The sequence below is a fragment of the Lolium rigidum genome, chromosome 3 (genome assembly GCF_022539505.1).
Source record: "Lolium rigidum isolate FL_2022 chromosome 3, APGP_CSIRO_Lrig_0.1, whole genome shotgun sequence".
NCBI classification, from domain to species: domain Eukaryota; kingdom Viridiplantae; phylum Streptophyta; class Magnoliopsida; order Poales; family Poaceae; genus Lolium; species Lolium rigidum.
In genome coordinates, this window is record NC_061510.1 from 82,258,531 (window position 1) to 82,325,164 (window position 66,634).

At 44.3% G+C, this 66,634-nt stretch overlaps 3 protein-coding genes across 3 annotated transcripts; 2 read left to right on the forward strand and 1 right to left on the reverse strand.

The window, feature by feature from the left end:
• Positions 1-26,498: 26,498 nt before the first annotated feature.
• Positions 26,499-27,197, forward strand: LOC124700152 (transcription factor MYB77-like). The gene has a single exon (XM_047232321.1). The coding sequence runs from the start codon at positions 26,499-26,501 to the stop codon at positions 27,195-27,197; it is 699 nt and encodes a 232-aa protein (XP_047088277.1).
• A 13,295-nt stretch (positions 27,198-40,492) lies between these two features.
• Positions 40,493-41,095, forward strand: LOC124701547 (transcription factor MYB77-like). The gene has a single exon (XM_047233628.1). The coding sequence runs from the start codon at positions 40,493-40,495 to the stop codon at positions 41,093-41,095; it is 603 nt and encodes a 200-aa protein (XP_047089584.1).
• Positions 41,096-44,580: 3,485 nt separating this feature from the next.
• On the reverse strand, positions 44,581-45,428 carry LOC124701867 (ribulose bisphosphate carboxylase small subunit, chloroplastic 1-like). The gene is made up of 2 exons (XM_047233963.1): positions 45,239-45,428; positions 44,581-45,111 (listed from the first exon to the last, which is right to left on the reverse strand). Exons 1-2 carry the CDS (start codon positions 45,380-45,382, stop codon positions 44,731-44,733), a joined length of 525 nt encoding a protein of 174 aa, XP_047089919.1. The 5' UTR covers positions 45,383-45,428; the 3' UTR covers positions 44,581-44,730.
• Positions 45,429-66,634: the final 21,206 nt, after the last annotated feature.

Here is a 66,634-nt window from a genome sequence, read left to right on the forward strand (position 1 = left end):
TTTTATTTCGCATTGCCTGTTTTGTTATGTTTGATGGATTTCTTTGTTCCATTAACTTTCAGTAGCTTTGTGCAATGTCCAGAAGTGTTAATAATGATTATGTCACCTCTGAATATGTGAATTTTTGATTATGTACTAACCCTCTAATGAGTTTGTTTTGAGTTTGGTGTGGAGGAAGTTTTCAAGGGTCAAAAGAGGAGGATGATACAATATGATCAAGAAGAGTGAAAAGTCTAAGCTTGGGGATGCCCCCGTGGTTCATCCCTGCATATTTTAAGAAGACTCAAGCATCTAAGCTCGGGGATGCCCAAGGCATCCCTTCTACATCGACAACTTATCAGGTCACCTCTAGTGAAACTATATTTTTATTCCGTCACATCTTATGTGCTTTACTTGGAGCATCTGTTTGTTTTTGTTTTTGTTTTTGTTTGAATAAAATCAGATCCTAGCATTCTTTGTTTGGGAGAGAGACACGCTCCGCTGTTTCGTATGAACACATATGTTCTTAGCTTTATCCTTAATGTTCATGGCGAAGGTTGAAACTGCTTCGTTCATTGTTATATGGTTGGAAACAGAAAATGCTGCATGTGGTAATTGGTATAATGTCTTGAATAATTTGATACTTGGCAATTGTTGTGCTCATATAGATCATGTTTAAGCTCTTGCATCATGTACTTTGCACCTATTAATGAAGAACTACATAGAGCTTGTTAAAATTTGGTTTGCATGATTAGTTTCTCTAGAGTCTAGATATTTTCTGGTTAAGGTGTTTGAACAACAAGGAGATGATGTAAAGTCTTATAATACTTAAAATATGTAAATATGTGAGCTTTGCTGCACCGTTTTATACTTGAGTTTGCTTCAAACAACCTTGCTAGCCGAGCCTTGTATTGAGAGGAATTCTTCTCGTGCATCCAAATCCTTGAGCCAAAAACTATGCCATTTGTGTCCACCATACCTACCTACTACATGGTATTTCTCTGCCATTCCGAAGTACATTACTTGAGTGCTACCTTTAAAATTCTATTCTTTTTCCTTGCAATATATAGCTCATGGGAAAAATAGCCTTAAAAACTATTGTGGTGAAGAATATGTACTTATGTATCTTATTTCTTAATAAGTTGCTTGTTGAGCGGTAACCATGTTTCTGGGGACGCCATCAACTTTTACACCTTTGTTGAATATCATGTGAGTTTCTATGCATGTTCGTCTTGTCTGAAGTAAGGGCGATTTTCATGATCAAACGGTTTGAGTATGCATATTGTTAGAGAAGAACATTGGGCCGCTAACTAAAGCCATGATCCATGGTGGAAGTTTCAGTTTGGACAATTAATCCTCAATCTCTTATGAGAATATTATCTCGTTGTTGAATGCTTATGCATTAAAGAGGAGTCCATTATCTGTTGTCTATGTTGTCCCGGTATGGATGTCTAAGTTGAGAATAATCAAAAGCGAGAAATCCAATGCGAGCTTTCTCCTTAGACCTTTGTACAGGCGGCATAGAGGTACCCCTTTGTGACATATGCTATGCAATGATAATCCATGTTAATCCAAGCTAATTAGGACAAGGTGCGAGCACTATTGGCAATCTATGCATGAGGCTTGCAACTTATAGGATATCTTATACATAACACATATGATTTATTACTACCGTTGACAAAATTGTTTCTATGTTTTCAAAATGAAAAGCTCTAGCACAAAAATAGTAATCCATGCTTCCCTCTGCGAAGGGCCAATCATCTACTTTATTGTTGAGTCAGTTTACCTACTTCTTTCTATCTTAGAAGCAAACACTTGTATCAACTGCGTTCATTGATTCTTACATGTTTACCTATTGCACTTGTTATATTACTTTGTGTTGAAAATTATCCATGAGATATATATATGTTGAAGTTGAAAGCAACCGCTGAAACTTATATCTTCCTTTGTGTTGTTTCAAAGCTTTCTACTAAGAATTTATTGCTTATGAGTAACTCTTATGCAAGTCTTATTGATGCTTGTCTTGAAAGTACTATTCATGAAAAGTCTTTGCTATATGATTCATTTGTTTACTCATTATCTTCACCATTGCTTCGAATCGCTGCATTCATCTCATATGCTTTACAATAGTATTGATCAAGATTATGATAGCATGTCACTTCATAAATTATCCTTGTTATCGTTTACCTACTCGAGGGCGAGTAGGAACTAAGCTTGGGGATGCTTGATACGTCTCAAACGTATCTATAATTTCTTATGTTACATGCTACTTTTATGATGATACTCACATGTTTTATACACATTATATGTCATATTTATGCATTTTCCGGCAATAACCTATTGACGAGATGTCGAAGAGCCAGTTGTTGTTTTCTGCTGTTTTTGGTTTCAGAAATCCTACAAAGGAAATATTCTCGGAATTGGACGAAATCAACGCCCAAGGTCTTATTTTTCCACGAAGCTTCCAGAAGACCGAAAGGATTACGAAGTGGGGCGACGAGGCGCCGCCACGCCAGGGCCGCGCGGCCAAGGGTGGGGCCGCGCCACCCTGTTGTGTGGGGCCCTCGTGTCGCCCCTAAACCTACCCTTCCGCCTACTTAAAGCCTTCGTCGCGAAATCCCAGTACCGAGAGCCACGATACGGAAAACCTTCCACAGACGCCGCCGCCAATCCCATCTCGGGGGATTCAGGAGATCGCCTCCCGCACCCTGCCGGAGAGGGGAATCATCTCCCGGAGGGCTCTTCATCGCCATGATCGCCTCCGGATCGATGTGTGAGTAGTTCACCCCTGGACTATGGGTCCATAGCACTAGCTAGATGGTTGTCTTCTCCTCATTGTGCTATCATGTTAGATCTTGTGAGCTGCCTATCATGATCAAGATCATCTATTTGTAATGCTACATGTTGTGTTTGTTGGGATCCGATGAATATTGAATACTATGTCAAGTTGATTATCAATCTATCATATATGTTGTTTATGTTCTTGCATGCTCTCCATTGCTAGTAGAGGCTCGGCCAAGTTGATACTTGTAACTCCAAGAGGGAGTATTTATGCTCGATAGTGGGTTCATGCCTCCATTGAATCCGGGACGAGTGACGGAAAGTTCTAAGGTTGTGGATGTGCTTTTGCCACTAGGGATAAAACATCAATGCTTTGTCTAAGGATATTTGTGTTGATTACATTACGCACCATACTTAATGCAATTGTCCGTTGTTTGCAACTTAATACCGGAAGGGGTTCGGATGATAACCTCGAAGGTGGACTTTTTAGGCATAGATGCATGCTGGATAGCGGTCTATGTACTTTGCCGTAATACCCTGATTAAATCTCATAGTACTCATCATGATATATGTATGTGCATTGTTATGCCTTCTTTATTTGTCAATTGCCCAACTGTAATTTGCTCACCCAACATGCTATTTATCTTATGGGAGAGACACCACTAGTGAATTGTGGACCCCGGTCCATTCTTTACATCCGAAATACAATCTATCGCAATTGTTCTTTACCGTTGTTCGCAAACAAACATCATCTTCCACACTATATATCTAATCCTTTGTTTACAGACAAGCCGGTGAGATTGACAACCTCACTCGTTACGTTGGGGCAAAGTACTTTGATTGTGTTGTGCGGGTTCCACGTTGGCGCCGGAATCCTGGTGTTGCGCCGCACTACACTCCGCCACCAACAACCTTCACGTGTTCCTTGACTCCTACTGGTTCGATAACCTTAGTTTCTTACTGAGGGAAAACTTGCTGCTGTGCGCATCACACCTTCCTCTTGGGGTTCCCAACGGACGTGTGTCTTACACGCCATCAGGTATCAAGAAACGTCTGCTAGCACCGTTGGAAAAAGCTCGGCATACTTGGCCAGAGGAGTTTCCTAGTGTGCTGTGGAGTATTTGAACAACACCAAATACAGCGACGCAGGAAACTCCGTTTTTCCTGGTCCATGGAGATGAAGCAGTACTACCGATAGAAATAGAGCATGGTTCTCCGAGAATAACGGAATATGACGAAGAGGCATCAAGGAAAGCATTGGAGGATGATGTCGATGCACTTGTTGAGGCTCGAGACGAAGTGTTATCACGGGTTGCAAAGTACCAGCAAGATCTGAAAAACTACCACAGTCGACGATTGAGGCCAAGATCCTTTCAGATAGGGGACTTAGTTCTTCGGCTCAGACAAAAAAGCCATGAAAAACTCGAGCCGCCGTGGCTTGGTCCTTACATCGTCACAGAAGTAATCGAAGGAGGAGCATACAGAATCAAGGACAAGAAGACAGGAGTTGCCGAGCCAAATCCTTGGAACGTGGCGCAACTCAGGCGTTTTTACGCCTAGATTCGAAATATAGCCTTCCTTGAAAAAATACAATGTACTGAAACGCCCGCGAGTTTTCAGACGCACTCTTTTCCTTTTTTAGGGCACCGAGTGGGGCTGGAAAAGGTTTTTAATGAGGCGGACTCGCGGTGTTGCAATATAATAAAGATAGTGGAAATATACATCTTTTTCTTTGAAAGGCTCGGGGGCTTACGCCTAGAAGTTAGAATATATATATACATTGCCGATGAATACAACTTGCAAAAAATATTTCTCCTTGGTGCAAAGAACCTCGCAAAATAAAATGAAGATACAAAATAGTGGTCAACAAAAAAAAGGCTCGGGGGCTAATACCCGCAAATATAGTATGCTCAATATAATTTATTTTTCCTTGGTTCAACCTCGCATACACAATAGAGAAAATCGCCACAGAAACACTCGGGGGCTTGACGGGAAAAAATAAGAAAACTTTATCCAGTGGCTTTACAATACAGATTATGAAGCAACTACTGAGAAAAATTGACAAGATAAAGGAAAAACTCTCAATTGCTGCCTAGTATGTCATCTACGGTTATTCGCTCATTATTCGCAGCACGAGTACTATGTTCAGCATAGCTACCATTCACGAAGAACTCAGCGTCCATCCAAAGCAGTTCATCCATCATGTCTTCCGCTACAGGGGTCACAACATCATCGATTTTGTCAATATTCCTCTTTCTCTTCGCCATCTTGGCCAGGCACTTGGCAACAATTTGACTCATGTTCAACTTCGGATAGCAGATTTGTATCATAATCATAGCAAATCTCGCGCCGGCAGACAATTGGGCCCGTACAAATCCATGGATTCGAGGTGCATCCCGAAATTTATCCATCAGAGCAGGAAGGGTTTCTGGTATCTTGTTGCGCGGGAACATGGTGCTGTAAACTAAGGACAATGCCCTTGTGCAGAAGTCGAGAAAATCACGGACCTGACTCGCGCGATCTTGAAATCTGACGATTTGGCGAGTACGTTCCGGCGTAACCCAAAAATTAGAACCATGCTCCGATGCAAGTCTGAGAAGCACATTGGATCGAGTTTCGACACGTTGATCCTCAGCAGCAGTATCCAAGAAAGAACCTGTTTCAGCGGAAGCATCAGCAAGGAATAAAAAGATAGTAAGAACACCATAAAATATGACCAAGAAGTGTACCCGTCATATCTAAGCTGGAATCATTCATCAGTTCAAGCATATAATTTTCTCGAGAAGTAGCTTCAGCAGCCTCAGCAACCGTAGTTTCCTTCAATGCTATGGCTTCTCGAGCTTGTTGAACAACAAGTTTTTCTTTATCCAAGGATGTTCGAGATTGTTCCATCATTACGAGAGCTTGTTTTTTCATCGACTGCAATTGTTGACGGAGCTCGTCCAAGTCTTCATTTGGTGCAACATTCGAAGAACCTCCAATACACTCGAGAGCAGAAGACCTTTTCGAGCACGATGTAGCAGGCAAAGCAGTCGAAGAATGACGCTCAACGGTATAGTTGTCGAAAATCAACTGAAGAGAAATTTTTCGATATCAATAATTCGGAAACATAGCTTTTCATTAATAAGGGCAGGTATTTACATTGCTATTACAAAGGAAGAGTTCCTAGCGAACTAATGGGGTAGTTGTCGCCAAAGCTACTATGGCGACAACATCAAAAGAGAAAAAACAAAAGAGAAGGCAAGGTGGTCTACTTGACCTCCGGCTTCGATGAACTAGGAGCAGGAGTTGGCTTGCATCCGAGGTAGGAGAGGATTTTCTTTGAATTTGGCTTGGCAGCCTTAATCAACGACTGCCACCTCTTCGTTTCCATCTCCTTCGTGTCGCCAACTCTCGCCCAGTCGACATCTTGTTGGCTCTCAGCAACCAAGGAGATAGTGCCCTCAACACCAACCTTCAAACCTTCTTGGCAAAGTTTGAGCACAAGATTTTCTTGAGAGTTGAAGCACTTGGCGAGAGCAAGAAAGTTGCGGGTTCTTCCTTCTTCGTGAAGAAGTAGGGAAAAAACCGCGACAGACCTGTCCTGGCTTCGGCAAGGCCTTCGCGTGCCTAATCTCCATGGATCTCAAGGATGGAAAGCGCGTCGAGAAGGCGATCACCTTCAGGATTTTCCAGATCATAATCTTGCTGCGTTTTCCCTAAACGAGTAGAAAGAAGCTTGTCAAGAAAGAGCGAGTAAGGACATATATGAGGACCCAAAGAAATAGCAAGGATCTGAGTACTTACTAACAAAACGTCGACTCTGCGACTCCAAGCGAGTAAGGATTTCTTTGTCACGAGCAGACTGTTGAGCAATGTTGTCGCTCAAAGAAGTCTCCGCATCATGAAGTTTTTTACGAAGATCTTCGACAGCAGCGGCGTATGCTTCAGCTTTCTTGTGAGCTTTTTTGCTTTGCTTTAACTTGATAGCAAGAGCGTCAGCGCGTTTATTAGCTTCCGCGAGAGTCTCTGGCAAAATAAACGACAGTAAAATGTCATGACAAAACAATGAAAGAGTATTCAGCAGAAGAGGCAAGGAAAAATAGTACCTTCAAGTTTGGTGGCATAATCATGGTACCTGATAAATTGGGTACCGAGGCGGACAAATTCTTTCATAGAAGGCTGAGGAGAAGATCACAGAAAAAAGCAATCAATATAGGAAGCGAAAGCTCGATATTACCAAGCAAAAAACCAGAGGGGAGTCCAAAGCACTGAAATGTTCGGAGTATAAAAAAAAGAGAGAAGAAGAGATAACTTACATCATCCATTAAAGAAGTCGCGGAACTACCAGTTAGCACGGTAGGCTCCTTGGCCGCCTCGACCCTCCCTCTTTGGTGAAGGGGCACGGGGGGCTTGCAACTGGAGTTGGATGCTCGATGTTTTGCTGAGGAGGCGAGGTTTCATCCCCATCAGGCTGAGCTTCAGAAACAACTAAAGTGCGCAACGTACTTGTTCGAGCAGTCGCGTCAATAGGTGGAATTTCATCCTCGTCACCACTACAATAAAAAGGCGACAATATAAGAAACAACATAGACAAAATATCGGGAGCAAACAACAAAAAGCAACAAGAACTTACGAGCTGACAAGAGCATCTTCGTAAGGATTAAAAGTTGTCCTTGCAGCATCAGGAACAACTTCGTCCCTTTTTCGCTTATTCTTTGGAGAAGCAGCTGAGGGAGGAGAGTGTGCCGATGCAGTAGCCTCGGATTCAACTTCTTTTTCAGAGGATGCCGTGGATTTTCTAGAACCCGCGACTTCACTCTCAGGGCGAGAAGTTCCCTGGTTGTCGTCGGTGACAACAGCCCGTTCTTCGACTTCTCCACCTTCGGGAATGGGAGGAAGGGGTGACGCAGTCTTGTGGTTCTGGACAAGATAGAAAAAGTATCGACATGAATTTGTATCAATAACAGCAATTGAAGAAATAGCAGTATAAAAAGAGAAAAGAAGTGAATGAACAAGCAGACGACAAAAATATTACCTGCGGGAGCGCGTTGGTGGCGCTATATGGTGTCACTCGGCAAGATGACGGGACGGTGTCTTTCTTGCTAAGCGACGAGATTTTCCGGACAAGTTTTTCCAAGTCCTTGACTGGTAAATCTATCGACAGGCGATCCACATCTTTGTTGCCAGCATACATCCAAACGGGGTTTTTGCGAGCTTGCAAAGGCTGCACCCTAATCCTAAGGAAATATGTCGTGATTTGGACACCCGACAATTCTTATCCACGGGTATTTTGGAGCTCGTGGATGCGTGTCATCAGCGCCTCTGTCGCCGTTTTTTCTTCGTCGCTAGCCTCTGCATCCCAGGACCGGCGGCGACAGATTTTCTCGTTGCCATCAAAAGGGGGAATGTTGTGTTCCGCTGAGTCGAGGCTTTCCTCGTGGACATACAACCATTTTTTGCGCCACCCTTGAACTGAGTCAGGGAATTTGACGTCAAAATATTCGACATCAGGGCGAACGCAGATAACAACGCCGCCTATGTTATAGGCAACATTGGCAGAGCCATTACGGCGAAGGAGGAAAATGTGTTTCCATAAGGCCCAGTTAGGATGGACCCCAAGGAAAGATTCACAAAGGGTGATAAAGATCGAGATGTGGAGCATGGAGTTGGGAGTAAGATGGTGAAGTTGCAATCCGTAGACAAAAAGCAACCCACGCAGAAAATCGTGAATGGGAGAAGAAAGGCCGCGGATGAGGTGGTCAACAAAACTGACCCGATACTCGATTGGAGGGGATGGATAGCTCTCCTCGCTGGGGAAGCGCAGCGACTCTTTCTTCTTGCTGATCCCAAGTTTCTTCAGCAAGTTGATATCTTGGGCAGAGATTTTGGATCTCTCCCACTCAGTGTTCCCCAGATCTTCTGCCGCCATCTTCGAGTCAGGGGGTGATGTGCCTCGTGAGTCGTGCGCGCGGTGGCATCAACAGCGGCGTGAGCGCAAAGTGTGAGTGTGGCTGAGCTCAAAAAGTATTGGGCGCAATGGGGGATTTTTGCAGAGGAGAGCAGAGGTGCGGCGCAAGCGAAAAGGCGACTAGAGGAAGAAGATGACCTTAAATAGAGACTCGGTGAATTGACACACCGTTGGATGGGAAAATTGTGAGTTGGATGTCGTACACGTGGATAAGGGGTAAAAGCGTATTGTCACTGCGAAGGAAAGGAACAAGCGCTACAGTACGTGCGCCAGGAAAAGTGGAGACGTGTGTCCCCCACTTGCACGATGTGTCAACTTGATAAGGATTTTGGACCCGCAAGGCAGAGAGAGAGCAGTACTCGTGTCTTCCCGATACAGTGATCGTGGCTATCGTCAGTGATGATGTCACCTTGCCAAAAGAAAAATTTCGTCTATAAAGGTTAATGAAATTGGTGGCAGACAAAGACTATGGATTATTTCGGGAAGCCTTTGATCAAATACAAGTTTTTGCTCAAATGCTCGGGGGCTACTTTGGAAAAAAGAAAAATTCGAGTATGACAAAATAGAAATGGCGAGAGCCTATGACCAAATACAAGCATTTGTTCATAGCCTCGGGGGCTACTCCCATTGGGAGCGCTGGTCGCGCACCCGATAGATATGAAAAGTTCGAGAAAGAATGACAATATAGCGGCATAAGGCGTTAAAGTGTTGAGCCTACAACCAAGCCCTAGTCCTTGGCTGTAGCCTCGGGGGCTACTCCCATCGGGAACGCTGTTTGCGTGCCCGATGAAATTATAAAAAAAATAATAAAAGAAGAAGAAGAAGTGATTATATTTCGATTTATACAAATAACTCTACATATACTCCCATCGGGAAGGCAAAATAAGGCATCCGTTGACTCAATAAAATGTGCTATTCCAACAGCCGAAAAAGCACTCGACAATATATTCTTAGAGCGCCAAAGTCGCGAATAATCTCGGATGCCGCAAAACTTTGCGAAGGTAAGACCCTAGATCCGTTCTGAGCGGCGTTGCACCGTCTTTGACGGCGGTTTGCTACTTTTTTCCGTATCAACAGATACGAAGAAAAATCCTAACGGACGCGTTAGGTACCTGATAAAATATGACTGGGACTCGACATAATGGTAAGACCTTAAGTGGCACCTGTCGAAGTTAACACCAGTATCCCGAGATCATGTCCAGGGACGTGATTTTGAAGTAGGTTTTTGCGGATTGCCACTAGAGCAGTTAACTAGTACCTGATCCGTCAGATGAACTAGCCCCAACTACCATTATCACTGTACAATATATAATTCCGTGTCTAAAGATATGCAACAAAATAAACAAAGTTATTGGATGATTGTAAAGTTGGAGATTTTCCCTGATTCTTCGATTCAAGCAAAATATCGGGGGCTACTGACATAGGCATCCCCAATGGGCCTGCCGAAGATGGAACCCGGGGTTTGCTCAAGGCCCACGACTCGATGAATATGGAGATTCGGAAGCCCAAGTTAGTACTAAGGAAAGCTAGAGTTGTATTAGGAAATATAGACTTGTAATTTTACGGGACGGGTTAGAAACCCTCCCGGACTCTGTAACTTGTGTATTACGAATCCCTCGACTCCGCCTCCTATATAAGGGGGAGTCGAGGGACAAAGAGAGGATCGATTCATTGTTCACGCAACCCTAGTTTTCATAAACGTCGAGTACTTTTTGGCTGAAACCTTCAAGATCTACTTGCCCTCTACTTCCGACTAAAACCCTAGTCTACAACCTGTAGGCATTGATAAGTTAATCCCTTGTCAATAGGAGATCTGATTCATCCTCTCTCTTTCTTCTGCCGTAGTCGGACCTTGAGTCTTACTCAAGACCTTACCTGGCAACATCGATAAGAATCCTTTCTTACTTTCATCCATTCTAAACTTCTTTAGAATCTTGTCCAAGTATGTACTTTGTGAAAGCCCTATTAGGCGTCTTGATCTATCTCTATAAATCTTGATGCCTAAAATGTATGCTGCTTCACCAAGGTCCTTCATTGAAAAACATTTATTCAAATAACCTTTTACACTGCTTAATAGTTCTATATCATTCCCAATCAATAATATGTCATCTACATATAATATCGGGAATGCTACGTAGCTCCCACTCACTTTCTTGTAAATACAGGCCTCTCCATGACACTGTATAAACCCGAAGTCTTTGATCACCTTATCAAAACGTCGGTTCCAACTCCTGGATGCTTGCTTCAGCCCATAAATGGAATGCTGAAGTTTGCATACCCTTGTCAGCATTTTTAGGATTGACAAAACCTTTGGGTTGTACCATATACAACTCTTCCTCTATGTCACCATTAAGGAACGCCGTTTTGACATCCATCTGCCAAATCTCATAATCGAAAAATGCAGCTATTGCTAACAAAATCCTCACATACTTTAGCTTCGCTACAGGTGAGAAAGTCTCATCGTATTCAACACCTTGAATTTGTCATAAACCCTTTGCGACAAGTCGAGCTTTATAGACAGTAACATTACCATCAGCATCTGTTTTTCTCTTGAAGATCCATTTATTCTCGACAGCCTTTCGGCTATCAGGTAAGTCTACCAAAGTCCACACTTTGTTATCATACATGGATCCCATTTCGGATTTCATGGCTTCTTGCCATTTGTTGGAATCTGGGCTCATCATCGCTTCTTCATACGTCGCAGGGTCCTCATCATTGTTGTCCACAATCATGACATTTAGACAAAGATCATACCAATCAGGAGTGGTATGCTCCCTTGTCGATCTGCGAGGTTCAGTAGCTACCTCGCTCGAAGTTTCATGATCATTATTATTAGCTTCCTCTGTTACCGGTGCGGGCGGCACAGGAACTTCTTCCGGTACTGTGCTACTATGATCAACGAGAGAAGGTTCAGTAACCTCGTCGAGTTCTACTTTTCTTCCAGTCACTTCTTTAGTGAGAAACTCTTTCTCCAGAAAGGTTCCGTTCTTAGCAACAAAGATTTTGCCTTCGGATCTGTGATAGAAAGTATACCCAAAAGTTTCCTTAGGGTATCCTATGAAGACGCATTTCTCCGCTTTGGGTTCTAGCTTGTCCGGTTGTAACTTTTTTACATAGGCTTCGCAACCCCAAACTTTAAGGAATGACAACTTAGGTTTCTTATTAAACCATAATTCATACGGTGTCGTTGCAACGGATTTAGATGGTGCCCTATTTAAAATGAATGCAGCTGTCTCTAATGCATAACCCCAAAACGATAACGGCAAATCAGTAAGAGACATCATAGAAAGAACCATATCTAAGAGAGTTGGATTACGATGTTCGGACACACCATTGCGTTGTCATGTTCCCGGCGGTGTCAACTGTGAAAGTATTCTGCATTTCTTTAAATGCATGCCAAACTCATAACTCAGATATTCGCCTCCGCGATCAGAACGCAGAAACTTGATCTTCTTGTTACGTTGATTTTCTACTTCACTTTGGAATTCCTTAAACTTCGGAAAGTTTCGGATTTATGTTTCATGAAATAGATATACCCATATCTACTCGGATCATCCGTGAAGGTTAGAACATAACGATAACCACCGCGCGAGGCTACACGCATTGGTCCGCACACATCGGTATGTATGATTTCCAATAAGTCTGTAGCTCGCTCCATAATACCAGAGAATGGAGTCTTAGTCATTTTCCCATTAGACATGCTTCGCATCTATCAAGTGACTCAAAGTCAAGTGACCCAAGTAGTCCATTGGAATGGAGTTTCTTCATGCGTTTCACTCCAATATGACCAAGACGACAGTGCCACATATAAGTAGAATTATCATTCAGTTTAATTCGCTTAGCATCAATGTTATGAACATGTGTATCACTACTATTGAGACTTAATAGAAATAAACCATTCTTCTCAGGTGCATGACCATAAAAGATATTATTCATAAAAATAGAACAACCATTATTCTCATACTTGAATGAATAACCGTCATGCATTAAACAAGATCCAGATATAATGTTCATGCTCAACGCAGACACTAAATAACAATTATTGAGGTTTAAAACTAATCCTGAAGGTAGATGTAGAGGGAGCGTGCCGATAGCGATCACATCGACCTTGGATCCATTTCCAACGCGCATCGTCACTTCGTCCCTCGCAAGGCTTCGTTTATTCCGTAGTTCCTGTTTCGAGTTACAAATGTGAGCAACCGAACCAGTATCAAATACCCAGGCACTAGTACGAGAACCAAGTAAGATAGACATCTATAACATGTATATCAGATATACCTTTCTTCTTCTTGACAAGGCCGCTCTTCAGATCAGCCAAGTACTTGGGGCAATTACGCTTCCAGTGCCCCTTCCCATTGCAGTAGTAGCACCCAGTATCAGGTTTTGGGCCACCCTTAGGCTTCTCCGGACGAGGCGCGGCAACTTTCTTGCCGCCCTTCTTGACGTTGCCCTTCTTAGGTTTGCCTTTTTTCTTGAAACTGGTGGTCTTGTTGACCATCAACAGTTGGTGCTCTTTCTGTATCTCAATCTCAGCAGATTTTAGCATGGAGAAGAGTTCAGGTAACTCCTTGTTCATGTTCTGCATGTTGTAGTTCATCACGAAGTTCTTGTAACTTGGTGGCGATGATTGGAGAACACGATGAATACCCGACTGGTTAGGGATGATTATCCCCAAGTCACGGAGCTTCTTCGCGTGTCCGGACATAGCGAACACGTGCTCACTAACGGAGCTGCCCTCTTCCATCATACAGCCAAAGAACTGTTTCGAGGCCTCATAGCTCTCCACAGCCGCATGAGTTTCAAAGATAACTTTGTGCTCATTGATCATATCACAGGGGTCATGGTGCTCAAAACGCTTTTGGAGCTCTTCCTCTAGGCTGCACAGAATGGCACACTGAACTTGAGAGTAGCGAGTCACCCGAGTCTCGTAAACATTTTTCTCATCGTCGGATACTTCAGGGGGTGGTGGGGGACCTAGCGGTGCATCAAGAACATATTGCAGATTTCCGCCATTGAGGAAGATCCTCACAAGACGGAACCAGTCGGTGAAGTTGCTACCATTGCTTTTAAGCTTTTCTTTCTCTAGGAACTCGGTTAAAATTGATTGATGGGGACGCCATGATCTACAACATATATTTGCAATAGTTTAGACTAAGTTTATGACAAATTGAGTTCAAATTTTAATTCAACAAAATTAAAAACTAGGTGAACTCCCACTCAAAACAATATCCCTCGCATTGTCTTAGTGATCACACGAACCAAATCCACCACACCAAGTCCGATCATCACGAGACAAGATGTAACTTCAATGGCGAACACTCAAAGTGTTCATCATATGAATCATATGATTCATACTCTACCTTTCGGTATCCCGTGTTCCGAGACCATGTATGTACATGCTAGGCTCGTCAAGGCCACCTTAGTATCCGCGTGTGCAAATCTAGCTTGCACCCGTTGTATGCACATGTAGAATCTATCACACCCGATCATCACGTGATGCTTCGAAACGACAAGTCTTAGCAACGGTTCTACTAAGGATGAACACTTTATTATCTTGATATTTAGTGAGAGGGATCATCTTATAATGCTACCGTCGCGATATAAGCAAAATAAGATGCATAAAAGGATTAACACCACATGCAATTCATATGTGATATGATATGGCCCTTTGTCTTTGCGCCTTTGATCTTCATCTCCAAAGCACGAACATGATCTCTATCATCTACGGGCATGATCTCCATCATTGTCAGCGTAGCGTCAAGGTTCATGGCGCCGTCTTCATGATTGTTATCCCATGTAGCAACTATTACAACTTCTTTGAAATACTACTCAACATGAAATTTAAAGACAACCATAAGGCTCCTGCCGGTTGCCACAATACAATAATGATCATCTCATACATATTCATCATCACATTATGGCCATATCACATCACCAAACCCTGCAAAAACAAGTTAGACGTCTCTAATTTGGTTTGCATATTTTACGTGGTTTAGGGTTTTCGAGTAAGATCCAATCTACCTACAAACATGAACCACAACGGTGATACTAGTGTTGTCAACGGAAAGAGTAAATTGGATCTTCACTATAGTAGGAGAGACAGACACCCGCAAAGCCACTTATGCAATACAAGTTGCATGTCGAGCGTGGAGAAAATCTCATGAACGCGGTCATGTAAAGTTAGCCCAAGCCGCTTCATCCCACTATGCCACAAAGATGCAAAGTACTCGAACTAAAGACAACAAAGCATCAACACCCACAAAAAATTGTGTTCTACTCATGCAACCAATCTATGCATAGACACGGCTCTAATACCACTGATGGGATTCGTAGCATAGAAAACAAAAATTTCCTACCGCAAGAACGAAAACACAAGCCAAGATCTAATCTAGAAGACGGTAGCAACGAGGGGATCACGAGACTAACCCTTGAAGATTTCCAAAGCCTACGAGATTAGATCTCGTTGTTGCAGAAGATGATCACTTACCGCTTTCAAAAGCGCGTAGAAGATCTTGACGGTGCCACAATCGGGCAGCACCTCCGTACTCGGTCACACGTACGGTGTTGATGAAGACGACGTCCTCCTCCCCGTTCCAGCGGGCAGCAGAAGTAGTAGATCCTCTTCGGAATCCCGGCAGCACAACGGCGTGGTGGCGGTGGTGGTGGAGATCTCCGGCAGGGCTTCGCCTATGCGCTGCGGGAGAGATAGGTGGAGGAGGGGCGCTAGGGTTTGGGGAGAGAGGGGGTCTAGGGCGCCGACCACTTGGGGGCTGCGGCCTAGATGGCTTTGGTGTGGCCGGCCCCTCCCCTATGCTCCTCATTATATAGGTGGAAGCCCCCAAGAGTTGTAGTCCAAGTCTTCGAATAAGATCCCAACAACAAAACTTGCCATAGGTGGGAAACCTACTCAAGGGGAAAGTCCTACTCAAGGTGGGACTCCCACCTTTCCTTGAGGGGGGGGGTGGCCGGCCACCTTTAGGTGGAGTCCACTGATAACCCACAAGTATAGGGGATCGCAACAGTCTTCGAGGGAAGTAAAACCCGAATTTATTGATTCGACACAAGGGGAGATGAAGAATACTTATAAGCCTTAACAACTGAGTTGTCAATTCAGCTGCACCTGGAAAAGCACTAGTAACAGGGGTGATGTGAAAGCATCAGTAATATGAGAGCAATAGTAACAGTAACACAGCAGCAGTAGCAGTAACACAGAGGCAATGGCACGAGAAAATAGTTGATACTACTTCCAATGACATATAGGACCGAGTGAATATTTGATGATGAGAGATGGACCGGGGTTCCCAGCTATCTTCACTACTGGTAACTCTCCAATAACAAGTGACAAGTGTTGGGTGAACAAATTACAGTTGGGCAATTGATAGGATTGAAATAGCATTAAGACAGAACATCAAGTCTATTAATCATGTAGGCATGTTTTCCATATATAGTCATACGTGCTCGCAATGAGAAACTTGCATAACATCTTTTGTCCTACCAGCCGGTGGCAGCCGGGCCTCAAGGGAATCTACTGGTAATTAAGGTAATCCTTTTAATAGAGCACCGGAGAAAAGCATTAACACTTGGTGAAAACATGTGATCCTCATATCTAAGCCATCCCCTCCAGTTATCCCAGCTCTGTTGTCACTCTGGGGCCTCGGGTTCCGGACATAGACATGTGCAAACAACTTGTAGATACAATCTAAGCAATAATTATAGATCTCAAATCTAGGATCATGCCACTCGTGCACTAGTGACAAGCATTAAACACAACAAGATTGTAGCAACAATAAATTCACAAACTTTATAGATAGACTGATCATAATGTAACAATTCATCGGATCCCAACAAACACAACACCGATTACATCATATGGATCTCAATCATGTAAGGCAACTCATGAGATCATTGTATTGAAGTACATGGGAGAGAGAGTACCAACTAGCTACTGTTAGAACCCGTAGTCCATGGGGGAACTACTCACGTAGCATGATGGAGGCGGTGGCATCGATGGAGAAGGCTTCCGGGGGCACTTCCCCGTCCCGGCGGCGTCCCGGAACAGAGATTCTGTCCCCCGAAACGGAGTTTCACGATGGCGGCGACACCCCTGGAGTCTTTCTGGAATATGATTTTTCTTTTAGGGTTTTGGCGTCGCGGGGAATATATAGGCGAAAGGGCGGCGGCGGAGGGGTCTCGAGGGGCCCACCCCATAGCTGGGCGCGCGTCGCCAGGTGGTGTGGGGCCCCTGGCCCCTCTCCGTCCCACCTTCGGTGTTCTGGGTCCGTCTCGGTAAAATAGGAGGTTTGGCTTTTGTTTCGTCGAATTCCGAGAATATTGCCCGAACAGCTTTTCTGGAACCAAAAACAGCAGAAAACAGGAACTGGCATCTCGGCATCTTGTTAATAGGTTAGTGTCAGAAAATGCATAAAAACATTATAAAGTGTGAGCAAAACATGTAGGTATTGTCATATAACTAGCATGGAACATCAGAAATTATAGATACGTTGGAGACGTATCATCCACCTGGGACTCCTCCCCTTAGGGTTGGCCGGCCATGCTAGTGGAGTCCCTCCGGGACTCCGCCTTCCATAGTGATTTCTTCCGGACTTTTCTAGAACCTTCCATAAATGCACCGGATCATTTTCAAACTTGTAAAATGACTTCCTATATATGAATCTTCTCCGGACCATTCTGGAACTCCTCATGATGTCCTGGATCCCATCCGAGACTCCGAACAAAACTTCGAACTCCATTCCATATTCTATATCTACTTAAACGACATCAAACCTTAAGTGTGTCACCCTACGGTTCGCGAACTATGCAGACATGGTTGAGACTTCTCTCCGACCAATAACCAATAGCGGGATCTGGAGATCCATAATGGCTCCTACACATTCAACGATGACTTAGTGATCGAATGAACCATTTACATACGATGCCGATTCCCTTTGTCACGCGATATTTTACTTGTCCGAGGTTTGATCATCGGTATCTCTATACCTTGTTCAACCTCGTCTCCTGACAAGTACTCTTTACTCGTACCATAGTATGTGGTCTCTTATGAACCATTCATATTCTTGTAAGCTAATTAGATGAAATTCCACCAAGAGGGCCCAGAGTATATCTATCCGTCATCGGGATGGACAAATCCCACTGTTGATCCATATGCCTCAACTCATACTTTCCGGATACCTAATCCCACCTTTATAACCACCCATTTACGCAGTGGCGTTTGATGTAATCAAAGTACCCTTCCGGCATAAGTGATTTACATGATCTCATGGTCGAAAGGACTAGGTAACTATGTATCGAAAGCTTATAGCAAATGAACTTAATGACGTGATCTTATGCTACGCTTAATTGGGTGTGTCCATTACATCATTCACATAATGACATAACCTTGTTATTAATAACATCCAATGTTCATGATCATGAAACTATGATCATCTATTAATCAACAAGCTAGTTATACAAGAGGCTTACTGGGGACTCCTTGTTGTTTACATAACACACATGTATCAATGTTTCGGTTAATACAATTATAGCATGATATATAAACATTTATCATAAACACAAAGATATATAATAACCACTTTATTATTGCCTCTTGGGCATATCTCCAACAGGTGCCATGTCAACTAAAAGCTCGTCTCGCTGCGCGACCCTGCTGCGACCCGTTCACCCCCCTAATCGCTTGGGAAGACTGCGGTGTGGTGGTCAAATGCCTAACTTCGCACACGCCGGCACATGATGGTTGGGTGTTCTTCAAGTGTGACAAGCATGCAATAGGTCATCTATTCTTTGAAAACCTTTTTTTTCAGAATGAGTTAGTGGTTAGGTGGTGTTTACTGAAGTCTATTGTAGCGATCCTGGAGAATACCCCTATTAGATTTTTGTTTGTTATTTTTGTTTGTGCATAATCATGGCATCATGCATATTTTCAACCATAAAATTATTTTACTAAAACACTATTTTGTTGTCAAAATCTTATCTCTCTTTATTTCAAATTAAACTCCTCTTCTCTGCTCAATTTTCTTTGCTAAAAACTATTTGAAAATGGTTTCAAAACAAACAGAAAAATAATTAAAGAAAAGTTGCTTTAAATAAAAATAAAAGAGGGAGAATCCTCCCAACCGGCCAGCGGCCCATCTCCTAGCTCAACCGGCCACCTCTCCTCAGCCCACATGACCAAACCCTAACCCCACCGGCAGCTCCCTGACAGTATTGCAAAGAACACCCCGCCGCCAGGTCTTTCCACCATCGGGTCCTCCCACCTCCCAGCCTCTCTCCTCGCTCCACCTTGTCCCCAACCCGACCGGCTCCCGCACGCACCGTGTGTTTCCCTTCCTCGCGCTCCCGTGGCCGCGAGCGACCAGACGCCGCCGAGCACCTCTCCCCTCCGGCCCCGCACGCCTCTCCTTCTCCACGTCGTTCGCCTCCGAGCACCGCGGATGCCGCCTCCTCCCAGCAGGGGCGGGCTCAGAATATTCATTATGGGTATTCAAAATTATAAAAAATAAATATTATACGAAACAAAGTTTATAAAATAATTTTAGTATGAAGTAATGATCACATATATCTTATATTTTCTTGAGAAACCATCATAATGATGGATATATACTTATGCTTGAGAAACATATGAATTTACCAAAATGAGTGTATCAAATGTGTAAATTCTTCCAAAACTCTAACAATTAGAGTTAACATGGAAAAATAAGATTAGAACAAACACTATATGATCTTCCATAACAAAAGAAACTGTCACAATGAAGAATACTTGTGCTTGAGAAACATATGAATTTACCAACATAAGTGTATCGAATCTGTAAATTCTTACATATTTCTAACAACTGGAGTTAACATGAAAACGTAAGAGTAGAGGAAACACGATATGATCTTCCTATAACAAAAATACATGCACAAAAGATATATTGCAAAAAATGAACCACAAAAGATATCTGTTGGACAACGAGTATCTTAGTGGAGGTGTTGCAATAGAGGCACTAGGGCCGGACAGAGGACAAGAAGATGGAGTTGTAGCTAAAGGTCGAATAACTCGTATCAATCATTCCAAACCCAAATGATGTGATGAAGAGCAAAGCAGTTACTCTGATGGAAGAAGAGGTCTTTTTTGAAGATTGTTGTTGCACTTCTTATCTTGGTATATAGGTCGGTTGCTGTCAAGAAATGAGCACTGTTTATGTTGTGTTGATGAACAAGTGGGTGTATGTATGTGTGCATGTAAGCAAAATAATGTTGCGTTTTTGATATATCTATCTATCTATGATGTGGCTATCTATCTATTTTTTCTAGCTACTGAAGCTGTTTACAAACCCTAGGAATCCTGATCCTTAATGTTAACTTGTTGATAGTATGAAGTTGCTTCTTGACAAGGTATCGACTCGTCAATGCCTACAGATTGTAGACTAGGGTTTTCAGGGAAGTAGAGGGCAAGTAGATCTCGAGGGTTCAGCCGGAAAAGAACTCGACTGTTAGAAAACTAGGGTTGTGTTGACAATGAAATCGATCCTATCGACTCCCCCTTATATAGGAGGCGAAGCCGAGGGTTTCGTGATGTACAAGTTACCAATACCGGGAGACTCTTTGAGTTCGTCCCGTAAAAGATTACAAGTTATTATTCCTAATACAACTCTATCTTTCCAAACTATCTCTTAACTGGGCTTCCGGGCTTCATAAACTTTGGGTCGTGGGCCTTCGCATAAACCCCGGGTACCATCTTCGGTAGGCCCATTGGGGATGTCTATGTCAGTAGCCCCCGAGATTTTGCTTGAATCGAAGAATCAGGGAAAATCTCCATCATTACAATTAGCACCTGATTTCCTCGAGTTACTAAATTACTTTCATAAAACAATCATATGTTGTACAGGGATAACGGTAATTGGGGCTGGTTCATCTGATGGATCGGGTACCAGTTAACTGCTCTCGTGGCAATCCCGCAAATACCTACCTCAAGATTAAGTCCCTGGACATGATCTCGGTATACTAGCGTAATTCTACATGTGCCGCTTAAGGTCTTACCGTATGCCAAATTCCAGTCATGTTTTATCGGGAACCTAACGCATCCATTAGGATTTGTCTTCACATCTGTTGATACGGAAAAAAGTAGCAGAGCGCATTCGGATGCGATGCCACGCCACGCAGGACGGATCCTGGGGTCTTACCTTCACAGAGTATTGCGGCATTCAGAGATTTAAGTCGCGACTGAGGCGCTCTGAGAATATATTGTCGAGTGCCTTTTTCGTCTGTTGGAATAGCACATTTATTCGAGTCATATGTTGACTTATATATTTTTACCTTGTCTTCCCGATGGGAGTATATGAAGAGTTATATCGTAACTCGAAATATGCTCACCATGACTTCTTCAATTTCATCGGGTACGCGAACAACATTCCCGATGGGAGTAGCCCCCGAGGCTACAGCCAAGTGCTTGTACTTGGTTGTAGGCTCACCTTTTTATTATCTTTGTCGCTGTATTGTCAACTTTTTCTAATACTTCCATCTTTATCGGGTGCACGACCAGCGCTCCCGATGGGAGTAGCCCCCGAGGCTACAGTCGAGCATTTATACTTGACTCTAGGGTCAACTTGGTGTTACTTTGGAACAACTTTATATTTTTGTCATCCGCATTTCCATCTGCACTTCCTTTGAGTTTTTGGTGGTACCAAAGGTTGGCTCTTTTAGCGGCCTCCCTCCATCTGGTACCACGTCGTAATCAGTTGTTGGCCTTGACGCCATATACTCTGCTTGCATCCCGAAAGTTTCTAACAGCCGATGGGAATCCTTGTCGCACTTATCTGCTAGCGCGAAACTGCCTTTTACTGTGATTGGGCCGTTGGGTCCAGGAAGTCTCCACAACAAGTATGTGTAATGTGGTACCGCCATAAACCTAGCATACGCGGGTCATCCCAATAAAGCATGGTACTGTGACGGGAAATCCACGACTTCGAACTCCAGCTTCTCTCTTCTGTAATTCTCTCGGGTTCCAAACTGAACGTCGAGATTGATCTTTACCAATGGGTAACTTGGCTTGTCTGGTGTGATCCCATGGAAATGCGTGTTGATTGGTGTTAAGTTCGCCAAGGATATATTCATATTCCTCAATGTATCTGCATACATGAGGTTTAAACTGCTGCCTCCATCTATGAACACCCGTGAAACGTCGAATCCTGCGATCACCGCTGGTAAGATCAGAGCTGATTGCCCTGGTCGAGGGACTTGCTGCGGGTGGTCCGCTATGGTGAAGCCAATGTCATGTCCCGACCAATTCAGGTATTCGATTATTGGTGGAGGCATCTTCTCTGCCATAAAGACTTGCCGCAAAATTACTTTCTAAGCTCTATTAGATGGCCTGCCCTTCTGGATCATCGCAACCGCACCATTGGTGTCGATATAAGGACCATTAATTGGAGCTGCCGCCTGTTGCAACTGGACATTTTCGTCCGTGATTGCGGGAGGGGGTGGAAGATGGACCTCACTCTGTGGTCCTTCAGGGTTCCTGTTTGGTGCCTGTGTGTTGGCATGCCCTGCGTACCTATGCAGTGCCTGAAAAGTTCGGCAATCCTTCTGCAAATGTCCCGACTGCCTCTTTCCGTTGTTGTCGAGAAAGAAATGCATTTGGCATGGTCCGTTCAAGAGATCTTCGGGTGACACATACGGCCTTTGGAACCTCGGTCCATTATTTTCCTGCTGGGACGGGGATTGTCCCTGTAATCACTACGTTGTTCACCACTTTTTTGATAATCATCCCAATTATTACCTCCACTATTTCCTCGGAAGCCAGCCGATATTTGGTAGGGACCGTCATAGTCTGAGAATTGGCGAGAAAAGTGTCGTCTATTTTGAATGTTTCGGTTACGATCATCCTCAGGCGACCTATGCCGTTTGTTATGAACAACATCCTCTCCATCTTCCCAACGATTCACTATTTCCATGAGTGCTGCTATTGTTTTCGGATTAGTCCTTCCCAAGTCCTCGACTAAATCCTTCCTTCGGATCCCAGCAACAAACGCGTCTATCGCTCTTTCGTCAGATATGCTCTCTGCCGAATTTTTGATAATGTTCCACCTCTGGATGTATGTCCTCATCGACTCATCATATTTCTATCTGCAAGCCCGTAGCTGCTCTATTGACGCAGGTTTCTTGCATGTAGATAAGAAATTTTTCACGAACATGTCCTCAAAAGTTTCCCAACTGTCGATAGATCCAGGTGGTAACTTTTTTATCCATGATCGCGCTGCTCCACTCAGGTGCACTTGGATGCTTTGCATGGCAGTTGCTTTGGTTCCCCCATCAATTTTACTGTCTCCAGATAGTCGACTAGCCAATCCTCGGGATCTTGCAGGCCATCAAATTCTTGTGGTTGTCGGGTAACTTGAAACCAGATGGGACCCGTGTTTTGTGAACTCTTCGGGTGAAGCAAGGGAGCCCACCATCTCCTCCTCGTCGTCCTCTGGTGAATGCCGACGTTCTCTCCTTTCCTGTCGCGCCCTGTCGACCCGCGCCTGTGTCGATGTGTCTCTTGCCGCGCTTGTTCTTGGCGGGTCCTGTACTACCACTGTGGTTCGTGGACTATTTTGCCTTGGGGCACCTTTGGGAGGTGTACTTGTACTTGCGAACGATGTTCCCATGACTCCAACTCCTGCTATAGTCATGTTGTACAATGCTTCTCTCGGATCTCCGGGAGGTGGTCTATTTGCCAGTATAAAGGCCTGAGTCGCCATGTACCTAGCTTCCGGTATTTTGGGAATAATGTTTCCCCTTGTATCTATTGACATAAAGGACATGTCGAGATTTTGGATCAAAATTTCCCTCTCGCCTTCGGGTATGTTCTGCAGCCTAGATCTTCCCCTATTACGGGCTGCTCTGTGATTAGATTCCGAAGTTCCTGAATGCCGGCTGAGCTCTGCCCTTCTTCGGCTTGACGCGGAAGCTTCGGCTCTCCTCCTATCAAGCTCGGCTTTCTGTTTTTCGAGTTCTCGTCCAGCACGGGCGAGTTTATATTGGTACACTTGCAACTCTTCAGCTGTGGCAGTCGTAGTCATCGGCTATGTGCCATCCATGGCTTTGGCAGCTCTGTCCCAAGCCGCTTGCGGAAGTTGCACCATCTGCCGCGTTGCAGGTCCGACATACTTGGTGCCTAAACCTCACATAAGATCGGCGGGATCGATGTATGGATTTCCCACATCATCGAAAGCCTCTGATGTCTCCTCCTCTGGGCGACTTGTTTCTCCGATTACATAGACTTGATGATATTTTGGAGTTTGACTTTCGTCGGGGTTGGTGACACCGTCGCATAGATCGGCGAAGACCCCCGGACAGAAGTAGACTTGTCGATGAAGTCGAAGCTGTCAGCGCTGTCTGAGTCGCTGCTTATATTGGAGTCTGCGGACGACCCGACGGGCATGCTGTCGAAGCATGGTGGCGATATCTCTTCGGCGCCCAGCTCGAAGGATGACGATGATTCCGAGAAATCGGAGTTGGCCACCGACAATCCCGACGAAACCGGAATCTCGAGACGATGTGATCCCTCTTTTCCGACGCGGAAGTGGAACCTCCCGATCATCATCTCCATAGGCTCCTCCAGATACGCATATGCATCCACACGGGAGGGCGGGTGAGGAACAAAATCGACTAGACCAGTTTCGATTTGTTTACGTCTATCCATCGCATTGCTTGTCACCGAAGATGTCGACGATGTTGAGCGTGCCATCGAGATCAGCTCCTTGTCGCCTCTAGTTCCCACAGACGACACCAATTGACAAGGTATCGACTCGTCAATGCCTACAGATTGTAGACTAGGGTTTTCAGGGAAGTAGAGGGCAAGTAAATCTCGAGGGTTCAGCCGGAAAAGTACTCGACTGTTAGAAAACTAGGGTTGTGTGGACAATGAAATCGATCCTTTCTTTCTCCCTCGACTCCCCCTTATAGAGGAGGCGGAGCCGAGGGTTTCGTGATGTACAAGTTCCCAATACCGGGAGACTCTTTGAGTTCGTCCCGTAATAGTTACAAGTTATTATTCCCAATACAACTCTATCTTTCCAAACTATCTCTTAACTGGGCTTCCGGGCTTCATAAACTTCGGGTCGTGGGTCTTCAGTAAACCCCGGGTACCATCTTCGGCAGGCCCATTGGGGATGCCTATGTCACTTCTACCATTGGCGATCCATGGAACAATATTCTGAATCCGGATCTTGTTGGTCATGTCTTTTGCATAACAGATATATTATGCCATGGATGATTTGAAAAACAATCCCTACCTAATGTATGTTGATGATAAGCAAAAAAATGTTTCTTGCACTTCAATAAATTTGTTGGTATTTTGGATCAAACTTCATATTCTTATTGCTGACTTTTTTATGGATTTAAAGGTGACATTTTAGAAACTAAATTTCAGATGAAGGTTTGAATTTCAGACCAATTTCAACAAACATCAACTTCAATTCAAAATGCTACTACCATTTATTTCTCTAAAATTGCTAAAAAAAAGTTGATGAATTTAAGAGTGAAAATTGTGAACCAACCTTAACCAATTTGTCATCATACCCCCTTTTCGATGTCAAAAAGAGCAAAGAAGTTGGTCGGATCTATCATTATTTTAGTGTGTTTTAATCGCGAGCCTCTCAAAAAGAGAAAATCAATTCTTGCAAATCTACTTCTTGGAAAGTCCTAAACATGATATTCTTCTTCAGAGTTAACATCAGTGGCATCTGATAATGCATTGCCTCTGCTTGATACTGCTATCTCTGCATCAGTCAAATATGTAAGCTTCTTGCAAATTTTCTTTTTGGCTTGCAACATAATCTTATTCAGTAGAATATTGAATAAGACTATATAAGAAGATTGTTCAAATGGCATACTATGAACACCTATGACATGCAAATGTCTCATCTTCTTTTTTTCCAAATTCTCAAGTAAAAATTAAAATACATTAGATAGACATGCAGATTGTGCAAGAGAATGACCAGACTTCATATTCTTATTGCAAGATATTTGAGATAGATACATCTGCACACAAAGTGATAGTACCAACAACAACTACTGCTGCTATTACATACATGACGAAACTGGGGGATTTTGTGTCGTGGCGAGGCCAGATTTTAACCTGCAATCTAGGAGGGCAGATGCGGAGGGAAGCAAAGCCGGAGGGGGGTATGTAAAAAAGAGGCGCCACTCCAACAACTATTGGGCAAACATACACTGGTTGTAGGGTATGTGAAGTGCCACGTGAGCAATATACTTGTAACTCACCGTTGCCAGTGACCGTGTATGATGAAACGACGTATATTCAGGGATTGTATTTGGTGTACGGCCAAGTACAGTGACGGAGGCGTGCAAGAGGGCTTGAGTTCAGTAACTAACGATGTACTCGTATTTTATACTCATCGAACAATAACTGAAATACATTTGCGGCACTGAAGAGGTCCTGCTCGGCCTCGCCCGAACCGCCTTTCCTTGCAACAGAAGCCGCGTGCAGCGTGCTTCGACTTCGAGTCCTGCTCGGCTCCGACCTCCACTCGGTTTAACCACCGTCCGTCTATATAAGCCAGCACGCACCGCCGGCGTCCACCACCACCCGCACAGCATCAACGCGATCGCACAAGCACCAAACTCCGCCCCGCGAGAAGCGACCGATCGGAACACCGGAGGCGCAGCAGGGTCGATCAATCGATCGATGATGCCGTCGTCGTCGTCGTTAGCGGGCACGTCTGGCTCCGACTACGCCGCCGTCGCCGCGGCGGCCGCCGCCGCGCCGCAGGTGACCAGGAAGGCGATGTGGAGCTCGGACGAGGACGGCGTGCTGAAGGAGCAGGTGCGCCTGCACGGCGCGCACAACTGGGACACCATCTGCGTGGCGCTGCCCGGGCGGAACGCCAAGTCGTGCCGCCTCCGCTGGTGCCAGCACCTCGACCCCCGGGTGGACGTCGTCAAGCCCTTCACCCCCGAGGAGGACAAGCTCATCGTCAAGTACCAGGCCGCCTACGGCAACCGCTGGTCCACCATCGCCGAGTTCCTCTCCGGCCGCACCGACAACGCCATCAAGAACCGCTGGAACTCCGTCCTCCGCAAGCACCACGGCCACGCCTCCGCCTCCGCGGCCGACCAGGGGCCTCCGCGCCAGTACTGGGCTCCTTCCGCCTCCCGCCACGCTGCAGGCCCCGAGTTGACGCCGGGCTGCCTCCCGCTGTTTCCTCTGGAGAAGGGCGATGTCAGGATGGACAGAAGAAACCCGCCGCTGCCTCATCACGCGCCCGAGGACGAGGACATGTCTGATGCCGAGACATCTTCGGCCGCGTCTGTGGAGTGCCTGCAGCTGTTCCCTCTGGCGCCCGGGGATGCTAGGGCCAAAGCGGGCGCGGCGGCGTCGAGTGGCATGTCGTGCGGAGCAGACGACCCGCTCACCCAGCTCAGGCTCGCGCCGGCGGCGAGGTTGGTGTTCGACGTTATGCCGCTGCGGTCGGTACGGATGTAGATTTCGTTCATCGTGGGTAATTTCGCTGGTGGAAGTTAACTCCTAATTGAAGAGCTGTGGATGATCAAGAATGTCAGGCTCTACCGTAACTGAAGAGCTATGAATGTTACTATCGTTAGAAACTTAGAATTCTGAATGTTCCTCGTAATCGTGTTGCTGATTTGATAGTCAAGAAAGTTCTGGCGTTATTGTAATTTTCTGGCTTCTTGCTAATCTGGACAATCCTGAATGCTTGGAAGCTATTGTAATCGACTAGCTGTGGATCTTGGATTCTCGGTATCAATAAACTCTTAATTCTCTGTAATCGTCTTGCTTGGTTGTTGGCTTGGTCATCAAAAACTTTCCTAAACTTTTTGTTTATCATTAAATATCATTTCATTCTATGTATTTGCCAAATAGTAGCACTGTTTCCTTCTTGGTGTGTGTGCGCGGGCAGGTAAGCAAGACAACATTGCGTTTATGATCTATCTATCTGTGATGTGGGTATCCATCTATTTTTTGAAGTTGTTGAAGCTGTTTGCAAAGCTTCTAACCACATGAATGCTTGTCCTCAATGCTAACTTGTCAATACTATGAAAATAGCTTCTACCGTTGGTGATCCATGAAACAATATTCTGAATCCAGATAGTGTGGTCATGTATTCTGCATAATAGATATATGTGTCCTAGTTGATTTAAAAAACAATCCCTACCCAGCGTCAATAAATATGTTTGTATTTCGGATCAAACTTCGCTGATTTTTTATGGATTTAAAGGCGAGATTTGCCAGAAAAAATTCAGAAAAAGGTTTGAATTTTAGACCAACTTTCAGTGAACATCAACTTCATTTGAAAATGCTACTACCATTTATCTTGGTAGCTCTCATCATTTGGGGTTAGAATCAGAGAATTCATTCTGTGATTTCAAAAAAAAATCTTTTTGGCTGCCACATGATCGGTTACATAAGTCAACGAGAAATTATATGGTTTTCATCACATGCCTAACCTTAAATGCTTTCAATACCCTCTCATTTCTATGTATTTTCCAAATAAAATAATAACGTCAATGTCATTTCATTCCAATTTTCCAAATGGAATAAAATGATGGTTACCAAACGAGCTCTGAGCAGCGGAAAACCTTGTTGTTCAGCCGGTGGATCCCATGCAAAAAACTTCCTCAGACGCGTAGTTGTTCGACTAGTCGTGTTGTGCTGGCAACCCTATCCAACGTTTAACCTTATATGTTCCTCTCTCTCTCTCCCTCCCTCTCTCCCTCCCTCTCTCCCTCCATCTCTCTCTCTCTTCAATCACCGCATGAACACCGTCGTCTCTCTCTAGCGAAAAGGAAACTGCCATGGAGATATCACTCATTCACGTGCAATCTCTACAACTTGTACATAATCAGTCGTGCTTCCTTTTCTGTTCCGTGCGTCGTCGCTGGCCACTTCCCTCCGTGCGCCGTCACCTGCCGCTCCCTTCTATAACGCCTCTTCCTCCGGCCAGGCGTGGACGAAGAATGGCCTACGGTGCTACAAAGGGATGAGGATGATGGTACCACTGGCATCCAAATTGTTACCAATGTTAGTCCATGATGCTAGCTATCTCATATGGGTCGGCGATGCTACAAGTATTGTGCAGCGCCGCTACCAATGGTGGGCGGGGTTGTCCATGATTTTCATCCGTGATCGCGGGAGGAGGTGGCAAGTGGATCACACTCCTGGGCCCCTGGGGGTTTCTATTTGTTACTTGAGCATTGGCTATCCCTGCAACCCGCAGCATTGCTTGAAAATTGCGACGGTCTTCGCGGATGCCTGACTGCCTTTTCCCATTGCTATCGAGATAAAAATGCATCTGGCATGGCCCGTTCATCATATCTTCGGAAGTTACAAAAGGTCTTTGAAACCTTGACCCGCTATTTTGCCTGTTATTCCGAGAGTCATCTCTATTGTCGCCTTGCTGTGCATTACTCCTCTGATAACCATCTCTATTGTTTCCTCCATTGTTTCCCCGAAACCCAGCCGATATTTGGCTAGGGGCATCGTAACTCGAAAATTGTCGAGGAAATCGGCGTCTACTTTGAAAATTTCGACTGCGGTCCTCCTCTGGTGACCTGTGTCGTTTATTATGTACTGCATCTTCGCCATCTGCCCATCTGTTTGCTATTTCCATTAATGCTGATATTGTCCTTGTGTTTGTTCTTCCCAAGTCCTTCACAAAATCTCCTCGTTGAACTCCTGCTACGAACGCATCTATCGCTCTCTCATCAGATATATTTTCTGCCGAGTTTTTGATGATGTTCCACATTTGAATGTACTTCCTCATTGATTCATCATGCTTTTGTCGACATGATCTCAACTCCTCTAGTGTCGCGGGCTTTTTGCAGGTTGACCGGAAGTTCTTGACAAACACGTCCTCAAAATTGTCCCAGCTGTCGATGGAACCTGGGGGAAGCTTCTTTATCCACGATCTTGCGGCTCCGCTCAGGTGTATTTGAATTCTCTGCATGGCTGTTTGATACGTCTCCGATGTATCGATAATTTCTTGTGTTCCATGCCACATTATTGATGATATCTACATGTTTTATGCACACTTTATGTCATATTCGTGCATTTTCTGAAACTAACCTATTAACAAGATGCCGAAGTGCCAGTTCCTGTTTTCTGCTGTTTTTGGTTTCAGAAATCCTAGTAACGAAATTCTCGGAATTGGACGAAATCAACGCCCGGGTTCCTATTTTGCCCGGAAGCATCCAGAACACACGAGAACCGCCGAGAGGGGGCACGAGGCCCACCGGACGCCGGGGTGGCGCGGCCTGGGGTGGCCCGCGCCCCTATGGTGTCGCCGCCTCGTCGCCCCTCCGACTCCGCCTCTTCGCCTATTTAAAGGTCCACGACCTAAAACCTCGATACGAAAAAGCCACGGTACGAGAAACCTTCCAGAGCCGCCGCCATCGCGAAGCCAAGATCTGGGGGACAGGAGTCTCTGTTCCGGCACGCCGCCGGGACGGGGAAGTGCCCCCGGAAGGCTTCTCCATCAACACTCACCGCCATCTTCATCAACCACTGCTGTCTCCCATGAGGAGGGAGTAGTTCTCCATCGAGGCTCGGGGCTGTACCGGTAGCTATGTGGTTAATCTCTCTCCTATGTGCTTCAATACAATAATCTCATGAGCTGCCTTACATGATTGAGATTCATATGATGATGCTTGTAATCTAGATGTCATTATGCTAGTCAAGTGGGTTTTACTTATGTGATCTCCGGAGACTCCTTGTCCCACGTGTGTAAAGGTGAGAGTGTGTGCACCGTGTGGGTCTCTTAGGCTATATTTCACAGAATACTTATTCATCGTTATGAATGGCATAGTGAAGTGCTTATTTATATCTCTTTATGATTGCAATGTGTTTTGTATCACAATTTATCCATGTGCTACTCTAGTGATGTTATTAAAGTAGTTTTATTCCTCCTGCACGGTGTAATGGTGACGAGTGTGTGCATCCGTGTTAGTACTTGGTGTAGGCTATGATTATGATCTCTTGTAGATTATGAAGTTAACTATTGCTATTATGGTATTGATGTGATCTATTCCTCCTACATAGTGTGAAGGTGACAGTGTGCATGCTGTGTTAGTACTTGGTTTAGTCGTGTTGATCTTTCATGCACTCTAAGGTTATTTAAATATGAACATTGAATTGTGGAGCTTGTTAACTCCGGCATTGAGGGTTCGTGTAATCCTACGCAATGTGTTCATCATCCAACAAGAGAGTGTAGAGTATGCATTTATCTATTCTCGTTATGTGATCAAAGTTGAGAGTGTCCACTAGTGAAAGTGTAGTCCCTAGACCTTGTTCCTAAATATCGCTATCGCTGCTTGTTTACTTGTTTCTCGTTTACTTGCGTTACTACTTGCTTACGTCGTGTACTTTCTGTGCCTCATACTTATTCATACCACTCTGTATTTCACTATCTCTTCGCCGAACTAGTGCACCTATTAGGTGTGTTGGGGACACAAGAGACTTCTTGCTTTGTGGTTGCGGGGTTGCATGAGAGGGATATCTTTGACCTCTTCCTCCCCGAGTTCGATAAACCTTGGGTGATCCACTTAAGGGAAAGCTTGCTGCTGTTCTACAAACCTCTCGCTCTTGGAGGCCCAACACCTGTCTACAAGAATAGAAGCTCCCGTAGACATGAAGCTATTTTCTGGCGCCGTTGCCGGGGAGGAAAGGTAAAAGGTACTCACACTCCGGATCTCGGCTACTAAGCTATTTTCGCCGTTGTAAGTACTCAAAGCTATTTCCTTTAGATCCTGCAATTGCATCTTTTTGTTTCTTGTTTACACTAGTTTGGCATAATGGACAAGAATGAGCTTCTTATTCTATTTCCTGATTTAAAACATGGATTGTTTGATGCGAAAATTTAAAAACCTATGAAACCTTATTTGCATGATGGTAGCAATATTAGTATGAACGCTTTGAACACCATTGTTGATAATGATATAGAAAGTTCTAAGCTTGGGGAAGCTGGTTTTCATGATCTTTTTAGTCCCCAAAGCATTGAGGAGAAACTTTTCTTTGATGATACTTTGCCTCCTATTTATGATGATTATAATGATAGTGGTCTTTTGGTGCCACCTACTATGGAGAGTAAATTTTGTTGTGATTATACTATGCCTCCTACACTTGATGAGAATAATAATGATAGCTACTTTGTTGAATTTGCTCCCACTACAACTAATAAAATTGATTATGCTTATGTGGAGAGTAATTATTTTATGCATGAGACTCATGATAAGAATGCTTTATGTGATAGTTATATTGTTGAGTTTGCTCATGATGCTACTGAAAGTTATTATGAGAGAGGAAAATATGGTTGTAGAAATTTTCATGTTACTAAAATGCCTCTCTATGTGCTGAAATTTTTGAAGCTACACTTGTTTTATCTTCCTATGCTTGTTACTTTGCTCTTCATGAACTTGTTTATTTACAAGATTCCTATGCATAGGAAGCATGTTAGACTTAAATGTGTTTTGAATTTGCCACTTGATGCTCTCTTTTGCTTCAAATACTATTTCTTGCGAGTGCATCATTAAAACTGCTGAGCCCATCTTAATGGCTAAAAAGAAAGAACTTCTTGGGAGATAACCCATGTGTTATTTTGCTACAGTACTTTGTTTTATATTTGTGTCTTGGAAGTTGTTTACTACTGTAGCAACCTCTCCTTATCTTAGTTTTGTGTTTTGTTGTGCCAAGTAAAGTCTTTGATAGTAAAGTGAATACTAGATTTGGATTATCACGCAGAAACAGATTTCTTTGCTGTCACGAATCTGGGCCTAATTCTCTGTAGGTAACTCAGAAAATTATGCCAATTTACGTGAGTGATCCTCAGATATGTACGCAACTTTCATTCAATTTGGGAATTTTCATTTGAGCAAGTCTGGTGCCTTAATAAAATCCATCTTTACGGACTATTCTGTTTTGACAGATTCTGCCTTTTATTTCGCATTGCCTCTTTTGCTATGTTGGATGAATTTCTTTGATCCATTAATGTCCAGTAGCTTTATGCAATGTCCAGAAGTGTTAAGAATGATTGTGTCACCTCTGAACATGTTAATTTTTATTGTGCACTAACCCTCTAATGAGTTGTTTCGAGTTTGGTGTGGAGGAAGTTTTTAAGGATCAAGAGAGGAGTATGATACAATATGATCAAGGAGAGTGAAAGCTCTAAGCTTGGGGATGCCCCGTGGTTCACCCCTGCATATTCTAAGAAGACTCAAGCGTCTAAGCTTGGGGATGCCCAAGGCATCCCCTTCTTCATCGACAACATTATCGGGTTCCTCCCTCGAAACTATATTTTTATTCCGTCACATCTTATGCACTTTGCTTGGAGCGTCTGTTTGTTTTTGTTTTTTTGTTTTCTTTGAATAAAATGGATCCTAGCATTCACTGTATGGGAGAGAGACACGCTCCGCTGTAGCATATGGACAAGTATGTCCTTAGGCTTTACTCATAGTATTCATGGCGAAGTTTCTTCTTCGTTAAATTGTTATATGGTTGGAATTGGAAAATGCTACGTGTAGTAATTCTAAAATGTCTTGGATAATTTGATACTTGGCAATTGTTGTGCTCATGTTTAAGCTCTTGCATCATATACTTTTCACCCATTAATGAAGAAACACTTAGAGCTTGCTAATTTGGTTTGCATATTTGGTTTCTCTAAAGTCTAGATAATTTCTAGTATTGAGTTTTGAACAACAAGGAAGATGGTGTAGAGTCTTATAATGTTTATAATATGTCTTTTATGTGTGTTTTGCTGCACCGTTCATCCTTGTGTTTGTTTCAAATAACCTTGCTAGCCTAAACCTTGTATCGAGAGGGAATACTTCTCATGCATCCAAAATCCTTGAGCCAACCACTATGCCGTTTGTGTCCACCATATCTACCTACTACATGGTATTTCTCCGCCATTCCAAAGTAAATTGCTTGAGTGCTACCTTTAAAATTCCATCATTCACCTTTGCAATATATAGCTCATGGGACAAATAGCTTAAAAACTATTGTGGTATTGAATATGTACTTATGCACTTTATCTCTTATTAAGTTGCTTGTTGTGCGATAACCATGTTTCTGGGGACGCCATCAACTATTCTTTGTTGAATATCATGTGAGTTGCTATGCATGTCCGTCTTGTCTCGAAGTAAGAGAGATCTACTACCTTAATGGTTGGAGCATGCATATTGTTAGAGAAGAATATTGGGCCGCTAACTAAAGCCATGAATCATGGTGGAAGTTTCAGTTTTGGACATATATCCTCAATCTCATATGAGAATAATAATTGTTGCCACATGCTTATGCATTAAAGAGGAGTCCATTATTTGTTGTCCATGTTGTCCCGGTATGGATGTCTAAGTTGAGAATAATCAAAAGCGAGAAATCCAAAATGCGAGCTTTCTCCTTAGACCTTTGTACAGGCGGCATGGAGGTACCCCATTGTGACACTTGGTTAAAACATGTGTATTGCGATGATCCGGTAGTCCAAGCTAATTAGGACAAGGTGCGGGCACTATTAGTATACTATGCATGAGGCTTGCAACTTGTAGGATATAATTTACATAACTCATATGCTTTATTACTACCGTTGACAAAATTGTTTCATGTTTTCAAAATAAAAGCTCTAGCACAAATATAGCAATCGATGCTTTCCTCTTTGAAGGACCATTCTTTTTACTTTTATGTTGAGTCAGTTCACCTATTTCTCTCCACCTCAAGAAGCAAACACTTGTGTGAACTGTGCATTGATTCCTACATACTTGCATATTGCATTTGTTATATTACTCTATCTTGAAAATTATCCATGAGATACACATGTTACAAGTTGAAAGCAACCGCTGAAACTTAATCTTCCTTTGTGTTGCTTCAATATCTTTACTTTGATTTATTGCTTTATGAGTTAACTCTTATGCAAGACTTATTGATGCTTGTCTTGAAAGTACTATTCATGAAAAGTCTTTGCTTTATGATTCATTTGTTTACTCATGTCATACACATTGTTTTTGTCGCTGCATTCATTACATATGTTTACAATATGATCAAGTTTATGATGGCATGTCACTCCAGAAATTATCTTTGTTTATCGTTTACCTGCTCGGGACGAGCAGGAACTAAGCTTGGGGATGCTTGATACGTCTCCGACGTATCGATAATTTCTTGTGTTCCATGCCACATTATTGATGATATCTACATGTTTTATGCACACTTTATGTCATATTCGTGCATTTTCCGAAACTAACCTATTAACAAGATGCCGAAGTGCCAGTTCCGTTTTATCGCTGTTTTTGGTTTCAGAAATCCTAGTAACGAAATATTCTCGGAATTGGACGAAATCAACGCCCAGGTTCCTATTTTGCCCGGAAGCATCCAGAACACACGAGAACCGCCAGAGAGGGGGCACAGGCCCACCAGACGCCAGGCTGGCGCGGCCTGGGGGTGGCCCGCGCCCCCCTATGGTGTCGCCGCCTCGTCGCCCCTCCGACTCCGCCTCTTCGCCTATTTAAAGGTCCCTGACCTAAAACCTCGATACGGAAAAGCCACGGTACGAGAAACCTTCCCGAGCCGCCGCCATCGCGAAGCCAAGATCCGGGGGACAGGAGTCTCCGTTCCGGCACGCCGCCGGGACGGGGAAGTGCCCCCTGGAAGGCTTCTCCATCAACACCACCGCCATCTTCATCAACGCTGCTGTCTCCCATGAGGAGGGAGTAGTTCTCCATCGAGGCTCGGGGCTGTACCGGTAGCTATGTGGTTAATCTCTCTCATATGTGCTTCAATACAATAATCTCATGAGCTGCCTTACATGATTGAGATTCATATGATGATGCTTGTAATCTAGATGTCATTATGCTAGTCAAGTGGGTTTTACTTATGTGATCTCCGGAGACTCCTTGTCCCACGTGTGTAAAGGTGACAAGTGTGTGCACCGTGTGGGTCTCTTAGGCTATATTTCACATAATACTTATTCACTGTTATGAATGGCATAGTGAAGTGCTTATTTATATCTCTTTATGATTGCAATGTGTTTTGTATCACAATTTATCCATGTGCTACTCTAGTGATGTTATTAAAGTAGTTTTATTCCTCCTGCACGGTGTAATGGTGACAAGTGTGTGCATCCGTGTTAGTACTTGGCGTAGGCTATGATTATGATCTCTTGTAGATTATGAAGTTAACTATTGCTATGATGGTATTGATGTGATCTATTCCTCCTACATAGTGTGAAGGTGACAGTGTGCATGCTGTGTTAGTACTTGGTTTAGTCGTGTTGATCTTTCATGCACTCTAAGGTTATTTAAATATGAACATTGAATTGTGGAGCTTGTTAACTCCGGCATTGAGGGTTCGTGTAATCCTACGCAATGTGTTCATCATCCAACAAGAGAGTATAGAGTATGCATTTATCTATTCTGTTATGTGATCAAAGTTGAGAGTATCCACTAGTGAAAGTGTAATCCCTAGGCCTTGTTCCTAAATACTGCTATCGCGCTTGCTTGTTTCTTGTTTTACTCTACGCGTTACTACTTTGTCTGCGTTACTACTCTGCTCATACTTATTCATACCACCTGTATTTCACTATCTCTTCGCCGAACTAGTGCACCTATTAGGTGTGTTGGGGACACAAGAGACTTCTTGCTTTGTGGTTGCAGGGTTGCATGAGAGGGATATCTTTGACCTCTTCCTCCCTGAGTTCGATAAACCTTGGGTGATCCACTTAAGGGAAAACTGCTGCTGTTCTACAAACCTCTGCTCTTGGAGGCCCAACACTGTCTACAAGAATAGAAGCTCCCGTAGACATCACCTGTTGCTCTGGTTCCACCTATCAATTTTACCGTCTCGAGGTAGTCGACTAGCCAATCCTCGGGATCTTGCAGGCCATCAAATTTCTTGAAACTATCGGGTAGCTTGAATCCTGATGGGACTCGAGTTTTTTGGACCCGTCGCATGAAACACGGGAGTCCACACATATCCTCTTCAGCAAGTTCTGGTGAATGCCGATGTTCTCTTCTATCTTGTCGCGCTCTATCTATCCTGGCCTGAGTCGCCGTATCTATGACTCCACTTGCTCTTGGTGGATCTTGCACTGCTGCAGTAGGTCTCGGGCTATTTTGTCTTGCAGTTCCTTCGGGAGGTGTGGCTGCGAACGCTGCTCCCATGGCTCCACATCCTGCCATGGCCATGTTGTACAACGCTTCTCTTGGATCCCCGGGAGGTAGCCTGGACGCTAGGATGAAAGCTTGCGTTGCCATGTATCCTGCTTCTGGTGTTTTCGGGATGATATTCCCCCTCGTGTCGATTGACATAAAAGACATATCGAGGTTTTGAATTAAAGTCTCTCTTTCGGCCCTCGGGTATATTTTGCGTACCGAGATCTTGCTCTCCTTCGAGCTTCTCTGTGGCTATTTCCCGGAGTTCCCGATTGTCGACTTAACTCCGCTCTTCGCACGCTTGATGCGGAAGCTGCCTCCTTTCTTCTATTCGGAGCAGTGCGTCCTGTTTTTCCAGTTCTCTTCCAGCTCGAGCAAGCCTATATTGGTAGGCCTGCAATTCTTCAGTCGTAGCAGTTGTCGCCATTGGTTCTGAACCATCCATAGCTCTTGCGGCTCTATCCCATGCTGCTTGTGGGAGTTGAACCCTAATACGTGGTGTAGGCCCGGCATATTTATTGCCCAAACCTCGCCTTAGGTCAGAGGGATCGACATATGAATTTCCCAATTCGTCGAAAGCCTCTGATGTCTCCTCCTAATCGCGACTTGCTTCTCCAATGGCGTAAGTCTGATGATATTTTGGATTCTAAACCTTGCTAGGTTTGGTGACACCACCATAGAGATTGGTGAAGACCTTTCCAATAGTGATGGATTTGTCGATGAAGTTGAAGCTGCCGGTGTCACTCGAGTCATCGCTTATATAGGAGTCCACGGATGACTCGAGGGACATGTCGCTGAAGATCTTGGCGAGTTTTTCGTTTGCCTTGGTGCTGATGAAGCGTGGCGAAGAAATCTCCTCGTCGCCTGACTCGATGGATGATGCTGAGCTTGAAAAAACAGGATCAACCGCCGATAATCCCGACGAGATCGGAATTTCGAGACGATATGCCCCTTCTTTCTCGACGCGGAAGTGAAACTTTCCGAACGTCATCTCCATGGGCTCCTCCAGATACGCATATGCATCCAAACGGGAGGCGGGTGAGGAACAAAATCAACGAGACCAGTTTCGATCTGTTTACCTCTTTCCATGATGTTGCTTGCTACCGACGAAGTAGACGATCTTGAACGTGCCATCGAGATCAACTCCTTGTCGCCTCTAGATCCCACAGACGGCACCAATTGACAAGGTATTAACTTGTCAATGCCTACGAGTTGTAGACTAGGGTTTCGTTGGATGTAGAGGGCAAGTAGATCTCGAAGGTTTCAGCCGAAAAGTACTCGACGATGTAAAAACTAGGGTTTGTGAGACAATGATTCGATGCTTTCTTTGTCCCTCGACTCCTCCTTATATAGGAGGTGGAACCGAGGGATTCGTGATACACAAGTTTACAGAGTCCGGGAGGGTTTCTAACCCATCCCGCAAGATTACAAACAATGACTCCTATTACAACTCTAGCTTTCCTTAATAGTATCTTGGGCTTCCGAATCTTCTTATCCTTCGGGTCGTGGGCCTTCAGTAAACCCCGGGTACCATCTTCGGCAGGCCCATTGGGGATGCCTATGTCAGCCCCCTCCCCATAGGCTGGCGCGGCCAGGGGGCCACCCGCGCCGCCTTATGGTGTGGGCCCCCTGCTGCCCGCCTCCGACTCTCCTTCGGTGTTCTGGAACCTCCCCGGGAAAATAGTATATTTGGTCTTTGTTTCGTCGAATTCCGAGAATATTGCCCGAACAGCCTTTCTGGAACCAAAAACAACAGAAAACAAGAACTGGCACTGTGGCATCTTGTTAATAGGTTAGTTCCGGAAAATGTATGAAATCATTATAAAGTGCGAGCAAAACATGTAGGTATTGTCATAAAACTAGCATGGAACATCAGAATTATAGATACGTTGGAGATAGCTACACAATCTTATTCAGTAGAATATTGAATAAGACTATATAAAAATATTGTTCAAATGGCATTGAACATACGACATGCAAATGTCTCATCTTCTTTTTGTCCAAATGTTCAAGTAAAAATTAAAATACATTAGATAGACAAGCAAATTGTGCAAGCAGAATTTTAGACCAGACTTCATATTCTTATTGCAAGATATTTTAGATAGATACATCTGCACACAAAGTGATAGTACCAACAACTACTACTGATGTCGAAACTCATTGCCAAAGGGTAGAGAAAGACGGTTTCGACATAAAAAAATAAAAACTAGCGCAAACATGTAATAGCGTATTCGGAATTGTAGCCAAGCTCCCCCCCCATAGGTTCTACTACATACATGACGAAACTGGGGGATTTTGTGTGGTGGCGAGGCCAGATTTTAACCTGAAATCTAGGAGGGTAGACACGGAGGGAAGCAAAGCCGGAGGGGGTATGTACAAATGGCACGCTACTCCAACAACTATTGGGCAAACATACACTGGTTGTAGGATCTGTGAAGTGCCACCTGTGCAATATACTTGTATCTGACCGTTGCCAGTGACCGTGTATGATGAAACGACGTATATTCAGAGATTGTATTTGGTGTACGGCCAAACAGTGATGGAGGCGTGCAACGGAGCTTGAGTTCACCATCTAACGCTGCATTGCCTCTGCTTGATACTGCTTTCTTTGCATTCTTTGCATCAGTCAAATATGTAATTTTTCTGGTTCATTTTCTTTTTGGCTTGCTACACAATCTTATTCAGTAGAATTTTGAATAAGACAATATAAGAATATTGTTCAAATGGCATACTATGAACATATAACATGTGAATGTCTCATCTTCTTTTTATTCAAATGTTCAAGCAAAAATTAAAATACATTAGACAAGCATATTGTGCAAGCAAAATTTTAGACCTTCATATTCTTATTGCAAGATATTTTACATAGATACATCAACACACAAAGTGATAGTACCAACTACTACTACTGTTGCTACTACATACTTGACGAAAGTGGGGTTTTTTTGTCGTGGCGAGGTGAGAACAGCCTAGGATTTTAACCTGAAATCTAGGAGGGCAGAAGTGGGAGGGAAGCAAAACTGGAGGGGGAGGGGGTATGTAAAAAAGGCGCGCCACTCTGACAACTATTTGGCAAACATAAACATGTTGTAGGGTCTGTGAAGTGCCACGTGAGCAATATACTTGTAACTGACCATTGCTAGTGACCGTGTATGATGAAACGACGTATATTCAGGGATTGTATTTGGTGTACGGCCAAATACAGTGACGAAGGCGCGCGCAAGAGGGCTCGAGTTCAGTAACTAACGATGTACTCGTATTTTATACTCATCGAACAATCACTGAAATACATTTGCGGCACTGAAGAGGTCCTGCTCGGCCTCGCTCGAACCGCCTTTCCTTGCAACAGAAGCCGCGTGCAGCGTGCTTCGACTTGGAGTCCTGCTCGGCTCCGACCTCCACTCGGTTTAACCCCCGTCCGTCTATATAAGGCAGCACGCACCGCCGGCGTCCACCACTACCCGCACAGCATCAACGCGATCGCACGAGCACCAAACTCCGTCCAGCGAGGCCGCGAGAAGCGACCGATCGGAACACCGGAGGCGCAGCAGGGTCGATCAATCGATCGATGATGCCGTCGTCGTCGTCGCCGCGGCCGCCGCCGCAGCCCCGCAGGTGACCAGGAAGGCGATGTGGAGCTCGGACGAGGACAGCGTGCTGCGGGAGCAGGTGCGCCTGCATGGCGCTCACAACTGGGACACCATCTGCGTGGCGCTGCCCGGGCGGAACGCCAAGTCGTGCCGCCTCCGCTGGTGCCAGCACCTCGACCCCCGGGTGGACGTCGTCAAGCCCTTCACCATCAAGAACCGCTGGAACTCCGTCCTCCGCAAGCACCACGGCCACGCCTCCGCCTCCGCGGCCGACCAGGGGCCTCCGCGCCAGTACTGGGCTCCTTCCGCCTCCCGCCACGCTGCAGGCCCCGAGTTGACGCCGGGCTGCCTCCCGCTGTTTCCTCTGGAGAAGGGCGATGTCATGAGGGACAGGAGAAGCCCTCCGCTGCCTCATCACGCGCCCGAGGACGAGGACATGTCTGATGCCGAGACATCTTCGGCCGCGTCTGTGGAGTGCCTGCAGCTGTTCCCTCTGGCGCCCGGGGATGTCAGTGCCAAGGCGGGCGCGGCGGCGTCGAGTGGCATGTCCTGCGGAGCAGACGACCCGCTCACCCAGCTCAGGCTCGCGCCGGCGGCGAGGTTGGTGTTCGACGTTATGCCGCTGCGGTCGTACCAGATGTAGATTTCGTTCATGGTGGGTAATTTCGCTGGTGGAAGTTAACTCCTAATTGAAGAGCTGTGGATGATCAAGAATGTCTTGGCTCTACCGTAACTGAAGAACTGTGATTGTTAGTATCATTAGAATTCTGAATTAATTTCCCCTAATCGTCTTGTTGCTTTGGTTACCAAGAAAATCCTGACTGTTTGAAAGCTATTGTAATGGACGTGATGTGGATCTTGGATTCTTGGTATCGATAGAAACTCTGAATTCTCTGTAATCGTTTGCTTGGCTGCTGATTGGTAGAACTCTGAAATTTATGTAGTTGTGTTGCCGCTTTCTTGGTTTGGTAATAAGAAAACTTTTCTAAACGTACAGACCCTGAACTTCTTGTAACAACTCAACGTTTAGCACTTTTCTTGTTCAGTAATAATCATTATGGATATTTCACCTTCTCTGACTTTCTTGCTTGCTGGTATAAATCAGTCCATAAAGATTCTACGATCTGCTTGATGGATGGGGATCAAGATTTGACCTCCTTAAATTGTTCATTGCGTTTTTTTCGTGTTTAGTTCTTCAGTTACACGATTCCATCCGGAAAATTATACAGGTGTATATACCTGTTAGCACTGAATTTACAAATGTTCATTTAATTACCTTGCTTCTACTTTAAACTTTCATAATAGTTTAGATTGAAATCAGAGCGTCCAGCCGTTTCTGTCGTTTGCAATGAACTCTGAATTCTGCAACTGCTGGGATTGGAACGCTAGTTTCTTTCCAAATACTTTATTGTAATTTTCTCGCTTCTTGGAAATCAAAAGTATCCTTACGTTCTTGTAATTTCTTTGACTGTTGGTAATCAGCCACTCAAATCTTTAGCAATTTTCTTGTTCAGTAATTGTCTGGAAATTTTGCATTATCTTTATTTGCTAGCTTGTTGGTAGCAATTAATCTAGAAAGACTTTACAATCATGGTAAGTGCATTTCCTTTTTCTTTTGCTGTCTGATCCACTTAAGTGGACTAATCCGGCGTGTCCGATCACTGGAACAAAATCTTCCGTGCATAATTTTTGTTATATGTGTACATGGAACAAAAATTTCGAATACAGTCGCCTAAAAAAACAACGAATGCCCAATGGGTTGCAACATAGCGTAAAAAGCGTCACCTTTGCAACAAAAAAACTAAGTCATACAACATACAGAGATAACAACATCATAGGAACACACTTGCAACATTGAAGAAGTTCATTTGTATAGCTTACGCCTAGAAATCATTGCAACATTTTACTCGTGCCATGCAACAAAAAGATATACATCATAGCGTATTGAAATGTCCTTTGCAACATCCAGAAAACTAACTTCCACCATCACTAAGCTCTCCATCCCTCGAGCTCGCCTTCGACGAATACTGCCAGCTAGAGCTCCAACGAATCCAGATATGCCGACCTTCAAACTATCCTCCTCGGACACCCATCTTCCGTGGGCCAGTTGTTCGCACCAACGGCTCAAGAACCACCTGTCTTTCGGACGCAGCCATGGCGAGCCCGCCGACCTTCACTCGTGGGCGGTACAACTGGAAGGTTGGAGATAGGCAGGGAACCAGCGGAGGAGAAGCTCCCAGTGAGCAACAAGATGGGTCAGCAGCGGTGGCATTCATGACGTTCGTAACTTAGGTGGTAGTGCAAGAAAGGAACCGGCGAAAAGAAGGCAAAGGCGCACCGCCGGCGCATACGCATACCTCTAGGGAGAAGCCCCTATCGGGGGAGGATGAGGAATAAGGAGATAGGACTAGGTCCTATACATGGGAGGAAGACAACTTGAAGCGGAGCCTTTATTTTTGTGCGAAGCCTTTGCTTTTAATATTTTTTTCCGAATTCTTCTGTGGTCATCATCAGCCGGTAGCCTTGGAGCGTATATGTTTGGGAATCAAGATTCGACCTTCCTAAGGCCATATTTGGTACTAGAGGCTTTTGTGAAAATTGGTGGGATATTTTTCTCTGGGATTATGTGAAACTCTAGCTTCACCTAATCCTTTGTAATCTACAATCTCTATGTGAAACTCTAGCTTCACCTAATCCTTTGTAATCTACAATCTCCAATCAACTATGTAGGGGTATAACATTAGAGATTGGAAAAAATACACTAGAAAAGTGAGGATTAAATTAGCTCCAATACACTAGAACCAAACATGTTTTCAGTAATAAGTGGGGATTTGAGATTTGCTCTCTCGAAATAGGCTTGCGCCCCGCTATATTAATATAGCAAACGACCCGATACAACGAACGCGCTGGGGCCGCAGCACAACCAAGCCCAAAAGAAAAGAAAAAGAAAGGAAAGAAGAAAAAATGCCGACACCGGCAGATCGACGAAAACGAAGATGACCCGCAACCGCTGCGCCCTTCGGAGAAGTACCACCACGCTCCTAGCACGCCGAGGCAACGCATACCAAGCAACACCTTCACCAAGGAGACGACGATGACGCCGCTGTTGCCCAGACTAGTCCTAGGGTTTCCCCCGGTATGCGGAGGGGATTGGGGAGGAGGTACACCGACGCCCTTCGGGAAGGAAAGGTGACACCCGTAGGCGTCACCGCATCGGTGTCGAGCATGCCGACGGGGATTTCTCCCGACCACCAAACCGACCACCCCGGACGCTCCGACGTGCTCCACCTAACCCGCCGCCCACCCGCACACGCCACCACGGTCTTGTAGCCATCCTCGCCGCCTAACCGTGGTCACCGGAGCAAGGCCTAGACGAAGAAAAGGGATACGGCGGGGACGGGGGTAGCAGCACCGCAGCCACGCGGGAGGAACTGCCTCCACCGCTTTCGCGGTAGCCGACCGGACGAGGCTACGAGGCGGACCAGGCCCGACCGGCCCGGCCGGACCCAAAGGGCCCGTAAAGCCCCGCTGCTACGCCGCGGCTGGCCGGCCGAGTGCCGCCGCCGCCCGCCCACCGCCGCCCGGTCTTCTCATCCTCCGAGGAGCGCCGCCGGCGTGCCAAGAGCGGAGCCACCTCCGTGCCCCTCCGGGCCCCGCTTGGGCCAGATGCGGGCCGAGCGGCCCTGCCCATGGCGCCGCCTGAGCAGCTCCGCCGCCAACGGCCGCGCCGCCACCCCTCCTCCCACCCGACGTGGGGATCTCACCCCGCCACGCCGGACCGCCGCCGGCCGAGGAGCACCTCCCGGCCGCACCTACCCCGCGCAGGCGCCGCGCCGAGAGGGGAAAGTCGAGGGGCCGCCGGCGCCGGCGCCGCCCGGGCCTTGCCCGGCGACGCACGCCGACGACGGCGGAGGAGAAGGGGAGGAGGGGGGAGCTGGACGAGAGGGAGTGGCGGCGCGGCCCCGTCGCCCGCGGGGGACGACGCGGTCGCGAGAGCGTTTTTTCGATCTCGGCTTTCGGGATTTGAGATTTGAGGGGGATAGGGGGATAATCCCCCTAAATACGCTAGTACCAAACAGAGCCTAAAAAGTTCGTTGGGGGTTTTGGTGCTCAGTTAACACGCTTCCATCAGGAAAATTAAGCTTGTCGACCCACGTTGATAGGTACGTAAATATTTGGTACACAGTGTATATGGAAGCAGAAGTAAAACCCTGAAACCAGAGTCGTCAACAAAAAAAAGTGAACTTGTATAGGCTGCTGTTATTCGCAGCTTGCAGTTTATGCCTTGCCGGACTCCTCGCAGCCTGGTGGCTTGTAGGCGATGAAGCTGACGCACTGCACTTGACGGATGTTGTCGAAGCCAATGATGCGGATATAGGCGTCAGGGTACTCCTTCTTGACCTCCTCCACCTCCTTGGCGACCTGTGCGGCGTCGGTGCAGCCGAACATGGGCAGCTTCCACATTGTCCAGTACCTGCCGTCGTAGTATCCGGGAGTGCTGCCGAACTCGCGGAAGACGAAGCCGACCTTGCTGAACTCCAGGCAGGGAACCCACTTGGAGCGGATGAGGAAGTCGATCTGCTTCAGGAGGTCCTCCGTGGACAGCGGTGGCAGGTAGGAAAGGGTCTCGAACTTCTTGATGCCCTCAATCGGCCACACCTGAATTGTTGACAGAATGCACATACCAGTTGGAACTCAGCTAAACACTTTGACACACTTGGTACCAAGTGAATTGGGCTGACAAGATAACATGGTAGGCTACATGTTTCCTTCAGAATAACCATACCTGCATGCACCTAATCCTTCCGCCGTTGCTGACGCTGCCGAGGCGAGCGTTGCTGCGGCGGCTGACCGGGAGGCCAGCGGTGGACTTGAGGCCCTGGAAGGGCGCGACGGAGGTGGCTGACGAAGCCATCACCGCGGGGGCCATGGTGCTAAGTATTATTGGTAAGGAGAGAATGAGATAACTAGCTGGGCTATGCCTGAGGCCCCTCCATGCCCGAGTCGCCGCGTTATATATGTCTCGGCGTAGGCTCAGCGCCCGTTCCTTAATTTGATACAGGATGTGGAAGGGGTGGACGACGTTCCCTGGTTGCATGGCGCCTTATCCCTCCGGATCAGTGCAAGAGTTGGTATAGCCGCCCGTCGTCGGATGCATGGCGTGGGTGACTGCACATGAGCACACAAAATTCAAATCACTGAGGAATTAATATTCCCTCTCATATTACCAATTATCATGGTAGTACAACAAGTATTTCATTGCGACGACTAAGTGCAGCTACCGTTTAAAGTTCCTTTGAAAGAATAACTCCTCACTCCTATATATAATTGATATTCTACCTTTTGTCTTAAGTCCAACTACTCTAAGAGCAACTCCAGCAGCAGCGCCAGAACCAACGATGTAAATCACATTTAAAGCGCGCTGCAACAGGATTTAGCGTGCACTGCCGGAGCATCCTTCACCGAAGGCGGCAAAGTGCAGCGCGCGAAAAAGAGCAAAAACAGCCCTTCACTGGATGGTGAAGTAGCGGGCGGCGGGCAGTGGAGTGGCGCATGGGAAATATCTGGCGGTTGGGAGCGCACGCGTCCGCGTATTTTATCGCGTGCCAGATGCTACGTGCCAAATATCTCGCGCTGGAAAAAAATAGCGCGGGTGCATTTTTGCCATGGTGCTGGATCTTGAGAAAGCTAAAATCCTAAAACAAATTCTATCAATGTGTGTGCAACTCTCGGGATTCAAAATAAATATCAATAAGAGTGAAAGGGTTTGTTCCGGGGACACCCAAGATGCAGCCGCTCAGTATGTAGATCATTCTGGTCGTGAATAAGTTAAATTTTCTATAAGATACTTGGGTATTCTGATTCATTATGGGAGACTGAGAAACGCCAAATGAAAACATATCTAGAATCACGTGCAGAAAAAGGCTAAGCAGTTGGAAAGCAAAACTATTGATGGAAGATTTATTATTAATTCTACTTCCATCCTAAAGCTTAAGACTTATATTTTTAATCAAGTTAAGTAAGTTTAACTAAACTTTTAGAAGAATCTATCAACTAATATGATATTTTTTAGATACCATATGAAAATATATGTTATTATCTATCTAATGACATTAATTTTGTATTTTGTATGTTAATAATTTTTGATAAAAACTTAGTCAAACTTAACTTTGTTTGACTTTTACAAATAACTAGCAAGATGGCCCTCGCAAATGCGAGGGCATTATTGTAGTGTTTGTGTGAAAATAAGTCTATAGGTTATGTGTATCATCTTTAATATGTAACTATTTTCTGAATAGAAAAGAAAAGTAATTTATTCATGATTATATTAATAGTAAATAACTTGTCATCTATTAATAGGTAGGACAACTAAGTAACGAGATAAGTCTATAGGTTATGTGAAAATAAGTCTATAGGTTATGTGAAAATAAGTCTATAGGTTATGTGTATCATCTTTAATATGTAACTATTTTCTGAATAGAAAAGAAAAGTAATTTATTCATGATTATATTAATAGTAAATAACTTGTCATCTATTAATAGGTAGGACAACTAATTAATGAGAAATGTATTTCTCCTTGTGTAATTTTATTTGTATCATTTATATACCAGTTTAAAATGCATGAAAATCTTCTAAAAATATATGGTATATTCTAAATATGAACGCTTACTTCATGTCCCAATTGGTAATTGGTGCATTGTTTTCTGAATATTTATATTAAACTAAAGGTAATAAACACAAATAGAAGTAGAAATTAACTTAAGCTTAATTTACATTTTTCATTATATTGATAGCTAATTAATATACCGATGATTACATTTTTAGAAATTTAGGAACCCCTCCAAGGCAGAACTTTTCATCGGCAAATAGGAATGTTTTGTTTTGAGTCGAGACTCACCTACAGAAATTGATCCGTTAAGATCATTTGGGTATAGTGGCGGCAAGTCTTCAAATCTTGGATACGGCAAAATATTTTAGAAAATGTATTTTCGAAACAACGGTATCCCTTTGCATGTTTTGTACTAAACTAAAAAATGTATTTTTTCGCGACTATAGTTTGTATACTCATCCATGGATACATATATGTATACAGCATACTCAACTTCATAGGATTCACGCATTAATTTATACTTGAGATCGTATCATACATTTTTCATCACCTTCAACCTAGCTAGCTTTTTTTGGGTGAAGCTAGCATGTACCTATAGCGCACATACTTTTTTGACCAACGGAGATAGCAAGGCTAAATCTAACGTAAAAAACCTAGAGACAAAATATGTTCCACTAATCTAGCCGATATTTCAAAGATTCGTATGCACGTGTGTAGGAAGAGACAGAGTAAATCAAAACCACGTGTCGCTCAAAATTGGAAGCGGTTTATTTGTTTTTTATTTTTGATTTTTGGAGTTTGTTTCTTAGATTTCCAGAATTTTTTTTTGTTTCCGTCGAGTGGAGCTGATGCCATATAGGCGAAACTTTATTTTCCATCTGTCTGTGTCGTGGATTTGGCAATTTTGGTTAGGAGTTTGTTGGATTTATGTACTTAATTAACGTTTAGAACAATTCTTGCAATTTAGATCTGGAATGTGTTGGAATTTCCTTTTTAGTATGTTATGATTTTCTTTCCAGATCTTGTGCAAAACGTGAGTAACCAAATTTTGTAGATCTAGCTGGGCACGTCCCTAGGTGCCATGAGATATTTTTAATTGCATGTATCTGGGTAGGTCTGTCTCGTACATGACCAGGAAACCATTCAATTGCATTACTTTGGAGAGGAACCGATCGGGAGAAACCGATCCGCCGGCCGGTATGTTATGGATTTTCTTATTTCTATAGAACGTCTATACCATTACGTGCCATAAATTCACTTATGTGCATGTACAATATCGTACGTAACACTTTTTGTTTTTAATCTCAGACGTTCAAAAAAATATCACCGGTTTAAATTTTTTAAGCACATGTGGATTAACATGTGGATTAACGAGGTGCCTCGAAAAACACCCTTATTTTGCTTTTAGTATATAATAGATATAAGTCTTTGGCTTTGGGATGGCGGTAGTATGATATTTTTTTTTCAATTACACAGTCTTGCCCATATTTGATTACTCCCGTCCAAGATTATGTTGGAAAGGGATAGTGAAAAGGAGAAAGACATATTGGCTAGATGGGATGTCATTTGCCGGCCTAGAGATCAAAGGAGGCTAGGTATTCATGACCTTCAGGTTAGAACCTCTGCTCTCCTCGAAAAATGGATGTTCAAGGTTCTGAGCAAGGATTGGTTTTGGCAAACTCTTCTAAAGAAATAACAATATCATGGCGACAAAAGTATTGTAACAAGTTGTTTGGAAAATAGGCGATTCACATTTCTGGGATTGTCTCAAGGAGAAAAAGAAACACTTGTTCCCGTTTAGATCATTTAATATTCAGAATGAATCAAAAATTAGGTGCTGGTAGGATAAGTGGTTAGGGAGTACCACACTACGAGAATAATATCCAGCTCGATATAACATTTTACGTCACTAGAGTGATATAATTTTCACGGTTAAACGGTTGGCAATGGTCCGATTGTCGGAAGGGGACGATGAATTTCGCTGCAAGTACATGACGATGGTAAGTTCTTAGTTAATTGTATGTATAGATCATTGGTTCATACGGAATTTCCAATCGATAAAAACAAGAAAATATGAAAAATAAAGTTTTCACGCAAAGGTGATTCTTACCAGATATAACTTCATAAAACTCAAATGACATGGGGGCAAAAAGTAGTTCTGCCCATGCTAAGATAATCACTTATTTTTCTCGTGTAAGTTTGCTCGTTCTAAATGCTCAATCATCCAAATAGGTTCTAACTTGTACCTGCCATGTAGTGTTGGAAACGTTTTTATCCACTCAATACATGCAATTGACCACATGTTTAAGACTCTTATTGGAGTAGGAGCGCCGAAAATGGTGAATGGAACCTGGGTGCGCGCGCACCCATTTACGAAAAGTTCAAAAAAATGCTATTTAAAAGTTTCCAAAAAATGTGAAGTAAATTTTTGCATGTAGATATTATGTTGATACTTACTCATGTGTGTTTTCACGGAAAAATACCATTGTGTGTGACCTACATAAAAATGACAAAATGCAAATTCCTATTCCTGTGAATAGTACAAATTCCTGTTCACTATTCTCATTTGGACATTTTGTCATTTTTATACAGGCCACACACAATGGTATTTTTTCGTGAAAACTCACACGAGTAAGTATAAACATAATATGTACATGCAAAATTTTACTTCACATTTTTTGGAAACTTTTAAATAGCATTTTTTTGAACTTTTCGTAAATGGGTGCGCGCGTACCCAGGTTCATTCCTCCGGGTCGGTAGGAGCGCATGCTATAATATGATCGTTTTGGCTATGATTTAGCTAGGAAAGGGACGTCCTCCCTAAGATGGCGATCAACATCACTGTTGGTGCCACCACGTACCACTAGTGGAAAACAGGGCTTTTGTGGCGGGTCGTAAGGGCCTTTTGTCGCGGGCGGCCAGCCGCGATAACGAAGGCGCGACAAAAGGCCAACCCTTTTATCGCGGGTCGCTTCCCACCCGCGACATATAGTCCACCACGTGGCAGGCGCGGGGCACGTAGGGGGCATGCCCCTTTGTTGCGGGCGGTATTACCACCCGCGACAAAAGGCCCTCTACGTGGCGCGCGCACAACGCTGCTGCTTTAGGGTTTGAGGGGTGCAGCACCCCCCCCCCCCCGCCCCCCGCCACCGACCCCCTTTTATTTCATTTTTTCATTCGAAAATAAAAGTTGCATATATTTGTACGCTACTAGAAGTGGTTGATGACCCACAAGTATAGGGGATCGCAACAGTCTTCGAGGGAAGTATTACCCAATTTATTGATTCGACACAAGAGGAGACAAAGAATACTTATAAGCCTTAACAACTGAGTTGTCAATTCAGCTGCACCTGGAAAAGCACTAGCAACAAGGGTGATGTGAAAGTAGCAGTGATATGAGAGCAATAGTAACAGTAACACAGCAGCAGTAATAGCAATATGAGAGCAATGGCACCAGAAGATAGTTGATACTACTTCCAATGACATGTAGAACAAGTATATGATGATGAAAGATGGACTGGGGTTCCCAGCTATCTACACTAGTGGTAACTTTCCAATAACAAGTGTTGGGTGAATAAATTACAGTCGGGCAATTGATAGGATTGAAATAGCATTAAGACAGAATATCAAGATCATTAATCATGTAGGCATGTTTTCCAATAATAGTCGTACGTGCTCGCAATGAGAAACTTGCACAACATCTTTTGTCCTACCAGCCGGTGGCAGCAGGGCCTCAAGGGAAACTACTGGATATTAAGGTACTCCTTTTAATAGAGCACCGGAGCAAAGCATTAACACTCCGTGAAAACATGTGATCCTCACATCACCGCCATCCCCTCCGGTTGTCCCGATTTCTGTCACTTCGGGGCCTTTGGTTCCGGACAGTGACATGTGCATACAACTTGTAGATACAATCTAAGCAATAAGTATAGAGCTCAAATCTAAGATCATGCCACTCGGGCCCTAGTGACAAGCATTAAGCATAACAAGATTGCAGCAACAATAACTTCATAAACTTTGTAGATAGACAATCATAATGTAACAATCCATCGGATCCCGACAAACACAACACCGATTACATCAGATGAATCTCAATCATGTAAGGCAGCTCATGAGATCATTGTATTGAAGTACATGGGGGAGAGAATACCAACTAGCTACAGCTAGAACCCGTAGTCCATGGGGGAACTACTCACGAAGCATGATGGAGGCGATGGCGTTGATGGAGATGGCTTCCGGGGGCACTTCCCCGTCCCGGCAGGGTGCCGGGACAGACACTTATGTCCCCCGAATTGGAGTTTCGCGATGGTGGCGGCGCCCCTGGAGTCTTTCTGGAGTTTCGTCAAGAGTTACGGTGTTTTTAGGTCGAAAGGGGTTTTATAGGCGAAGAGGCGGCGCAGGGGGGTGCCTGGGGGCGCCACACCACAGGCCGGCGCGGGCCCAGGCCAGGCCGCGCCGCCCTATGGTCTGGTGGCCCTCTGGCCCCTCTCCGACTCTTCTTCGGTGTTCTAGAGCCTCCCGGGAAAAATAGGATGTTTGGTCTTCGTTTCGTCGAATTCCGAGAATATTGCCCGAACAGCCTTTCTGGAACCAAAAACAGCAGAAAACAGGAACTGGCACTGTGGCATCTTGTTAATAGGTTAGTTCCGGAAAATGCATGAAATCGTCATAAAGTGCAAGCAAAACATGTAAGTATTGTCATGCTACTTACATAACCTTGATCATACTATTACAAAGCATATGAAATGAATGAAGTGACTCAAGGCAATGATCTATAGTTGCTAACAAGTAGATAACATATAGCAAAACTTTTCATGAATAATACCTTCAAGACGAGTATCAAAAGTCTTGCATAAGAGTTAACTCATAAAGCAATAAGTTCAAAGTAAAGGCATCGAAGCAACACAAAGGAAGATATAAGTTTCAGCGATTGCTTTCAACTTTCAACATGCATATCTCATGGATACTTGTCAACATAAAGTAATATGATGAATGCAAATATGCAAGTATGTAAGAATCAATGCACAGTTGACACAAGTGTTTGCTTCTAAGGTGGAAGGAAGTAGGTAAACTGACTCAACATAAAAGTAGAAGAAAAGCCCTTTCAAAGAGGAAAGCATCGATTGCTATATTTGTGCTAGAGCTTTGGTTTTGAAAACATAAAGAGAGCATAAAAGTAAAGTTTTGAGAGGTGTTTGTTGTTGTCAACGAATGGTAGTGGGCACTCTAACCCCCTTGCTAGACAAACCTTCAAAGAGCGGCTCCCATTTTATTTTTATTTTTGTGTGGCACTCCTTCCAACCTTTCTTTCACAAACCATGGCTAACCGAATCCTCGGGTGCCTGCCAACAATCTCATACCATGAAGGAGTGCCTTTTTATTTTAGTTTCATTATTATGATGACACACCTCCCAACCTTTGCTTACACAGGCCATGGCTAACCGAATCCTCGGGTGCCGTCCAACAATCACATACCATGGAGGAGTGTCTATTTTTGTTAATTGATTTGGAACTGGGAATCCCATTGCCAGCTCTTTTTGCAAAATTATTGGATAAGCGGATGGAGCCACTAGTCCATTGGTGAAAGTTGCCCAACAAGATTGAAAGATAAACACCACATACTTCCTCATGAGCTATAAAACATTGACACAAATCAGAGATGATGAATTTTGAATTGTTTAAAGGTAGCACTCAAGCAATTTACTTTGGAATGGCAGGAAATACCACATAGTAGGTAGGTATGGTGGACACAAATGGCATAGTGATTGGCTCAAGTATTTTGGATGCATGAGAAATATTCCCTCTCGATACAAGGTTTAGGCTAGCAAGGTTGTTTGAAGCAAACACAAGTATGAACCGGTACAGCAAAACTTACATAAGAACATATTGCAAGCATTATAATACTCTATACTGTCTTCCTTGTTGCTCAAACACTTTTACCAGAAAATATCTAGACCTTAAGAGAGATCAATTATGCAAACCAATTTTAACAAGCTCTTCAGTAGTTCTCCACTAATAGGTTTAAACTACATGAAAAAACTTAATCATGATCTACTTGAGAGCTCAAAACAATTGCCAAGTGTCAAATTATCCAAGACATATGAGGCATTTTCTCGTTTTCAACCAAATATAAATAAGTGCAATAGCTTCCAACTTTTATCATTGAACATTAAAAGTAAAACGAAAAACACGAGTGTTCATATGAAAAAGCGGAGCGTGTATCTCTCCCACACAAGGATTGCTAGGATCCGAATTTATTCAAACATAAACAAAACGAAAAATAAACACACAGACGCTCCAAGTAAAGCGCATATGATGTGACCGAATAAAAATATAGTTTCAGGGGAGGAACCTGATAAGTTGATGAAGAAGGGGATGCCCCATCCCCAAGCTTAGACGCTTGAGTCTTCTTGAAATATGCAGGGATGAACCACGGGGGCATCCCCAAGCTTAGACTTTTCACTCTTCTTGATCATATATCATCCTCCTCTCTTGACCCTTGAAAACTTCCTTCACACCAAACTTCTCATAAACTTCATTAGAGGGGTTAGTACTCAAAAAATTTGAATCCACCTTGGTCCTGTAGTGGCACATTGCAAGAACTCAATAAAACATTAGCTACAGCCCTCTACGTCTAGAAAACCTCGCTTAAAGTCCACAAGAGACAATGCAAAAAACAGAGATAGAATCTACCAAAACAGAACAGCCAGTAAAGACGAATTTTAATAAAATACTTCCGTTGCTCAAATCAGAAAACTCAAAACTAATGAAAGTTGCGTACATATCTGAGGATCACTCACGTAAATTGGCATAATTTTCTGAGTTACCTACAGAGAATTAGACCCAGATTCGTGACAGCAAAGAAATCTGTTTCTGCGCAGTAATCCAAATCTAGTATCAACCTTCGATTAGAGGCTTCACTTGGCACAACAAAACACAAAACTAAGATAAGGAGAGGTTGCTACAGTAGTAAACAACTTACAAGACACAAATATAAAACAAAGTACTGTAGCAAAATAACACATGGGTTATCTCCCAAGAAGTTGCTTTCTTTATAGCCGTTAAGATGGGCTCAACAGTTTTAATGATGCACTCGCAACAAAATAGTATTAGAAGCAAAAGAGAGCATCAAGAGGCAAATCCAAAACACATTTAAGTCTAACATGCTTCCTATGGAAAGGAATCTTGTACACAAATAAATTCATGAAGAACAAAGTGACAAGCATTAGTAGATAGAACAAGTGTAACTTCAGCAATTTCAGCATATAGAGAGGTGTATTAGTACCGTGAAAATTTCTACAACCATATTTTCCTCTCTCATAATAATTTTCAGTAGCTTCATGAATAAACTCAACAATATAACTATCACATGCAGCATACTTTTCATGATTTCCAAACACATAATTTTTATCAAGTTCAAGAATAGTGGAATTAAAACTTTCAAACTTACTTTTATCAATAATATAACAAGATGGTTGATCAACCTCAAGAGATATGGGACTCATAGAATAAGTCAAGAACTCTCCAATCCCATTTTCATTAGTGGTACAATTAATATTATCAAGTAACATAGGACCATCATCTAAAGCTTTATCATAGACATTTGCCAAACAAAATTCTTTAGTACCATGCATTTCGACATCAGGCACAAACAAAGCATTATCATAAGATTTATCAAAGTAGCATGGATTATCATAAATAATAGTAGCATAATTATTTTCACAAGTTTTACTCATAGGCAATACTTCAAGAGAATCCACAGGAAAATAACATTCAACCTCTTCCGGTAAGCATGGAGGACAATCAAATAGTGTAAGAGATAAAGAGTTACTCTCATTAGAAGGTTGACATGGGTAGCTAATCCATTCTTCCTCCTTTTGTTCGTCACTCTCCTCTTCTTTTTCATCCAATGAGCTTTCAGGTTCATCAATTTCCTCCTCTTTTTCATCCAATGAGCTTTCAGGTTCATCAATTTCTTCTTCCACCGGTTCCTGCAAATTGTGAGTGCATTCTTGTGCATTAATGTGTCTCTTTTTATAATCAAGGATATAAGGATTCCTACTGTAGCATTCTATGCAAGAATTAAGGATAGTAGAGACATAATCTTTAAGGCCCTTACAAACAACACAAGTTTCATAATTATCAACCATGAAGGATTCTATCTCGGAGGCTCCCATAAATAAGACAAATTGTTCTACCTCTTCGAACCCATAATGAATATAGCAATTCCGATTATAGTTCTTAATTAAAAATTCCTCACTAAAGCCACATTAAAATTTAAGATGTTTAGTATCCTGTTGAGTGCAACAATTTATATCATGGCATTCAAGCAAAATTTTAGCAATTGTATTCAATTTTTCTATCATAGCACTCATTATTTTACCAGTTCTTGATTCTCTATAACTATTATAACATTCTATAAGCTCCAAGTAGGTTGTTGGTTCTCCCATAACAGCAGTTTTTAATTTTTAGATTTTTCAAATTTTTATGGATTTTTGGGTATATGAGGAAAATAAAACAAGACAAAAAGTAACTAGGCAAAAGTAAACTAAGCAAAATAATACTAGACAGAAATAAACTAAGCAAAACAAAATAAAATAAAATAGAGAGAGAGGTGGAGTGTACTCCCCAGGTGAACTTATGAGTAGAGCTATGCCTCCCCGGCAACGGCGCCAAAAAATAGTCCTGATGACCCACAAGTATAGGGGATCGCAACAGTCTTCGAGGGAAGTATTACCCAATTTATTGATTCGACACAAGGGGAGACAAAGAATACTTATAAGCCTTAACAACTGAGTTGTCAATTCAGCTGCACCTGGAAAAGCACTAGCAACAAGGGTGATGTGAAAGTAGCAGTGATATGAGAGCAATAGTAACAGTAACACAGCAGCAGTAATAGCAATATGAGAGCAATGGCACCAGAAGATAGTTGATACTACTTCCAATGACATGTAGAACAAGTATATGATGATGAAAGATGGACCGGGGTTCCCAGCTATCTACACTAGTGGTAACTCTCCAATAACAAGTGTTGGGTGAACAAATTACAGTCGGGCAATTGATAGGATTGAAATAGCATTAAGACAGAATATCAAGATTATTAATCATGTAGGCATGTTTTCCAATAATAGTCGTACGTGCTCGCAATGAGAAACTTGCACAACATCTTTTGTCCTACCAGCCGGTGGCAGCCGGGCCTCAAGGGAAACTACTGGATATTAAGGTACTCCTTTTAATAGAGCACCGGAGCAAAGCATTAACACTCCGTGAAAACATGTGATCCTCACATCACCGCCATCCCCTCCGGTTGTCCCGATTTCTATCACTTCGGGGCCTTTGGTTCCGGACAGTGACATGTGCATACAACTTGTAGATACAATCTAAGCAATAAGTATAGAGCTCAAATCTAAGATCATGCCACTCGGGCCCTAGTGACAAGCATTAAGCATAACAAGATTGCAGCAACAATAACTTCATAAACTTTGTAGATAGACAATCATAATGTAACAATCCATCGGATCCCGACAAACACAACACCGATTACATCGGATGAATCTCAATCATGTAAGGCAGCTCATGAGATCATTGTATTGAAGTACATGGGGGAGAGAATACCAACTAGCTACAGCTAGAACCCGTAGTCCATGGGGGAACTACTCACGGAGCATGATGGAGGCGATGGCGTTGATGGAGATGGCTTCCGGGGCACTTCCCCGTCCCGGCAGGGTGCCGGGACGAGACTTCGTCCCCCGAATTGGAGTTTCGCGATGGTGGCGGCGCCCCTGGAGTCTTTCTGGAGTTTCGTCAAGAGTTACGGTGTTTTTAGGTCGAAAGGGGTTTTATAGGCGAAGAGGCGGCGCAGGGGGTGCCTGGGGGCGCCACACCACAGGCCGGCGCGGGCCTAGGCCAGGCCGCGCCACCCTATGGTCTGGTGGCCCTCTGGCCCCTCTCCGACTCTTCTTCGGTGTTCTAGAGCCTCCCGGGAAAATAGGATGTTTGGTCTTCGTTTCGTCGAATTCCGAGAATATTGCCGGAACAACCTTTCTGGAACAAAAACAGCAAAAAACAGGAACTGGCACTGTGGCATCTTGTTAATAGGTTAGTTCCGGAAAATGCATGAAATCATCATAAAGTGCAAGCAAAACATGTAAGTATTGTCATAAAACAAGCATGGAACGACAGAAATTATGGATACGTCGGGGACGTATCAGTGGTACACGTTCATTCATTATATATAGATCGATCAAACAAATATTGGAAGCAAAAGTCGATTCCCCTTACATATTCGTAGATTCCCCTTACATATATATATATACATGGAGCTCACGATCGACTAGCGGTACTAAAGACCGTCTATTTGGAGGGACAAAAGGCTCCCACGAAAGTCCTGTTTTCCACAAGTGTACCGCAATCTGGTTCTCCCGCACCTTCCACCCATCCCATGCGCGACATATGGCGATTGCGGAGGGCACCCGAGGTTCCTTTTCCCTTTTTTATATACCTTATAATATGAAAATAAATATCTTTCAAACTAAGTGTCCATATCATGATATGTTTTCACGATTGTGCTGGTTATGTTGGGATCTTCAAAACTATATTCCATGCGAGTATATTTTGACAGTGTTTTTTTGTAATGTCTTGAATGTATCGGCTGCACTACCTTTCTGGCTTTGCACTATCTTCAGGTCTTTCAGTGCACTATCTTCTCTTCTATGCATTGCGATGCCTACTATTTTGCATTGCACTGTCTTTTTTTTCCGGTTGCGGTAGTGCACTCCGTCGGGTTGTTTAGTGCATTGCGTTAGGTTAGAGCATGTCTAACAGGCCCCGTATTTTTTCGCCCCGTAAAACGCGAGTAGAGGGCTCTGTATCCAGTTTTCACCGGCCGAAAACTCGAACGAGCTAGCAGAACTGGGTTCTGCTAGCTCGTCCGAGTTTCCTGCCCCTCAAAACAGGGTTTTAGACAGCAATTTGCACAACAATTTCACATCAAACATAGCACATCCAAAATATGTGATGCATAATTCATAGTTTTAACATCACAGCGCGATCATAGGCAATGTTTAAGCCACGGAAGTTCCCAAATGTGATCAACCATCAATGGATCCATCGCCACCGCTCGCCGGAGACTCACCTTGAGCACGAGCTTGACGCGCAGCCTTCTTCCTCGCAATGATGTCCGCCTTGGTCTCGTTCCACCACGCCAGCTGATCCTCGTCCATGCCGTCGGTGCGCATCATCATGATTTCCCTCTCCTCGGCGTCGGCGTCGACGAAGAACCGGCGGCAGCCGGATCAACCTCAACCACCTCCTCCTCGTCACCCTCATCCTCCTCCTCGTCATCAAAGTCTTCAACGTTGCACTCCCCATCGAATGCACCGATACCGGCGTCCAAATTCACCGCGGATTCGTTGAGCATGTCCAAGTAGGATGTTGTGGACTCAACATCGAACACCTTGTCTACGTCGATGGTGGGTGCCGGCGGCGCGGGCGGCGCGGGTGGCGCAACGGCCGGAACGGACGGAGGAGGGGTCGTGACCTTGGAGGGCGGTGGAGGCGCGAGGCCGATGCGGCTGATTGCCTTTGTCCGCACCTTGGCCGGCGCGACGCCCCTCGGCCCGGCCGCATTGGTCTTCATCCGGCCCGCCTTCTTGGCAGCCGGCGGCGCTCGCCCGGTGAATCGGCGGCCGCCGCAGGTGCTTCGAAAAATTGCTTCGGGATCCTCTTCCTCTTCGACGGGATGGTGGAGGCGATCATGGCCGACACGTCGCCGGCGGTCGGCGGACCTCCGACGGGGACATCAACCACCGCGCCCGAAGGAGGTGATGGTCCATGGCGGCGGGATCCGGCCGGGAAGGGCGGGGGAGGAGATCGGTCGGCGGCGGCGGCGGTTGGCTTCAGCGAAATGCTTCGCGCGCAGTGGAGTGGGCGATACTGGTTTCGCCCACTATCCCCGCTCCCACCCCGCACAAGTAGGGGGCGACGACCCGCCCCGTACTCGAAAACAGCAAAAACGATGCGGGGGCCGTTTTTACGGGGCGTGCTAGACGGCCGGGTAGAACCGAAACCCTCAAATCGGCGGTTATTATACGGGTTTGCCCCTTTTACGGGGTCTGTTAGACCTGCTCTTAGGAAGTGCACTGCTTCCGGTTGTGCAACGCACTGCAGGTTTTTCTACACATTATTGGCCGGAACCGATCGCTGTGTTTGACTGCTCTTGGCATTCAGAGCAACATATATATAAATTTTTCATACTATACCTGTCCAAATGATATATCGTAAGTTCATATGAATTTAGATGTATATATGCACTCTTTAGTGTATAGGTCTTGGATATCCTCTTATGGAGGGATGGAGTATATAGTTTGCTCGGACCCGTCGGGCAGGACAATGGGTTCGGTCGGGCAGATCGACAATACTGAAGTAAGTACTGGTTCCCCCTGAATTTATATCGATCATTGTCCAGTTTGCCTTGCTTCTATTAAATTCAAATAACAGAACGTCCGTTGAAGCAGCCATGTTCAGCTGTTTTGCATTGAACTCTGAATTCTGAAACAGCTGGGGATTGGAACGCTCGTTTCTGACGTAACCCGACTAAAGGTTACACTAGTTAATTACAAACCGAGCTATATATAGGACTACTTTAACCATCTCCGCCACCGCAAAGACCCACACATTCTAAAAAAATGACAGTGCTCGTCCCGGCTTCTGCTGTGTACGTTTGCCTCGTCGTCGGCGTCCTTCTCTTGGCAATCACGACGGTCTCCACGGTCGGCGGCGTCGCCAATGCCATGGCAGTGGCCAGCAGCAGCAACACCATGAAGGCGAGCGTCTCCCCGGTGCCACCGGCGGCCAACAACTCTGATCAGTACATCTGCTACCTCTGCCGCCAGCGTAACACTCTCATGATCAAGCGGTGCCCCCTCGACGTGGACGACTGCCACATCGCGTGCCTCTCGTCCCCAGCCTCCTCCCGCCGCGCCCTGTCACCCCCCGGCCACCACGACGGTGACACGAACGTGCTGGGGAGCGGCCCTGGCGGCGCCGACCCCGACGACTGCTACGTCATGAAGCTGTACCCGGACGGCACGTGGGTCATCGTCTACGCGGTCAGCTGCAAGGCCGTCGCGGGCTGCTACCTTGTGTGCGGCGACGGGGACGACGACGTGCGTGGGAGGAACACCTCCCCGGCCGTGCCCAAGGGCCCTATGCCGCACCTCCACGACGCCAAATTCCAGCGCTGCGGCGATCAGATCACGGCGGCCGTCCCCGCCGTCTAGCCACGCGCGCCGGCGTGTTGCCATGTCTTCGAGACGCATGGCGTGCGCGCGCTGCACACAGATTGCTGCAGAAACAAACAAAAATCACTTCTAAGTTTGACTTCTGACTGAGAAATGGCCATCAGCGTCAAGACGGCTCCAGAACATCAAGATTAGTCCAAGCAAATCTCGAAAAAAGGATTAGCCAAAGTGCAATTTCACCGGACAGCTGCCAGTATTGAAATAACAGTTTATGATTTTAAGAATTGCATCATTTGATTTGGACGGTTTGGATCATCATGAATGAGATTTTAGGCATTCTAGTTTCCCGTGCGACTGTAAAAATATTTCTTCCATGTCAATCCAAACTAATCATCAGCAAGCTCTGCATCCGTGGTTCGTTTTCAACTATTCTCCTCGTTTTGTGGCAAAAAGAAAGTATCTCAGCGATTCGGCGGTTTGTTTTCTCGGAAATGGCTGTAGCATACTGCATGGTCAATTGCTTTCTGAGCTAGGCAAGCACGTTATCCATGCATGAAATCGGGCATGTTTAATTCTTGGATTGTTCTTATAGCTCGCCACTCTCCAGGTCGGTCGATTACAGAAACCATGATGGCGCGTGTTGCTGCGTCCGTCCATTTTAACAGTAAATACACTTTTGTAATAGGGACACATGAAGCACACTAAGCTAAAGCTGCGTCAGTTTTAGTTTTAGTTAGTTCCTCAATTTTGATAAACTCTATAAATGAACACAAAAATACCAATTAGTAGGAGCATATAAAAACTAAAAAGAGGGCGAATTTTTGGCTAACAGTCTACTTGCTGAAGAATTATACCATGCACATGATTGGTAATTTCCTAATAAAATATGGTTATAATTGAAGTTAATTGTGGCTAATTACAAAGAGGCTCATCTTGTTTTGTTCCATGTTCCTTTATGATATTGCCCACTCTTACACTTTTTACTCTGCAATTAAAAAAAATCTTAGTTTATACCCTTGTTAGTCGAATGGCCTATACGAGCACAAATAAGTGAGCATGAGGATGCATGATACATCAGGGCCCAAGGAATGGTGCTTGTGCACTCTGTGGAGGACCTAAGGATGCGGGACACATCTTCTTCACGTTCTCCTTAGCTAAGTTTTCGTGGAGCATTGTGAGATAACTTCTTGAGTGTAGATGGTACACAACTAACTTCCCGCAATTTCATGCTATTCTTTCCAGTTCCTCGGGGTATCCGCGGAAAATGCTTTGGGCACTATTCCTTACGCAATCCTGGCGTTGTGGCATATTCGAAATAAACTAGCCATTGAAAAGAAAGTGATTAACCATCCTGCCATGTTAGTATATAAAACTATGATTTTCTTGCAGCTATAGAGCATCAAATTTAAGGCTCGGGAAAAAGAGGGGCTAAACTGGATGATCCAAAAGCTAAGGGAGATGTACCTGTCCATGCCTCCAAGAAGCTGAAGACTACGTCAAAGAAGTGAGGAGATGCTCTCATCTCTTAGGAGGCGTCGTCGCTGGTGGATTGGGAGGCGGCCACTTCTGCAACCGTTTCTTCTTTTGGCTTGTTAGATCTTGAACCTGTTATGTGCCACCTTTATCGCCATGCCTGTGTGCTACGTTTATCTTTCCTCTAGTTTGGTTGCTTGGCGAAAATGTATGCCGCAGCATGTAAAACTCTGTGTTTGTTCCAGACTTTATTAATTTAAAGTCGACCTTAGGCCTTTTATCTAAAAAAATAAGTGAGCATGAAAGGCGTCGTCCACAGTGAATAAAATGTATGTTACACTTGATGGTAATTCAACAGGATGCATGTTCATAGGACTGCTCCACCATCTAAGTCACTGGATATCAGCATGCTAATGCAAACTGGCCAAAAGGATGTTATTCAAAATGAGGGTGTTAATAAATATTAAAAGTAGCACATACATAAACCAAGTACCACTCACAATTCAAGGAGAGCATAGAAAACCGAGCGATTACGAAGATTAATCAACTTGAAGAACCAAGTACCACCAGCGACGACCGATGACGAGAACTCCAGCGGGAAAATCCCTGAGCCGGCGAAATCTGGGGCTAGGGTTATGCGTTCAAGAGAGGGGAATTGCGAACAGAAATGGAGATATACGGTAGTTGTGTTGGTTTTGCATTGTACCCCTCAGCCTTCTCCATTCTTCACGCAACGCTCCTCCAACGACTGACAGTGGGCCTAGATGCGCGCCTCCAACTGCCAGAATACACCACGCGGCGACACGTGGTGACCATCGATGGGACAGCCAGCCATATCCAGTTACCATATTTCGGTATTCTTTTTTTTTTTGAAAAGGTAAAATGTGATTCCATTAACCCAGTTGCGCAGCAAGATCGCTGGCAACAAATTTAGCTACAAAGTGGGGTGCAGATTCTACCCAACCTGAACACTCAGACTCACACCTGAACCCAAAACGGGCTAAGCAATGAGCTACTTGATTACAATTTCGTGGACAAAACATAAAATCATATTTTTCTAATTGGCCCATGATGGCGTGTATTTCACACGTTCGTTGGGCAACCCCAAGAGGAAGGTATGATGCGCACAGCAGCAAGTTTTCCCTCAGAAAGAAACCAAGGTTTATCGAACCAGGAGGAGCCAAGAAGCACGTTGAAGGTTGATGGCGGCGGGATGTAGTGCGGCGCAACACCAGGGATTCCGGCGCCAACGTGGAACCTGCACAACACAACCAAAGTACTTTGCCCCAACGAAACAAGTGAGGTTGTCAATCTCACCGGCTTGCTGTAACAAAGAATTAACCGTATTGTGTGGAAAATGATTGTTTGCGAGAGAAAACGAGTAAAACAAGTATTGCGAGCAGATTTGTATTTCGAGTATTAAAAGAATGGACCGGGGTCCACGGTTCACTAGAGGTGTCTCTCCCATAAGATAAAAGCATGTTGGGTGAACAAATTACAGTCGGGCAATTGACAAATAGAGAGGGCATAACAATGCACATACATGACATGATAAGTATAGTGAGATTTAATTGGGCATTACGACAAAGTACATAGACCGCCATCCAACTGCATCTATGCCTAAAAAGTCCACCTTCAGAGTTATCGTCCGAACCCCTTCCGAGTATTAAGTTGCAAAGCAACGGACAATTGCATTAAGTATGGTGCGTAATGTAATCAACAACTACATCCTCGGACATAGCGCCAATGTTTTATCCCTAGTGGCAACGAGCACAACACAACCTTAGAACTTTCTCGTCATCGTCCTGGTATCAATGCGGGCATGAACCCACTATCGAGCATAAATACTCCCTCTTGGAGTTAAAAGCAAAAACTTGGCCAGAGCCTCTACTAGTAACGGAGAGCATGCAAGATCATAAACAACACATATGTAATAACTTGATAATTAACATGACATGGTATTCTCTATCCATCGGATCCCGACAAACACAACATATAGAATTACGGATAGATGATCTTGATCATGTTAGGCAGCTCACAAGATCCAACAATGAAGCACAATGAGGAGAAGACAACCATCTAGCTACTGCTATGGACCCATAGTCCGGGGTGAACTACTCACTCATCACTCCGGAGGCGACCATGGCGGTGTAGAGTCCTCCGGGAGATGAATCCCCTCTCGGCAGGGTGCCGGAGGAGATCTCCGAGAATCCCCCGAGATGGGATCGGCGGCGGCGGCGTCTCGAGTAAGGTTTTCCGTATCGTGGTTTTTCGCATCGGGGGTTTCGCGAAGGAGGCTTTAAGTAGGCGGAAGGGGCGAGTCGGGGGCCGACGAGGGGCCCACACCACAGGGCGGCGCGGGCCCCCCCTTGGCCGCGCCGCCATGTGGTTTGGCCACCTCGTGGCCCCACTTCGTATGCTCTTCGGTCTTCTAGAAGGTTCGTGGCGAAATAGGCCCCTGGGTCTTTGTTTCGTCCAATTCCGAGAATATTTCGTTACTAGGATTTCTGAAACCAAAAACAGCTAGAAAACGAGAACCGGCACTTCGGCATCTTGTTAATAGGTTAGTTCCGAGAAAATGCACAAATATGACATAAAGTGTGCATAAAACATGTAGGTATCATCAATAATATGGCATAGAACATAAGAAATTATCGATACGTCGGAGACGTATCAAGCATCCCCAAGCTTAGTTCTGCTCGTCCCGAGCGGGTAAAACGATAACAAAGATAATTTCTGAAGTGATATGCCATCATAACCTTGATCATACTATTTGTAAACATATGTAGTGGATGCAGCGATCAAAACAATGGTAATGACATGAGTAAACAAGTGAATCATAAAGCAAAGACTTTTCATGAATAGTACTTCAAGACAAGCATCAATAAGTCTTGCATAAGAGTTAACTCATAAAGCAATAAATCAAAGTAAAGGTATTGAAGCAACACAAAGGAAGATTAAGTTTCAGCGGTTGCTTTCAACTTGTAACATGTAAATCTCATCGATAATTGTCAACATAGAGTAATATAACAAGTACAATATGCAAGTATGTAGGAATCAATGCACAGTTCACACAAGTGTTTGCTTCTTGAGGTGGAGAGAAATAGGTGAACTGACTCAACATAAAAGTAAAGAGAAAGGTCCTTCAAAGAGGAAAGCATCGATTGCTATATTTGTGCTAGAGCTTTTATTTTGAAAACATGAAACAATTTTGTCAACGGTAGTAATAAAGCATATGAGTTATGTACATTATATCTTACAAGTTGCAAGCCTCATGCATAGTATACTAATAGTGCCCGCAACTTGTCCTAATTAACTTGGACTACCGGATCTTTGCAATGCACATGTTTTAACCAAGTGTCACAATGGGGTACCTCCATGCCGCCTGTACAAAGGTCTAAGGAGAAAGCTCGCATTTTGGATTTCTCGCTTTTGATTATTCTCAACTTAGACATCCATACCGGGACAACATGGACAACGAGATAATGGACTCCTCTTTAATGCATAAGCATGTGACAACAATTATTATTCTCATATGAGATTGAGGATGTGTGTCCAAAACTGAAACTTCCACCATGATTCATGGCTTTAATTAGCGGCCCAATGTTCTTCTCTAACAATATACATGCTCCAACCATAAAGGTGGTAGATCTCTCTTACTTCAGACAAGACGGACATGCATAGCAACTCACATGATATTCAACAAAGAATAGTTGATGGCGTCCCCGAAGCATGGTTATCGCACAACAAGCAACTTAATAAGAGATAAAATGCATAAGTACATATTCAATACCACAATAGTTTTTAAGCTATTTGTCCCATGAGCTATATATTGCAAAGGTGAATGATGGAATTTTAAAGGTAGCACTCAAGCAATTTACTTTGGAATGGCGGAGAAATACCATGTAGTAGGTAGATATGGTGGACACAAATGGCATAGTGGTTGGCTCAAGTATTTGGGATGCATGAGAAGTATTCCCTCTCGATACAAGGTTTAGGCTAGCAAGGTTATTTGAAACAAACACAAGGATGAACGGTACAGCAAAACTCACATAAAAGACATATGGTAAACATTATAAGACTCCATACCGTCTTCCTTGTTGTTCAAAACTCAATACTAGATATTATCTAGACTCTAGAGAAACCAAATATGCAAACCAAATTAGCAAGCTCTAAGTATTTTTTCATTAATGGGTGCAAAGTATATGATGCAAGAGCTTAAACATGAGCACAACAATTGCCAAGTATCAAATTATCCAAGACATTTTAGAATTACTACATGTAGTATTTTCCAATTCCAACCATATAACAATTTAACGAAGATGAAACTTCGCCATGAATACTATGAATAGAGCCTAAGGACATACTTGTCCATATGCTACAGCGGAGCGTGTCTCTCTCCCATAAAGTGAATGCTAGGATCCATTTTATTCAAACAAAACAAAAAAATAAAAACAAACCGACGCTCCAAGCAAAGTACATAAGATGTGACGGAATAAAAATATAGTTTCAGGGGAGGAACCTGATAATGTTGTCGATGAAGAAGGGGATGCCTTGGGCATCCCCAAGCTTAGACGCTTGAGTCTTCTTATAATATGCAGGGGTGAACCACCGGGGCATCCCCAAGCTTAGAGCTTTCACTCTCCTTGATCATATTGCATCATACTCCTCTCTTGATCCTTGAAAACTTCCTCCACACCAAACTCGAAACAACTCATTAGAGGGTTAGTGCATAATAAAAATTCACATGTTCAGAGGTGACACAATCATTCTTAACACTTCTGGACATTGCATAAAGCTACTGGACATTAATGGATCAAAGAAATTCATCCGATAGTAAGAAGGTGATTTAATCTGT

Bases quoted from the DNA above. Each gene is read 5' to 3' on its own strand.
- LOC124701547 (XM_047233628.1), top strand. From the start codon at position 40,493: ATGTGGAGCTCGGACGAGGACAGCGTGCTGCGGGAGCAGGTGCGCCTG.
- LOC124701867 (XM_047233963.1), bottom strand. From the start codon at position 45,382: ATGGCCCCCGCGGTGATGGCTTCGTCAGCCACCTCCGTCGCGCCCTTC. The intron at 45,112-45,238 runs GTATGGTTATTC...TCAACAATTCAG, and splicing joins GAAGGATTAGGTGCATGCAG to GTGTGGCCGATTGAGGGCAT.
- LOC124700152 (XM_047232321.1), top strand. From the start codon at position 26,499: ATGTGGAGCTCGGACGAGGACGGCGTGCTGAAGGAGCAGGTGCGCCTG.